Source organism: Aedes aegypti, chromosome 3 (assembly GCF_002204515.2).
Source record: "Aedes aegypti strain LVP_AGWG chromosome 3, AaegL5.0 Primary Assembly, whole genome shotgun sequence".
In the NCBI taxonomy this organism is placed as follows: Eukaryota; Metazoa; Arthropoda; class Insecta; order Diptera; family Culicidae; genus Aedes; species Aedes aegypti.
This window is the reverse complement of record NC_035109.1, coordinates 26,630,647-26,695,849: the sequence shown is the minus strand read 5'-3', so window position 1 is coordinate 26,695,849 and position 65,203 is coordinate 26,630,647. Positions and strand designations below refer to the sequence as shown.

The 65,203-nt window shown below is 38.3% G+C and overlaps 1 protein-coding gene across 5 annotated transcripts; it reads right to left on the bottom strand.

Moving 5' to 3' along the window:
* Positions 1–21,734: 21,734 nt before the first annotated feature.
* Positions 21,735–58,284, bottom strand: LOC5578567. 5 transcript variants are annotated; one of them, XM_021851861.1, is made up of 4 exons: positions 57,320–58,284; positions 49,653–50,048; positions 22,634–23,037; positions 21,735–22,398 (listed from the first exon to the last, which is right to left on the bottom strand). In XM_021851861.1, the coding sequence occupies exons 2-4, from the start codon at positions 49,889–49,891 to the stop codon at positions 21,827–21,829; spliced, it is 1,215 nt and encodes a 404-aa protein (XP_021707553.1). In that variant the 5' UTR covers positions 49,892–50,048; positions 57,320–58,284; the 3' UTR covers positions 21,735–21,826. The 5 variants fall into 5 exon arrangements, with proteins under 5 accessions (XP_021707553.1, XP_021707554.1, XP_021707552.1 ...); XM_021851862.1 differs by having other exon boundaries at positions 49,653–50,057; positions 57,465–58,284; XM_021851860.1 differs by having other exon boundaries at positions 57,465–58,284.
* Between the last annotated feature and the right edge of the window lie 6,919 nt (positions 58,285–65,203).

Genomic DNA, 65,203 nt, shown 5'->3' with positions numbered 1-65,203 from the left:
CGTCATGTTTACATCGCATAAATGAAGTTTACATGGCGTGTAATCTTCATTATTTTTAACTGTGTAGAAAAGTTATGCCCTGTTGAATGTCTCGCAATAATTTCGTGTTCGCCCTTTAGACCATGTTTTCCAGATATAATTTTTCAACATTAAACACGATCACACGTTTTTAACCACAAGGAATTATTTAAATCTCGATAACTATTTCGTAGTTCAAAGCATTATTTGTTCAGAAGTTTTCAAAAACTTCAATTTTTTAGAATCTGTGTCGATTTTGTTCATTGGTCATTGGTTCCGGAGGATTTTTTCCGAAAATCTTTAGGGATCGACACCTAACTTACCCCCCATATCCCGCGTAAATATCTCAGACTACAAAGTTTTTCTCGTGTTTGGTTCAATGATGCCGATTTTCCTTAAGTTCTTTATTACATAACTTTGTATGACTAAATTTACCTAAATGGGGCTATCCAAGAAATTTTTTGAGAAATTTACGTTTCCCGAGGAGCATTTCAATATCTCCAATGTTCAAAATCCACACGAATTAAAAAAAATATATAAAATAGATAGAGATGGTCGGGTCTCGGGTTTTCAAACCCGAAACCCGACCCGAACCCGAACCCGACGGGTTCGGGTCGGGTTCGGGTTTGAAATTTTTTATGTTTTCGGGTTCGGGTTCGGGTCGGGTTTGAAGGTTAAAAAAATATCGGGTACGGGTCGGGTTCGGGCTTGAAAAAAGTCGGGTTTAGGTCGGGTTTGGGGATAATTGTTCACAAAGTAACAACCGGAAAGCTTCCCTATGCATCAGAAACGATGAATTTATCATCTTTTCGAACTCGGGTTCTATTCGGGTTTTTCTTAGAAAACTTTCTCGGGTTTCGGGTCGGGTTCGGGTTTGAACAGCGAAAATTTTTCGGGTTCGGGTCGGGTCCGGGTTTGCTTTTAAATTTTTGTCTCGGGTTCGGGTCGGGTCCGGGTTTGAAGGAATAAAATAAGTCGGGTACGGGTCGGGTTCGGGTTTGAAAAATGTGAAACCCGACCATCTCTAAAAATAGAGCGTTTGTAGAACTTGTGAAAAAATAGTGTGAATAGTGGTGCAGCGAATCGTCATACAAAAGTAGTAACCAGAACTGGCATTTCACCTTACATAGTAATACAACGATGATTGGATTGCACTCCTCGATAGAAGAAGCTTAATCTGATCTTATCGCGTGATCAAAAGCATCGTATGTATATTAATTATGGGTGGGGATGATGAAAGAAGGCAATTAGATTTCGAGCGAATTCGTGCGGCCATCGCGTCACCTAATTGATAACGCCAATATTTCGCAAACCAGTGCAGTGAACGTGAGAGGTAGGCGAAGGGCAAAATCGCACGAGATGCATTTCGACTTGTGATGCCTCTGGGAGGTTTAATCTTTATTTGTACACATCGTAGGTTCGGAATCTTTAGACGGCGTGTTCTGTTGCTGGGGAAAAGTTGTCTTTGTTGGGGTTACACAACGGGAATCGAACGATTACTAGGTTCTCCAGTGAAAACAGTTTGCTATGCTTAGTTTTGAGCTTGATCTTTTGAGGAATAGCAAGTTTTGCTTTTATAAGTCAAGGGTTCCACCTTTTCTTATTTCTTTACTCCCATTATACCACCTTCCCAGTTGAGCGAACACCTTTCATCTTTCAACTCATACAAATATTCATCAATATCTCATCAAATGAAGCAAAAACTAATTGCATACATTACTCATTAGATAGCGCCTGTCAAATGACACAAACAAACCGTACTGTTGTAACAATCCTTTTTGTAGCCTCGGCCACGTCGGACTTCTCTAAAAATGAATCGGACCAAAATTTTTACCTAGAAATGTAAGTGTGCTTAGAAACAAAACTCATACAGATTATAAATGTAAAATTAACACAGAAACATGAAAAAAAAACATTATTTGACGAACAAACCGTCAAGAACTCTTTTTAGACGCAAATTTCTGTGCGCACAAAATTAGCCAGCTCCACTTTGGAGTGACCATTTACGTATACACAAAAAAGATGAAGAAACAAACGAAATGATGTTAACCATACTGGATGCCCTTAACAAAAGCTAAAAACAAGCACATTTAGATATACAACCCTTTGCTTGGAGACACGAATTAGTATATTGTAAGGAAGTAAAAAAAATAACAAAAACAATACCAATATGACTGAATGTTGAATGATAAATAACAGCGAAGAAAGCCGTAAAATTAGTAGGAACCATACACCATGAGGAAAACCCCCCACGCGATTGAAAATCGAAGGGACGAGGAAGGGAATGATTCGATAATTTGTTTAAAATATTTTGTTTCCGTTCCGTTAATGGTTCGATCGATCAATATATGAATGAAATATTAACTAAAAAAGTGCAAATTACTTTGTAAGTGTTGATTTTATATACCCTACGGTAAGTGTTTTCGAAGAAAAAGAAACTAGAGTTTAACTAGAATTTATTTCCGTTGTTCTAAACATGTTTGAGAAAAGAAGTTTGTTTTATTTTGTCCTATTTTCAAAATTAGTCATTGAAGATCAAACGTTAGCATCAACAAATGAGAATTTTGCCAAGCAGATTCGATTGTTTATATTTTTGTTGCATATTTTTATTTGTGACTATTTAGTAAGCTACGTGAATTAGTTAAGAGAAACAAATTTGGAAGACACATTCTATTTTGCGCTATAGGATAACAGGAAAAACCGATTGTAATTCGGAGAGAACACTTGTGTATTTGATGTCTGAACGAAAGTAACTGCTTTTGGTTTCACAAGAAGACAGATTCGATAAGCTCGATGGTTCACACAGTCTTTGCAAAATTAACATAATTATATATATTCATATAAATGGATGTGCCTAATATCATATGATATATGAAATCGAGAAAAATTTGTTTGTGATGTTCTAAAAACGTCTCCGAAATTGTCCCTGTATGCCCTCTTATTGTTTAACAACTGGTATTTGTTCTCCTTTAAGCCTGATTTGCTGCTGACAAGTAATTTCTTGGCCTATCTTGATGCATGGGAAATTCCTGCCAGGAATCGATCAAGGAAACGCTTTTTTATGATCGCAGTACGCAATTGAAAAGGAATGTCAGTTCAAACGGGAGTCGCTGTAGAAAATTTCTGCAAGGAATCGGCGATTTCTTTTTAACAGCAAATCAGGCTTTACACACCAAATTTTCTATCCATGTTTCAGCAATACTATTTCAGCAATGCATAGTTTTGCTGATATGCAGCACTTTTTGACTTTTTGAAAATCAGCAATATCACTTGCTGGATAATTGTCAACGTTTTCATATTTGCTGATTTTCAGTAATTTATTTGACAGATTTAAAAAATTGCCGTAAATCAGTAAACAAAATTGCTGAACTTACATCAGTAATCATGTTTTTACTGTAAACCAGCAATCTGTTCGATCTGTCAAACGAAAAACAAATCAAATTATTTCACGCGTGAAATCTGGCTGTCTTGAGCTGTTGATGAAGTGTTTTTTTTTGTGTTTTCCGATGGATAATTCAACTCTGAGTAATATCCAGTAAGTACAAAACTTGTAATTATTGCTTAATTTTAATTTGTGATTGTATTACAGGATGGCGACAAAATTGGAAAGACGAAAGATTATATGGATCTACCACCTTCCTCAAAAGCGCACAACTTGAGTTTTCTTTTATTTGTTTTAAGTGTTAGATTGTTTTATTGAAATAAAAGTGTATGGACTATGTAAAAACCTATTGTCTTACAATTTGCGAGGGTCATAAAAATCAACTATTTTAACAAACGGGTTAAATTTTCAATTGCTGGAAAGCAGCACAAATTTGCAGATTCCCAATTACTGATCATCCAGCAAAATGAAATACAATTTGCTGGATGGTCAGCAAAACAGCTGTCATTTTTATGCGTATTCGCTTTGCTGAAAGATCCAGCAAATTCCTATCTATTCCTAATCCTAATCTATTGCTGAATTTATACAGCACAAAAAAAAATCAGCAAAAATTTGCTGGTTTACAGCAATTAAATTTTGGTGTGTACCATATAATCAACGATCATACAATGCTGAAACGGAAGATCTTCATTCACCAAAACATTTCTTTCACGCTTTTTATAGATAAATTATTCAACAATTAGGATTGTATCTGTCTTTACCCGCAACTGATTTTTTTCGCCATTCCCATTTCAAGAAATTTTTTATTATTCATAGCTATTTATGCAACAAGTTGCAAAATGCTGATTTTTTCAACACAAGTTGTATATTTGGATAATTACGACGAGTGCTGAAAAAAATCGAATTTTGTAAAGATTTGCCTACTTACAACGTTTTTTGCAATTACCAAAATGCGGTTCAAGTTAGATTATTTCCATAGAACTTTTAGGGGAAAAGTATTCAATATCGACAGATAGAGATAGCCCAGATAGCCGTAGCGGTAAACGCGCAGCTATTCAGCAAGACCAAGCTGAGGGTCGTGGGTTCGAATCCCACCAGTCGAGGATCTTTTCGGGTTGGAAACTTTTTCGACTCCCAGGGCATAGGGTATCACCGTACCTGCCACACGATATACAAATGCAAAAAAATGGTCAATTGGCAAAGAAAGCTCTCGGTTAATAAGCTGAGAAGCAGGCTTTGTCCCACTTGGGACGTAACGCCATAAAGAAGAAGAAGAAGATAGAGATATGTTTGCCAAATTAAGTGTAATTGTGGTAACATTGTGCTAAGAGATTATGTAGCCGGCGGGACTTGAACCCACAATTTCCATTCTGTACACGGACGCATTACCAATTATACTACAGCTACGCTACGGTAAACTGAAGTATTTAGCTAATGACCTTTGTAGCTGTAGTATAATTGGTAATGCCGGATTCCATCCAGAATGAGGCGAAAAAAATAAAAATCGCGCTCGATATTCTTCGATTTGGATTCAATTTTGCACATGTTTTTGGTATGAAAAAAAAGTTTTTTGCATAGGATAATTGATCATTTTGACTCAAGAATAACATTTGAAAATGGCCTATACATTTTTGCATGCAACTTATTTAAAAAATTTTAACTTCGAAACTGTTAATTTTAGAGAAAAATGTTCCATGAAGAAGTAGTAGTAAACCGTTTGGCCTACGAGTAAAAAAAATACACTGAAAAATATTTTATTTATTTTCATGACAAAAATCAAAAAATAAAACTTAAATTTTAAATTACACAAAAACCCTATTTTTATTATTTTTAATTTTTCACCATAGAATCTTGATAGTATACAGATGTTTGGGACAAAGTTTCATGATGGAGAAAATTTTAATGAAAAAGTTTTTCAAAGAACAACTTTTGGCCGATTTTTTAAATTTAGATTTTTTTGTCAAAATCAAAACGTACCGATGATACAATAAGAATCTTGAAATTATTCTGAACTATAATGATCACATGGATAATTTCTCTAGAAGTAGCCATTTTCAAATTGTATAGAGTTTAATGCAAAATATATTATTTAAATATTAAGGCGAAGTAGGCCGTCATTGAAATTTGTACGCGTCTTCGATGATTGTTGCTAATTCATCTCACGATTTTGAATCAAAGAAAATCAGATAGTTTTGCACTGACTCAGCATACTTTATGCATGTTAGCGTGTACAGTGATAGTTTTTCAAGTCAATATAAACTATCAAGACTGAGTTTTATCACTTTGAAATTGCAAGTCAAAGTCATCATTGGTGCTAAAACGAATGACGGGCTACTTAGCCTTAAATAATCCAGATTACGAATAATTACGAATTCACCGCAGAAAGAAAAGGCAGTATGAAGAAGACATCATTACTGAGGCGCGAAACAGCATCGAACAAAATGATATACGGAGATTTTACGAAACTGTCAAAGGCGTACGGAGAAAAACTGCGCCGTCTCCCGTCATGTGCAATGACCGCGAAGGTAACTAGCTGACAGACAAAATCTTGGTGGCTGCTAGGTGGAAAGAACACTTCGAGCAATTATTGAATGGAGAGAACACGAGCGCGTCAGCAACGATGGACAAGCTGTGGAGCCCCCGACGCCTGATGAGGTTAGAAGAGCGATTAAGGAGTTGAAGAACTGTAAGGCTGCTGGAAAAGACGAGCTCCCGGCCGAACTTTTCAAGCACGGTAGTGAGCAGCTGAACGAAATACTGCACCGTACTCTGTTGAGGATATGGGAGGAAGAAGGATTGCCTGCTAGCTGGCTGGAGGGCCTCATCTGCCTTCTGTATTAGAAGGGCCACAGATTGGAGATCATCAATTACCGAACGTACAAAATAATTGTGCTTATTCTGCGCGGCGTGTGAGTCGAGACGAATTGTTTTCACCTCGAGTGACGTGAGACGACTTATGTTAATCAATTATAATAATGTTAATGGGAGCGAGTCGACAATTGTCACCTCATTCGACTCGTCTCACCTCACGCGCCGCGCAGAATAAGCACAATGTCGCGTGTTCTGTTCAACAGATTGAGACCGCTGGAGGAGTCCTTCATCGGCGAATACCAAGCTGGTTTTCGTGAGGGCCGATCAACGACGGATCAAATGTTTACCTTGCGACAAATCCTTGATAAGTTCCGGGAATACAACTTGCAGACTCACCATCTGTTCATTGATTTCAAGGCGGCGTACGATTCAGTAAAGAGAAATGAGTTATGGCAGGTAATGGTAGAACACGGTTTTCCGGTGAAACTGATTAGACTGATTCGTGCAACGTTGGATGGGTCGAAATCAAGTGTGCGGGTTGCGGATGAGACTTCAACCTCCTTCGTAACGTTAGATGGATTGAAGCAAAGAGATGCGCTTTCGAACCTTTTGTTCAACATTGCTCTCGAAGGAGCGATAAGGAGAGCGAGCGTGCAAAGAAGCGGTACCATCGTCACCCGGTCGCATATGCTCCTGGGTTTTGCGGACGATATCGATATAATCGGAATTGATCGTCGAGCCGTAGAAGAGGCATTCGTGCCCTTTCAAACGAAAACAGCGAGGATTGGACTTACCGTCAACACCAGTAAAACTAAGTACATGATCGCTGGTAGACAAAGTGGTTCCAATCGTGACGTTGGTAGTGAAGTGGTGCTGGGTGGTGAAAAATTTGAAGTAGTGGAAGAATTTGTGTATTTTGGTACTTTAGTGACGTGCGATAATGATGTTACCCGCGAGGTGAAAAGCCGTCTTGCAGCTGCGAATAGGGCTTTTTACGGGCTCCGTAACCAGCTTAAGTCCCGTAGCCTGCAGACGAAAACAAAATTTGCGCTATATAAGACACTTATTCTTCCGGTTGCTCTATACGGCCATGAATCCTGGACGTTAAAAGAGGTCGACCGGAAAGCGTTTGGAGTTTTTGAGCGTAAAGTGCTGCGAACAATACTCGGCGGTAAACAAGAAAATGGCATCTTGGGGCGTCGCATGAATCATGAGTTGTACCAAGAATATAAAGAAGTGGATCACGTGGTATGAATGCCGGAAGAACGACAAGCAAAAATAATATTCAGTAGAGAACCCGGACGAGGCCGTCGGTTTCGTGGTAGGCCGCGCACACGTTGGCTTTTCGCAGTTAAGGAGGACTTAAGGGCACTTAACGTTCAGGGCGACTGGAAGCGATTGGCTCAGGACCGAGCCCAATGGAGAAGAATTATCCATTCGGCGTAGATTCAACGTAGCGGATTGTAGCCCGTCAAGCATCAAGTAAGTAAATATTAAAATAGGCCATTTTCATAAGTTATTCGTGATTCTCCAACAAGAAAAGTAAGTAAGTGGGAAGAAATAAGGTCTTTACTCATGCAAAAGTATTAATTTTAATGGAGAATCGCGAATGGATTTTTTTTCAGGAATGTATTTAAGGACTTCTTCAGAAATTCCTCAGAAGATTTTCCCATACAGAAAATACTACAGCCATTTTCTTTAGAGATGCTCAATTCTTCTAAAATTTCCTCTAGAAAACCCTTCAGCAGCTGATTATTACTTCAGTAATTTCCGCAGGGATTACTCCAAAAATTTCCTCAGGAATTCTACTACTCTTTTCCACCAAAAATTCTTCCTGTAATTATTTGACCGATTTCTTTAGTTGTTATTCCAGAAGATCTTCCTGAGATTCCTACAAAAAAATCTTCCAAGAAATTCAACAATTCGTTCAAAAATTTTTTCATTAACTATTTCAGCCATTTTAACGATTTCTACAAAAAATCCTTCACTGATTGTACAACGAATTGTTCCACAGAAATTATTCCGGAGGAAACCATAAATTATTCGAGGAAATTCACCACCGATTGCATAGAGTCTTCCAAGAGATTGTCTACACACATACACATACACATAGAAACTCCCCCAAGATTTTTTTTCCATTCATTTGTCTAGGAATGCTTAATTATGTTCCTCTAGGTAATACCCCAGCATTTCATCCAGAGATTATTCCAGCTGATTCAAGGAATTTACCATGTAAATTTCCCATGGATTCTTCATAAAGTTCATTGAGAGTATCCACCTGGAAATTGTATAGCAATTCCAGTAATAGTACAGAGATTCCTACTTAAAATCTTTCGGAATACTATCCAGATATTCGTTTAGTAATTTTCCAATAGTTTATCGAGGTTACAGAAGTTCATTCAGACTCTGACAAGACGGGGCTGGTGGTCTAATGGCTACTGCTTCTGCTTCATAAGCAGAAGGTCATGTGTTCTGTTTCATAGCGTTTGCTAGAACCCGAGACGGACAGAAATGAACCGTTTCCCTACCCTTCCATTCTTTCGTCATTATAGCACGCCTTTCTTACGCCTGATACACAGGCAGTCTGCCTGTCTGTCATAAAAATCACCCCAACTCTTTACCCTTCCCGCATGAACTGGCGTAGAGGCAGTGGAATATACGGTCTTTGAATCAATTGTCAATGAAAAACTCTTTAGTCAAAATAAAAATAGCATAACTCACATGAAACATGGCATCTTTAAAGATCGCTCGACGACAACAAATTTGCTAGAGTTTGTAAACTATACATTGAATGCAATGTAGAATGAATGTAATGTAGAAGCTCTTTATACAGACTTTAGCACGGCTGATCACATTGACATTCCTATGCTACTTTTCAAATTACAAAAAATTAGCATCGAACCAGGACTTTTAAGGTGGCTTGAATCATACTTGACTGACCGACAACAAATAATCAAATTCAATGGAATAAAATCGAATCCCATTCAAGTGAAAAAGCCAGTTACAGTCTCCTCTCCACAACTCGATATCGAAGGGACCATCGAGATAGGGAGAGATTGAGACGTAGAACAAATTTTTAATGAATACTAGATTGAAAATCACTCCGATAACAGGAAAATTAAAAACAAACAGATGTCATTTCGTCTTCGCAAATTGTTTTAAATCTAAAATCTAGTCTAGTAACCTATGATTATGGGCATATCGACATACGGAGAGAAAATTGGGAACGAAAATCACATCGAGATAGGGAGATATCGAGATATGGAGAGTGAAAATGTATGCAGAATGAAGGGACCGGAAAAATCATCGACATAGGGAGAGATATCGAGATGTAGAACATCGAGATGTGGAGAGTCGACTGTAGAACTGAATGTGAAAAAATGCAATCTTATATCATTTAGCAGAAAAAGAACATCATCAACAATTTCAATTGCGCTAGGAGAGTTTAGTCAGGGATTTAGAAGTAGTTTTAGATTCGAAGCTAACTTTTGCGGACCATTATAACACAATAATTTACAAGGCTAATAATATGCTTGGTTTCATAAAGAGGTTGTGCTACAACTTTCATGACCCATACAAAATTAAAACATTATATATAGCATATGTGAGATCAATTACAGAATATTGCAGCATTGTATGGTCTCCATTTTTAATCACGCACCAAGAAAGAATAAAATCAGTTGTCCTTTATTCGTTACCGGGTCTGTTGCCGTATAATCAATCCGTTTGCTCTACTTTTACCTCTCTTGGTTGGTGAAGAGTCTTCGATAGACCACCTAACCAGGGTTGCGCTACCTACATCGTGCTAGAGGGGCTGCCTCCTCGGTGCTGACACGATACAGCATTGTCCGTTTGTTCTTTACATGATGACCATGGTCATAGCCATCACAACCATCCACCTTTATTAGGGTTTTGAACCTGTAGCTCTGGTTCTCAATAGTTTCAAGTTCTTTCGGACATTCTACTATGGTGGGCCGTCGCTAGCTGTGTTATAGTGAATAGAATCAGTACAGAAACAATTTCTTTTGTATGCTCTTCGAAAATTGGACATCTCTTCCACTTCCATCCTACAAAGCACGTTGCATGCTTATTGACATACAAACGTTAAAAGAACGCCGTTAGATCGCAATAGTTTAATTTGTGAAGGATATTGTTTCGCAACGCATAGATTTAATGGAAATACTTTCCAAATTAAATTTCTACATCCCATCACGACAATTACGTATTCGAAACTTATTTTCAACAAATGTCTGTCGAACAAATTACGTCAAATTTGGTGCGAAAACCGAAGGACGGCCATATATACTCAGTATTGCGGAACTACTGACTCTACGACGTCTCGGTATAACTTAAAGAAATATTTTCATAACATTCGTACCAGCACATAATTAAAAATATGAAGAATGAATAGATCCAATCATAATACGAACATTTACCAACATTATATGACACGTTCTAGTCAGTTTTGACGTGGCAGGCACCATTGTTGCCTAAAAATAGTAGATCTCCACTCCACTTATACACTGAGGGTGTCTGTTAATGCCAAGCAGTCATCTGGTTGGTTCTTTGTGTAAGTGCAGCTGATCTGGCGATACTGGAGTAGCAAACACGGGCGGCCAATCAAGATCAAGCTCAAGCTCAAGTTACAGAAGTTCATTCAGACTCTGAATTTCAGAGTTCTCTTGTACAGGTATTCTTCAAGGATTTAAAGAAAAAAATACTCCAGGATTTCCTTGAGAGATATCTTTTTCTTCTTTTTGGCGTTACGTCTCAACTACCTACTTCTCAGGTTGGTCTTTTATTAGAAATACCCCGTGGCCTTCCTTAGCCAAGTGGTTAGAGTCCGCGGCTACAAAGCAAAGCCATGTTAAAGGTGTCTGGGTTCGATTCCTGGTCGGTCCAGGATCTTTTCGTAATGGAAATTTCCTTGATTTCCCTAGGCATAGAATATTATCGTACTTGTTGCCACACGATATACGAATGAAAAATGGCAACTTCGGTAAAGAAAGCTCTTAGGTTATAACTGTGGAAGTGCTCATAAGAACACTAAGGTGAGAAGCAGACTCTGTCATAATATCTCTGCTGGAAATCGTATTGGATTTGGATTTATCTTCTTCTTCTTCTTCTTCTTGGCATTACGTCCTCACTGGGACAGAGCCTGCTTCTCAGCTAGTGTGAGCAGTTCCACAGTTATTAAGTGAGAGCTTTCTTTGCCAAAGTTGCCATTTTTGCATTCCTATATCGTGTGGCAGGTACGATGATACTCTATGCACAGGGAAGTCAAGGAAATTTCCATTAGAAAAGATCCTAGACCGACCGGGAATCGAACTCAGACATCTTCAGCATGGCTGTGCTTTGTAGCCGCGGACTCTAACCACTCGACTAAGAAAGGGATTTATAATTGAAAATAATTAATGTAAAAAAAATGTTGCATTGAACCGCGTTTCTCTTCTTTTTCCACTCCTCGGAAGACTCTTTGATCATGTAGCTTTCAAGGCTCAAGAATCCATTATCCAATCATCAGCAGCCCTCAAAAATTGAAAACCAGTTTTTTGTCTAAATTTCAATCAATCCTTATGAAAATCTATCATCGTATGTCAGATATTAAGTGTAATATAATGATAGATTTTCTTGAGCATTACTTCGATTTTGAGCAAAAAAACTAATCTTGAAAATTCGTAAAACGATGATGGTTATTTTCCTCTTAAACTTTTACACTAACACAACTCGTTCCTTTGAATACCATGGAGATTCAGAGGTGATCTCGGTCTTTAGTTGCGAAGGACGTCACACTAACATTCCTTCGCTCCCCCGATGTTTGTATGAACGTGGCCGGCGCCGTTATTGACATTACTAAGTTTGGAGTTCTCGAAATTGCACACTAAAGATGGTATGCTACTCCCAAATTGCATCTGTTGGTTCCCTGTACAGTTTTGATTACTACGGTCAATCACGGAGTAGGAACTACGAGTTGTACGGTCTCCAATGCTTATACTTATGCTTCTTGGTCAATAGAGATATTTTTAGTATTTTTAATCTTGTAGGAAACCTGTCGAATTATTGAAGAGATATTTGCAGATTTGTCTCACAATTTCAAACGATTGCTTCTGTGACGTTACGTAGTTATCTGACGACTTGATATTCAACAGATTCCTAGTCGATCCTAACGATGGTCGCCATTTTTTTAATGTCCCCTTATGAATCCTTAAAAAAATTCTTTAAGGGTATTTAGGCATTCCTTGCAAGCTTCTTGGATAAGAAATTCTAGGCGAAACTTGATCACTTGTTTCAAAAGACTATCAGTAGATTGTCAATAAAATTTTCAGTGGACTCTATAAAAGATAGCGAGCTATTTTTTTTTTTGAAGCTGCAGTTCTAACCGTAAATATTTTTTGGCAATTTTTTGTGAGATTTTATAGGCTTGTGATTGATATCTTGGACAGACTAATTAAAGATTCTTTGTGGGCAGATTCCTGAAGTTACTGGTACTAGTTTTTTTGTAAAATCTTATTGTGATTAGTCATTGATCCATGACAAAGTCTTTAGGTGCTTGACGAGATTTTGAATGGATTGTTAAATTTACAGTGAATTATTCCAGCAAGTATCAGCGAATTTCTTGTGAGATCCTTTATAAATTCATGGCGATTCCTTGAAAGGTCTTCTGGGAATTCTGCAGTTTTTTGTACAACTCTTAAAGAGATTATTTGCAAAATCGATATTAATTATTATTTTTATTTACTGTAGTAATTTTTATAGAATAACAATCCATTTTTCTGTCATAAATATCTTACCTTGGATCCAATGTGAGTTTCGCCGGATCAGGTATCAGAAGGCCACGTTCCGGCACGTTCCCCACCAGTTGGGAGATTTGTGCCATCGCCATATTTGAGCCTATTTCATCATCTACCCGATGGGGGAGGAAGGGGAAGGGAAAGATGTGAGGAAATAGGAGTGGGGTCCCTTGAAGAGGGAAGATCGCATAAGCGAAATGAGAGCATGTAGCTCCATACCACAATGGGTTCAAACAGCGCCCTAAAGAGGGCACTGCAAAACGCATGAGCGCAAAGAGAGCCTATAGCTCATTACCACAGTGATTAAGATCAACAGAATGTCCTGAAGATTCAGGCTTCTGAATTCAGTTTCACTTAATAAGTGTTTACCAAGTAATTGAAATCTCTTTTGCGAAAAAACTGGACAGTTACATATCAGATGATACGAAGTTCCATAATCGGAGTCACAACTATCACACACAAATGAGTCAGCACGCTGAATATTTGCCATGTGATAGTTGAGTCGGCAGTGGCCTGTCAACGCTCTGACCAAGAGACTGCAGTTCTGCTTTGACAGATTTGTTAAATACTTCGCTACCCTTGGAGATGGCTCAGTAATGTACAATTTTGTTTGACGACACGACTCCAAACTATTCCAATACTGCTTGTGCTGAGTTGCCGCCCAAGAATTTATCTGAAGCTTCACCCAGCACTTCGAAATTGGAATAGCTGGTTCAGGGCCAATGAAGTCATGCGATGCTCCATCGTGAGCTAGCTCATCAGCCAATTCATTTCCAGCGATGGAAGAATAGCCAGGTACCCATACAAGGTTTACAGAGTTGACTGAATTTAGTTCCTCAATTTGAGTTCGACATGCGAGATAACAAGCTTCGACCTTGAGTTGACCGAAGCGAGAGCTTTTATAGCAGCCTGACTATCTGAACAGAAGTATATGCCTTTACCCATTACGCGCTGTTGAAGTGCTGATTGCACTCCACACATAAGAGCAAATATTTCCGCCTGAAAAACGGTGCAGTTTCTACCAAGTGAGTAAAACTGATTCAGCCTTAGCTCTCTAGAATATACTCCTGCACCAGCTCTACCTTCAAGAAGGGAGCCATCAGTGTAACATACTACATTGTTTGATATACTTCTTTCCAAATAGCCAGACGTCCACTCTTCCCGTGAAGGGAATTGTGTGGTAAATGTCCTGTAAGGAAAGTGACAAGCAATTATGAGATCACTTGGAGCAAGGACAATTTTGTCCCAATTCACCAAAAGTGGAAACAACGAAGTGTGTGTAGATCAACGATTCACTGGATTTTTCTCCAGTAGATTCAGTACCCATAAACGGTAAGAGCAAGAAAGTGCTTCTTGTTTAAGATATATGTGTTGTGGCGCAACGTCGAAAATGGCCTCAAGCGCCGCTGTGGGAGTTGTAGAGAACGCACCAGACATCGCCATCAAGCACATCCTTTGGGGATGGCTCAATTTTGATTGGATTGTTCTCACTTCGCCCTTTTGCCACAACACAAGACATCCATATGCCAATATTGGTCGAACAACTGTTGTGTAAATCCATTTGATATATTTGGGTTTGAGGCCCCAAGTTTTACCAAAGGTTCGCCGGCATTGACCGAAGGCCATGCAAGCTTTTTTGACTCTGAAATCAATGTGAGGTGTTCATGAAAGTTTGGAATCTAGAATGACTCCGACATACTTTACTTGATCAGTCACATTAATCTCAGTGCCAAAAAGACGTAAAGGTCGAATTCCATCGCGGTTTCGTCTCTCCGTAAAAAGAACAATAGATGTTTTATTCGGGTTAACCGAAAGGCCATATTGGCGACACCAACTCTCGACTACCTGAAGAGCACTTTGCATCAGGTCGAATAGGGTGCTTATGCACATACCAACTATCAGAGCTAGATAGTCGGTATGTGCATAAGCAAATCCATCCAGCTTTTTACGCTTGCTTGCTATAAACTTTGATTCACCCCCTTCTGACATGTTTTGTCTACACTATAATTTTTATAGCTGATTCGTAGTAAGCTTTGCGAGTAATGATTAATTTTATGTTGACGAGGTAACATCAAATATATTTATTTTGTTGTTAGCTGGGGTTGAGAGAAAATGTGGAATTATTTCTATTTTATTATTATATAATAATGGTTCTTACATTTTAGGTTTAGGTTTGGTGTAAGCATGTGAGAGGAATTGGCAGACACAATGGTGCTATGAATATTGTGAATGAACTGCCGATGGAGCTAAGAAAATGGTACAGGAATGGAATTACTTACCGTTTAACTATTGCACACTATTGAACGAATTTAGTGTCTGCGTACTTACTGTTCCACATAGAATGTGGAATATTTATTAAATTATACAGTCTTTGGTGCATGCGGGACTATTCCTGACTGTCTTTTTTCGAACTCTTGTGCTCTAAATTTTACGTTCATGCGTTCATTGAGAATTAACCGTTTATGAACGTTTTATGAACCATTTAAAGACTCCTCTATATCTTCCTGCATCCCGCCATGAACAATTTTCCGGTAAGTCCCAAAAGGACATACTATGTTTAAGTTATACCATGTCGGTTATACATTGCGTAGTACATAACCAACATAGACGTAGAAAAATGTTCGAACATCAAAGATCATTTTTCTCTTGCATACCTTAGACATCTCATTCTGAGAAAGTTTGGCCAAAACGGCCCATGTTCTCAAGCGTAGTTATATATATAGAGAAAAAGCTAACTATGTCTGGAATTACAAATACATTAGAGAACACTGTTCATTGGATCATTGACTAGATATCCTTTTTCACAAAAAGTTTACGTGTTTTCTGTACGGTTTTAAGGAAACAAAACTCGACCGAAGTTATCTAGAATTTGTTCCGAATAGTTCAGTCAAAAATGGAGTACAAAATATTATATGTCGTAATTGAAGCTTCAATTCCTTTTTACTAGCAGCAGTATTTTTTCCTTTAGTAAAGTGAAAGGTCTCTCGGTGTCGGGTGCCTAAAATTATATAAAAGGAATGAAGTTACTGCAAATCGGTTATTTATGTTTTAATTTGGGTTATACGAAGCATAGAAAGTTGAACTCCAAAACAACAAACTCCGTACAGTGATAATTATTGACAGCTCGATCAACAATTTAAAAAGATTGCCTACTAAGATCTATAAAATGCTATAAAATGTGTAAGCAGGACATTTCAAAATCGAATCACCCTTCGCAGTTTTATAGCCAGCGTAAAAAGCTGGATAAGTTGGAAAACCGCAATTATTGAGTTGTCTCAATAGCGTATCTGCTACGAGATTCCACAAAAGTGGTGACAAGACTCCCCCTTGGGGGCATCCTAGCATATCTGCTACGAGATTCCACAAAAGTGGTGACAAGATTCCCCCTTGGGGGCATCCGCAAACACTCAATTTTCGAATCGCTGCTTGCGTCGAGAAGAGATATCGGTTTTTGAGCATTTGATGAATCCAATTGGTAATCATTGTAGGTAGTCCATGGTTTCGTGCGGATTCCAATATGGCATCGAAAGACACGTTATCAAAGGCACCCTCAATATCCAAGAAAACACCCAAGCAGGATTGCTTCTGAGCGAATGATTTCTCGATATCGTATACAACTTTGTGCAAAAGAGTCACAGTGGACTTTCCAGATTGGTAAGCATGTTGATTCACATGAAGTGGCATGTTTGCCAAATAAACATCACGGATGTGATGATCGATAATGCGTTCCAGACATTTCAGAAGAAAAGAGGTCAGACTGATTGGTCTAAAACTCTTCGCTTCCTCATACGACGCACGTCCTCCTTTCGGGATAAACTTCACAGTAATATCACGCCAGGATCTGGGAATGTACCCGGTAGCAAAACTGCTTACAAGTAGCTTTTTCAAAACATGTTTCATAAACTCAAATCCCTTTTGGAGCAGAACAGGATAAATCCCATCCGCTCCTGGAGATTTGAAAGGAGCAAAACTATTAAGTGCCCATTGAATGGATTCAGTAGTTACGATACTGCGAGCCGAGGCCAGAGACTCGTAACTACATGACATTTGGTTCATCCGTAGATGCTATGTCCACACATCCGGGGAAGTGTGTATTGAATAAACATTCTAAAACTTCTTCATCGGAAGAAGTAAAGTCACCATTAGGTTCACTTGGAAATCCTTAGATTTTGCAAGGATTTTGTTCAGCCGACTGACTTCACTCAAACTGGAAACATGTGTACAAAGGTTTTTCCAGCCGGAACGAAGAGCCTTCTTGTAAGCCGACTTGAACGACTCTGATCCAGCTGAACGGCCTCTGTTCCAACTCCTTCTACATTGTTTCCTGAGTCTAGTCAGATCAGAATTCCACCATGGGGTCCCTCTTGTAGTCTTTACAGACCGCAGAGGACATGCTTCTTCAAAAGCTTCCATAATGTAGGATGTTGTAGTATCAACGGCATCATCCAGATCATTTGGATTTTCAATGGACGGAGAATATCCATGAAATTTGGTCGCAACCAATTCAATATAGAGTTCTCAGTTTGTTGACCGGAGATTCCTAAAACGCAAAGTCTGCGCAGTTACATTTGAATGTTCAAAGAAGATGTAGCGATGATCAGATAATGATTCCTCATCTGATACATGCCAATTCGTCAACTCGTGACTGATTCTATTCGAGCAGAGCGTTATGTCTAACACTTCTTCTCTATTAGAAACCATGAAGGTTGGGCGATTGCCTATGTTAAGTAATCCAAGGTCTGTACTACTTAAGTATTCCATCAGACTGGAGCCTCTCAAATTGATATCTGAGCTACCCCAGATGTTGTGATGAGCATTGGCATCACTGCACACAATCCGCGGAAGGCCTTTTGTTACGCAGTGTACGACAACTCGTTTGAAGTCATCCGTTGGGGATGGTTCATCATGTGGTAAATATACGGAACAATAGACGTGTTTCCTGTTGAGGTCACCAACAGAAACATCGATTGTGACAGCACATAACTCAGAAATGAGTGTAGCAACGATTGCTTTATTAACGAGCACGCATGCGCGAGGCATGGCGCGCGAGTTTGCCATTTCAAGTTTGCTGAAAGTAGCAAAAACTGGATCCACAAGGTTACTTAGATAGAAGTTTCCTCTACGAAAGTAGGGTTCTTGAACTAGCGCTACTTGGGCTGCACCATTTTGCATGAGTCTGCAAAGATTGATCGTTGCTGTTCTTTTATGCTGAAGATTGATCTGAGCTAACCTAACCGTAGCTACTACCCAAACTAGGCAGGATTAAGCTTTTTGAAATCTCAGCATGAAAAAGACCAGCAACGAAAAAACCAGATCGGTATCTATTTAAAGTCGCCAAAGGCAAGAAAGCACAGAATACACTGTGTAAAAGGCATAATGCGAATCCATATAGGTGATTATTTAAATTAAATGTCAACATATTCATAATCCCACTCTTATTAAGCCTCAGGATAGAGACTAAAGAAGGGCAGCCGATTATCTAGGAGAAACACAAGGTCACCTGCACCATTGCTCCGGGTAGCACAGGAAGGACTCAATACTGTGGAGGGCGCCCTGGTACCCCACAGGCTCCGTTTGCGGTTAGGTTTTATTTGACCCCCCTAACCATTCATTCTTATAGGCACGGTAAGCTTAAAGCCGCATGAATTAGGGGTCACCTGTGAGGTGGACGTTTACCACCGGAACAGGCAGTCCGTAGTGTTGATTCTTAGCCAGTTGAAACAACCGCTACCGACAATACGCGGCTATCTAGGCTGCTCGGGAAAAGGAGGTTAATATTGAAGATTAACTCCTGACGTGCCCAAGCAGCCACATAAACATAAAAAAATCCTAGCAGATAAATTTAATCGAAATTTCAAGGAAATCCGTGGCCCGGAGAAACGCTTGATGAACTTATGTTGAAATTTCCGAAATGAAGAATTTCCGAAAAAATACCCCCATATTTTTTGAAACATTCTCTAGAGTATTTTCTAACGAAGGAATCTCTGATCCATAGATAAACTACTGGGACTTTTTCAAAAATTTCTTCAAGAATTTTTGAGTTAACCATTTGTTTGATGTTTTCTTGGAAAAACAACCTAGAAATGCTTAGGTAGATTGTTTGCAGGGGATACAAGACCAATATGATTCAGTCTAGAAATGCGGTTCAAAGAAACTAGTCATCTCTTTCATTATCTCGACGTTCTAATACGATTTCAGGCATGCGGTCAAGTCTGTCACTGCATTAGAACGCTACCAAATGAAAGAAACGACTAGTTTCCTTCAGAATGATGGCCCACATCAACGAAAATTCAATTTTTGCCAATGAACAGTTCAAATTCCGCCATGGACATTCGACCACTCATCAACTTTTACGTGTAACAAATTTGATCCGTTCCAATAAATCTGAAGGCTATTCTACTGGTCTTGCTCTTCTAGACATAGAAAAAGCATTTGACAGTGTTTGGCATGAAGGTTTGATCGTAAAATTAAAAAACTTTAATTTTCCAACATACATTGTTAGAATATTTCAAAGTTATCTGTCAAATCGTACACTTCAGGTTAATTATCAGAACTCCAGATCTGAAAGACTTCCTGTAAGAGCTGGTGTTCCTCAAGGCAGCATTTTGGGACCAATATCTATATAAATAAAAATGGAATGGTGTTTGTATGTCACGAAATGGCTTCCGAACGGGTCAACGGATTTGAATGATTATATTTCCGTTTTGTTCGTCAAGTGTTCCGACGTGTTTGTGTGTATAAAAATCCCAGAATATTCACCGGGAAAGTCGGAAAAACTAGCGTGAAAGAAACTGTCATTTTGTTTGGGACGATTCATAGCGTTTTTGAACCGCCTACTTGATGGCAAGACGAAGTTTGCCGGGACCACTAGTTATACAATATTTTCACATCTGACTTACCTGAGTTACCTCAGGGATGTCAAAAATCTTTGTTTGCGGATGACACAGGCCTCTCCGCCAAAGGTCGAAGCCTGCGTGTCATCTGTAGTCGATTGCAAAAAAGTTTGGATATTTTTTCTTCATACTTGCAAAAATGGAAGATTTCTCCTAATGCTTCCAAAACTGTATAACTAGTGGTCCCGGCAAACTTCGTCTTGCCATCAAGTAGGCGGTTCAAAAACGCTATGAATCGTCCCAAACAAAATGACAGTTTCTTTCACGCTAGTTTTTCCGACTTTCCCGGTGAATATTCTGGGATTTTTATACACACAAACACGTCGGAACACTTGACGAACAAAACGGAAATATAATCATTCAAATCCGTTGACCCGTTCGGAAGCCATTTCGTGACATACAAACATCATTCCATTTTTATTTATATAGATTTTCACATCTGACTTACCTGAGTTACCTCAGGGATGTCAAAAATCTTTGTTTGCGGATGACACAGGCCTCTCCGCCAAAGGTCGAAGCCTGCGTGTCATCTGTAGTCGATTGCAAAAAAGTTTGGATATTTTTTCTTCATACTTGCAAAAATGGAAGATTTCTCCTAATGCTTCCAAAACTCAACTAATAATATTCCCATATAAACCAAAAGCTCTTTATTTGAAACCTTCAAGTAGACATGTTGTCACGATGAGAGGGATTCCAATAAATTGGTCAGATGAAGTTAAGTATCTAGGGCTCATGTTTGATAAGAATTTAACTTTCAAAAATCACATTGAGGGCATTCAAGCCAAATGTAATAAATATGTAAAATGTCTTTATCCCCTTATTGATAGAAAATCAAAACTATGTCTTAGGAACAAGCTTTTGATATTCAAACAAATTTTCAGGCCAGCCATGTTGTATGCTGTACCAATATGGACTAGCTGTTGTAATACCAGGAAGAAAGCTCTGCAGAGAATTCAAAATAAAATTTTGAAAATGATTCTGAGGCTTCCTCCCTGGTATAGTACCAATGGGTTACATAGAATATCCAATGTTGAAACATTGGAACAAATGTCAAATAAAATAATTAATAATTTCAGGCAAAAATCGTTACAATCTTCTATTGCCACGATTAATGCGTTATATGTTTAGGGTAAGTTAGGTTAAGTATATTAAAAAGGTTGTTTTTCTCTTATAAGCAGGTGAAATCAACTCACCTGTAAAAAATCTAAATTGCTACGGCAAATGAAATGTAATATGTTGTTAACAAAATGTTAATAAAATCTTAGATTTGTTTTACCAAATTAGGATGATAGTGTTGCCTAATAACACAGAACACCTAGATATAAGAAATAATGAATGTAATGTTTGGAATGATACTAATAAAGAAATAAAAAAAAAACTAGTTTCCTTCAACCGGATCTCTGGACTCCAGCACATTGATACAGAGACACGTGGTATATTTTTATCACAATCGAGTCATCCTTGATCACAAAAACCAACAGCGCATCAAATCCGTCACACGAAAATGTCTCTTCTCCTGCGGTCATCCGTTCAGCTTCGCAAGCTCAGTCCAAGAACCATCCAGCAACAAGCCACAAGAAACTTCCTGACAAAGAAAAAATGTCCCTCGAAACCCGAAGAGGAGACCCAATGCGGAAAAGCATCGGCATCCGCTGTCAATGAGATCGCGGTGGGCTACAAGCTGCTCAAGGACAAGCAAGCCAAATTCCAGATCAAGGACAACCTTCCGGTGTGGTTGAAGGGAGGACCCATGGATCGCATGCTGTATCTCTCCACGGTGGGACTATCTGTGGTCGGCCTGGGCAGTTCTCTGGCTTTTATCTCAATGATGGCTTTGAATACGTAGGAAATTGTTTAATTTAACAGAAGTTTCAATAAATTAACATTCAATAAATTAATCTTAGATATCTAATTCTGTCATGGACTACCAGTTAATCGAGTTCCAACTGCTTTGCTAAACGCTTAATTTCGTTGTCCAGTGACTTGTTCTTAAGTTCGCAGATGTAGTTGTACCGGTTCGAACAATCATGACCGGAATATCCGTAGGTATAAAGCGCTCCATTGTAGGTCAACTTCAAGCACCGGCCAGTTCCAGTGATCTCCAGCGTTGGTTCTTTCTGCTTCGGTGGTTTGTTAACAATCTTGTTACCGTCCCTGTTCGTTTCCGGTTGTACTGTAGTGGTCGACGTGCTGCTCGTTCCGGCCTTTGCCCCAGCAGACATCGATGTCAGGTTTGTGTTCGGGTTCACCGGTTTGGCTGACTGAGTCCAGATCCAAAGCAGTCCCGGGTTCAGGCCACCGAGCCAGAATTCCTTACCGCGATTCTGTTGGTTGTTCAAGATGAATGCCACCACATCTTGAAACTCGGTACTGGTTTCGAACTCCGCCAGGTGTCCGCCGTAGGACTTGCATAAAGTGCTGGCCGATTTCCAGTTCAAGCCTCGATCGACGCCAAAGTGGTAGCATATGTCCTGCACGCGGGTGAAGTTGTCCGGACATGATTCTAAAAATATAGAAGGAAATTAGAAACTTATCAAACATGCACCCCTAATCTTGTTTTCATAAATTCAAAACTGATGAAAAAATAACAATGTTATGTAAAGTTTGCTAAACGTCATATGTTAGTCGTTTGCGTCACTTCTAAATCTTAATATTTTTGGCTCAAAATTTGAATTAAGATGAGAACAACGAATATGTGATTCTGAGAATTTTCTAAAAACGAGCCGCACTCTACTCACCAAGCTTTTGATTGTTCCCCGCCATCAGATAGTAGATGATCTGTTCCGCCCGTCTCAATCGGTTCTCCATGTAATCCACTCGGTAGACCAGTTTCTCGATGGCACCCAGTAGATACAAATCCGTCTCGGAGACCTCCCGTGGAGAAGAGAGAAGTTCGGTGGGGCTTGCTCCGCCGAAGGATTGCCGCATGGGCGTAAACGTGCTTTGCGCCGATGGGGGTGTCAGTTGATTTTCGGCGTATCCCGAAGGGCCAATAACTTTTCCTGCGGGGTTTCCCATTTCGACGGCTTCTCCTATGCGTTTGTTGATGTAGAAGCTGGATGCCGGGATGTATTGGTGGGTCTGGCTTATCCCTACCGGAGTGGCTTGAATTACACGGGACTGCCGCTGGGAAGTGTTGAGTCTGAAAAAATGAAAAAGAATGTGAACTTGTTGGTTATTTGGATCAAAAAGTTAATATCAACTAAAACTACATATTGCTGATATGGAGTAGCGTAGTGTTCTCGTCTCTTCTTAGCAAGGCCCCATTTAACGCGCTCCTTAATTTGAAAGGCGTGTATTTTTTGCCCCAACAGGTCAACGCTCAAAATTTTAAAGTTTTGTTCAGGGGTCTAGTTGCACCTCTAAATGTATCCAAATAGAATTTAGATAAACACTGGAAGACAACCCAGATATAGGGCCGTAAATGTAGAGTTTGATTGTTAAATCTGAATATATTACGAACGTGTTTGTATGAAAGTGTATGAACTTAGTGTGTATCAAATCTTGCAAAACCATGTGAACAGTTTTGAACCACAATAATTAGTTGATCATTTAACATATTCAGATATAGGAGACCGGTACTCCCAATATGCAGTCCCGAAAAACCGACCGCAAACAGTGGCGTAGCTAGGGTCTTTGGGGCCCCACCCCGAAGGAGGTTTGCAAAATTGTTTTATTACCGAACTCACACGTACTTTCAACATTTTTTCAAAAACGTTCAATACACAAATTAACTAACTCATTACGCGTGGTAAAGATGGATGAATTATGAGTGACATCACGAAAAACTCATGAGCTCAGCTGAGATTCAGACCCACGAGTCGTGGCTCATGAGCATAAATCAGTCGATTTTAGGCATCGTTGATGCTCAGCTAAAGGGTAGGCGGTGAGTTGGCGAGCTCGTTGAGGATTGACGCTCATCAAAACGCCCATACGTGATCAGAGCAGATCAGCAATTAGAAACCAAGTGATCACGATAGCTCATCGACGAATTTGAAGCAATTGTAGTTTTAGCAGGAAATTTTCCCCCCTTTCGAAAATTCTACAGGGATACGGAGTGTTTATATTAAGCTGTTTTGAGTTTGATTTCCATTTTCAGTACCAATGAATCAGATCTAAAAGGCTAAAAGCGACGAACAAATGGAGTTCGCTTGAGACTGCTATCGAAGTCGGTTGACGCGGGAGATTTTAAGAATGAAAATGGCAATCCACCATGTTTTGTAGTTTTGTATCGTGCTGTACGTGTGACTCACTTCAGTCATCCTGATAGTAAAACTAGTAACACTTTTCAACTAGGTATCGGAAAATTCATTATCGGATTCCGATTCCCGCTATTCTTGCACCTGACTGCCATAGAAAATTGGTGATTTAAGATTGGGATGTTTTTGTTTGCGAAAGCAAAATTCTGTAATCCGCAAATCGACCAACAAGCCTTACGTTTGATCTATGAGTCGATGCCATCAATTATATGGAAAAAGATAGTGATTGTCAATGGCAAAATTCAGTCCATCTTATCCTATTCAAGAAAAGTGTGTTATAATGAAATGTGATTGCAGAAAGCTGTAGATTGAAAATCCCACAAAATCGTTTTTTCGCAAATTCAGTGACATTTAGGTTCAATTTGGTTTGCTTTGTTTTCAACCAGTTCGTAGCAATCGTGGCTCGTGGTAGTGTTTCACTTTAGTGTTGCTAGGTGAAAATCCGAGCTCATTGTTTATCCCAACAGTGATCGATCATGATCACTAACTGGAGTCAAACTGAGTAGCACAGTTCGCTCGGGAAACATGGACGCTTTGATTGTGCAAAGTTCATGCTCATTACGCTCGCTCACGTCTTCAATGCCACGACTCTTGTATGCCAGACGAGTGCTTTACCAACTAAGCTACCGAGCCACTTGGCGATTCAATAACTCAGAAGGTTACAAATTTTAAATTCAAATCCAATATTTATAAAAAAAAATCGTGATTAAATGGTCAAAATAATCTCTGCCTGTGAAAAATCACCCATACCAGGGCGTAACTAGAGTTTCGTCCAGGAAATAGTTTTTATTGCTACGTCTTGTGGAATTAAAAAAATATATATGTGAAACGATTGCCTCATAATTTTGTATATGTTTCTGTTTAAAAGGATTTTTAGAGACATTCTTGGATAACTTTCTGTATATTGTACGGTATTAAGTAGTATGCTTACGGTTATCCATAGCTGAACTTCCTGAAGACTCGTGAAAAATTCTTGGACCATATTTACTAAATATCTGATGAAATCGCTGGACAAACTTCAGAAATTCTAGTATTGTGCAAATCACTGATAAATTCTTGATTGGGTTTTTTTTGCAGATTTAATAGGCTATGCTATGTTATTTTATGAGGAATTTCCAGCGAAACTTATAGAAACAATTTTCCAATTCTATGAAAAATAAAACATGCACAGATTTTTCTGTAGTAAAAATCTGGAACTTCTTGATCTCTGTCAAAATTCCTTACATTCTTAAATTTTTCTTAACTTTTTGTAAACAAAGTCATAAAAGAAATTTTGCAAGCATATTTGAAAGAATGCTTAAAAAACAGGTACAACAATTTAGGTGTTTCTGGGGAAATTTCTGCTTTAACCACTTGAAGAACTCCTTGTAGTAATGAACGAATTCAAAAAGAGCTCACTGGAGAATAAAGAAAGACAAATCCCAAAAGATTTCCATTTATCTGAGGAATTCTCACAAATATGTAAGATAAATACCAGAAAAAAATCTCAGTAAATAAATGAGAGGTATATTCGAAATAAGTAAAATAATTCGTAGAAGAATCCTTGGAGTTAATGGTTAAAAAATACTTGCGAAAACCACGGGCTTGGCAAAAGGTACGCCAAGAAATCCATTCAATGGATTCCAGGGGAAAATGCTCAAAGGTCGCCTTAGTGAAATTCTTGGTTGAAATCTTGATGAATTCATAGAATGATTCCTGTAGGCAGTCTTGAATAATCCTTTAAAAAGAATCTCTGTGCAATTTGTTTAAATCTCGTAATGAATTGACGTCCATATAGGAACGCCAGATAGATTGAGCGATTCTCGCTGAAACCAGGCCGCCATCGGCACCCATCGTTAGAATTCCAATTTTATGTCACTGATCGCTAGTTTTCGATAAAACTTAAGGGTGGTCCTTTCTGTTTTCTCAAATTGGTACCCCTCGTACGCCAGCTAGCTCAACAGTTTGCGAAAAAGTTCTTTTTTTGATAAATCTCGGGTATTTCTTCACGGGATATGTCTCATATTTCGCTTGGAACACATAGCAAACTTAGTGGCATCGTATAGAGAAAGGATATAGCTTTCATTTAAACTTGAAAAAAATTAAGCGGCCATTTTGAATTTGGCCGCCATCTTGAATTTTGTTAGAAAAATCGATTTTTCAACATTAGCGCACTACTAGTTTTGAATTCTGAGATCACCATCAGAAAGCTGAGGAAAAATTGCGTAAGATAGGCTACAGAAACTAGGTGAGCAATGGTATTTACTCTATCAAATGAACGATTTTCTAGATCATGTTATACGATTTTGACGTATTTGGCGAGTGCAATCAATACAAACATCATTTTTTGTACAACAAAGAAACAAGTTTTCAACCTATGGTGCTTTATTCGAGTCGAGTAAAGAATAAGAATATTATTTTTAGTGAAAAAATCTGGCGGCCATCTTGGATTTTGACGCCATTTTGATTTTAAGTAGTAGAATTAATTTTCCACCTTGATAGCACTCAGCATGCCGAATTTAGAGGCAACCAATACAAATTTTGATGATTTTTTATTTTTATCTAGAATGATTCAAAAAATAATACCTGAAGAAATTTCGATCAACAGTAAATTTTATGGAGCAGGGGGGGCGGGGGATTGGGTATTGTTCAATATAAGTGATTATTGAAAATACTTCCTAAAACAATTTCAACAAGTCATTGGTATACTTTATAGCTGACACCACCCTGGAGAAATATCTGTAGTAATTTCCGAAGGATTGATTTTGAGATAAGGCTGATACATTTTTTTTTCTTTCGCCACCGCTTCCTTCAAAAAATCGAAAATTTTGAAGACGAGACCAAAAGAGATTCATTGCTCTGTTCAACCCTATCAGGGTATTGACGTTTTTAATTTCAAATAACCCCATAAAACAACGACCCCAAGGACAACCTTGAAACACGAAGAGCGTACTGTTCTGTCACATTTCAAGAAAAAAAAATGAAATTAACCCTCTAATACCCAACCCCGCCTTTAGACGGGGTACACTTTGGAATTTTGTGTATTTTTTCGTTGCTCAGAAATCAAAATGATTTTATTTTTGTCTTAAACCTTGACTCGTAACACGCATATTAGAAAAGTTTTTTATGACTTTGAAACTTTTTTGTATTTTTGAAAATTGTTCGAAAAATGGTATTCTTATATAACCTACAAATGCATGGGGTTCATTTAACGTGTAATATAAAAATCGTACCTTTTATATTGTTCTACTATAAACCTACCAAAAAAGAACAGCTTGGTTGTAATAAAATAATTTCAAACCTGTTTTTCCGTTAATTACACGGAAAATAAAAATATTTCCAGAAATATACTAAAAATTTGATTTTTTTAAAAGTATCGAAAAAACTTGAATTTTTATTATTGCCAAAAATCAGTAACTAGAAGAGCCTTCAATAAAAAATGAAAAAGGATAGGGATGTTCAAAAATGAAAATTATAAAAATCAAAAACCAAAATTCATAGATTTGCGAATAAAAATAAATCATTGCCCAAAACGTGTTTAGAAAATTTGGGTATTAGAGGGTTAAAATTTGTTAAAATTCCCCTTTCTATGTATTTTATTTGTTTGCACCCCAGTTTGTACCCTGAATATTTTTCCCAGCCTTGGGCCTCCCAAGTGGTCTCCAACAAGAAAGAAAATTAGTATTTGCATCAGTCTAAATAGTTAAAAATATCAAAATCTTTGGCTTACACATTTTACAAAATTCATTATTTTCAAAATATTTTGTAATCTAAAAAACTGTACACTTTTAGGCCTTTACTCATTCATCATATTGAGAAGGTATCTGTATCATTTCTGAAATGAAAAACAATAATCATGGTTCAGATCATAAGAAATGGGTACATGCTCAAAGCTCACCAATGCTCTAGATTTTCTGAGGCCTACAAACTAAGATAGATTTGATTGTAAATAAGAATTCATGAAATAAATAATTATAAATTCAAAGGCGTAATTAGACTCAACATTTTTAAAATAGGTATTTGAGCCTACTTAAGTATCTACAGGTAAAGCCAAAAACGGCCCTCATCGAAGGCTCTTCTTCTTTTTCTGGTCAACCGACACCTTTTGACATCAGTTGTAGTTTTACGTCAGCTTAGTTCTGATACTAAGCCCAAACACGGACGCTTAGGGAGGCCTTCACACACACCTGAGACCCTGCATATCGAACCCATCAAACCATGAGCCGGAACCAACGGCTTTACTTCCCTTGCGAAGGAAGACGTGATCAGAGAATTTATGCCTCAGAAATTCCAGACGGCGTCGACGGGAATTGATACCCGACCGACTAAGGTGAGAGGCAATCACGCATACCACTACACCACCGACGTCGCTTATCGAAGTCTCAGTTTTCTCATGAGTGGAATTGATTGAACAATACCAAGGAAAATAACTTAAAATCAAATATTTGTGTAGGACGTCGCTTATCGAAGTCTCAGTTTTCTCATGAGTGGAATTGATTGAACAATACCAAGGAAAATAACTTAAAATCAAATATTTGTGTAGGACGTCGCTTATCGAAGTCTCAGTTTTCTCATGAGTGGAATTGATTGAACAATACCAAGGAAAATAACTTAAAATCAAATATTTGTGTAGGCCTCTAAACTGTGGGGGCCCAAAGCCATGGTCCCTCGGGCCCCTCGACCCACTCTAAACCTAGCTCTAAAGTATTAAAAAAAGGGTTAATCAAGGGGCCCCTGTACATCGCTGATCCTAGTATTCTCCAAAAATTATGATTGTCATGTTCATTATCTGTTTAGGATCTTACAAATTGTCAGTTTCCAACAAGCTATGTCGAACTTTTAATGTTATGAGAACTCCGCCCTGCGATTTTGGGGCCCCCAGGAGCTCGGGGCCCGGTGCGGACCGCACCCACCGCACCCCCCGCATATGTTTGTTTTTTTTTTCTATACTGTGACTTCTAAAATCACATTAGGTACTTCAAGGAAGATGACAAAACCTTTTGTCCTTTCGACGTTTCGTCTTTCAACCTTTTTTCCAAAAACCGTTTTGAAACCCCGTTGTCATTTCCAACTATTTCGTTAAGGTAAAACTATCAAAAGCTTAATTGAAATATTTTGGATTCGGTCGATCATTATGCCGCTACTCCAGATTTTAGAACAATCTTGGACGAATTCTGATGAGAACGTCAATCTGATGACAATCCTGAAAGAGTTCTGATGTGAATCCTTAAAGGACGTCGATGAGAAATAAGAATAGATTCTGATAAGATTCCTGAAAAAAATCTGATGGGAATCCTGGAAGGCTTTGGTGTTACAGGTATCAATTCAGTACTCTCATCAGAACTTTTCCAGGATTTGCATCAGAATTATTCTAGAATTCACATTAGAAACCTTCCAGGATTTGCATTACGATTCTTCTAGGATTCGCATTAGATTCCTTCTAGAATTCATATCAGAACCCTTCTAGGATTTGCATAACTCTTCCATAATTCGCATCAGAATCCTTCCACGATTCGTATTAGAATCCTTCAAGGATTTGCATGATAATCCTTCCAAGATTCGCATCAGAGCTTTTCCAGGATCTGCATCAGAATCCTTCCAGGATTTGCATCATAATTCATTTAGGATTCGTATTAGATTGCTTCTGGGATTCGCATCAGAACCCTTCTAGGATTTGCATAATCCTTCTATGGTTTGCATCAGAATCTTTCTTTGATTCGCATTAGAATCTTTCCACAATTCGTATCCGAATCCTTTTAGGATTTGCATGAGAATCTTTCCAGGATTTGCATCAGAACTCTTCCAGGATTCCCATCATAATCCGTCCAAGATTTGTATCAGGAGTCTTTGAGGCTTCGCATCCATTCCATGAACCCTTCCATGATTCGCATCAGAAACCTTCCAGGATTCGCATCACAATCCTTCCAGGATTTGCATAAGTGTTATTCTAGGATTCGCACTAGATTCCTCCTAGGATTTACATCAGAACCCTTCTAAGATTTGCATCAGAATCCTTCCAGGATTTTCTTAAGTATTCTTCCACGATTCGCATCAGAACTCTTTCAGGATTTGCATCAAAATTCTTCCATTCGCATTAGATTCCTTCTATTCAGGTTTTGCATCAGAACTCTTCCAGGATTTGCATTAGAATCCTTTCAGGATTCGCAACAGAATCCTTCGAGAATTCGAATCACCATTTTTCTAGGATTCGCATCAGAACCCATTAAGGATCCACATCCAAATCTTTCCAGGATTCGCATTGGAATCCTTTCATAATGCTTCCTGAATTGTCACCAAATTTCAGAACTGGGGAGAATATTTTGGTGTGACAAAATTGTTTAGGTGTAAGTCTATTAGAGGACAAAATCCTCAATATTGAGATTTAAATACTCCACATAGCTCAAATGATATGAGTATTGAGGATTTCGCCCTCTAATAGACTCACACCTAAACAATTTTGTCACACCAAAATATTCTCCCACCATGTTTGCCATATATTGGATGGCGTCGTAGCTAACAAAACCAACAAGTAACGCACAAGTAACGCATTATGTTGGATTGTACATTGAATGCAATGTGCGTGCTTCTATGAAAGTGCCATATAAACTGACGTGTGAGTATTTATTTTTCCACGTTGAAAATGTGCACGAGAATCTATTCCTCAATTAAACGAAGAATAAATGAGTCCAACAAAGTCGACCATGCCTTTCAAGGGTTGATTCTGAACAAACATTTTAAAAGACACCACTATCTGAAAGATTGATATTATCTTTCCTGATAGTGGTATTGGTGAGCGTGATCGAGTTGAATTGGGCTCAACAGAGTCTTGTGAAGCCAATGTTTACCAATGTCGATGTGCCCTTTTGAAATGTTGGTCCAGAATTGAAGATTGAAGAATTTTCACTATATATTACGGGTACGATAAAAGTTTCAGTTCATCTGCCAGGTACGAATCTCCACGATTCGTTTGTGTGAAGGACAATTCTAAAAGTTGGACTCATGGTTGTCCTCGTCATTTGCACATAAGAAATTTCACGAGACAGACGTTCTCATCGTGAGAAAAACCTCCACAAATTATGAACGTAGCATTTGTGCAACAATGTTTGATACCATGCCCCCACTGTTGGCATCTGCGGCACTAAGTAGAACTCTGGAGATGTTCGAGGGTTTCCGGCAAAACGCGGCAAAACCTTGTTTTTCTTAATGGAGTTCAAGATCTCCTGGCTAAATCCTCGAAACTCGGTAATACTGACCACGATTGGCGTTACCCTTTGCTTCCTCACTTGATTCGAAGAACCAAGAAAGAAGTTACCCAAAGCATCGAAATGACTGTTCGTTTCTATACAAATTTCAATTATTTTTGCCGCGTTTAACGGAAGTCAGAATTAGGGAATTAGGGTATGTGATTAAACCTGAAAAAACCTGGATTTCTCAGGGAATTTTGATAAGAATAAGGGATATATTTTTTTTTGATGCAGTGATTCATGGCAGAATTCGAACAAAGGGTTTACGCGTCAAAACCCCCTAAAAATTTCAGCTGCACCGCTATCAAAACCCCCATTAAGCTGTTCAGCGAGGATGTTTTCGGGTATGAAATTTTATCGACTTCCCAACACATGATTGAATTTTATGAATATCTCAAAATTTGATCAATGATGGATTCACATATCTTCGAGTGAATTTTCTCGACTGGAAAGGCTTGCAGAGTGGTATTTTCGGCGATGCAGTCCATAGCGATTCAAAAGCCCTTTTTACTTCAAGGTCCGACGATTAATCGACTGTTAGAACGCGATCCTGAAAGCCATACCACTTCATATGAATTAAAAAACGGATTTAATCGAGCATTGGCCTATTCACAATGCGTTTCAAATCAGCTGATTGGAAAGCTCTTTGACAGTTCTTCTTTGGAAATGACAGCCTGGTGTTAGCACTGGTCCTCTACCGAAGTAAACAAATGCATAGACGGAAAAGACCTATTGTGTGGAGACAAACCATCGGTTCGCATTCGACAACGCGAAAAGTTTGCCACATAGTCAACACTGATCGCACGATAAACAAACACATTGAAACACCATCGAGAAAAACACAACAACAAAAATAGGCCTTTTCATATGACAGGTCCGTCTATGCATTTGTTTATATCGGTAGAGAACCGATGCTACCACGGGTCTGTCATTTTCATAGAAGAACTGTCATAGACCTTAACCGTAACAGTCGAGCCTGTAGTGGTGGAGCTAGCAGATTACCGTACCTTAAGCAGTGAACGTTGTGTATATGATACCTGAAAATATAAAGAGACTTTGCAATAGAAAGTGGTATTATTATCTGAGCGACGAACAGTGACGGTTGATATCGGGACACTACAATTGGCGAGAGGATTGGCGGAAAAAAAACTAATTGGAGGTAGGAAACATAATCTTATTCTAATTTCTTTTTTAGCTTACTCGGACAAAATAACTATTAAAAAGGTGACTGATGTTAATTTTGAAGAAAATTAAAACGTGATTCAGTTGTGGAACATGAAAAAGAAAAAAAAAAAGTTGTCTGACGTGAAGAGTGGTGAAACGATTTTGAGGTTAAAAAAAAACCGCAACCGGGAGGTTGGAATTTAGAAAACAGTCCACAACCAGGAGGTTAAGTTCCACAATCGGGAGATTGAAATCCGCGACCGGGAGGTTGGTTCGATTAGATTGATTTATATAAGCTGAAGTCCACAACCGGGAGGTTGAGATCCACAATCGGGAGATTGAAATCCGCGACCGGGAGGTTGGTATTTTGATCTGATAGCAAACGTAAACAAAAGCAATGGTTTGAAACTGCATCCGGGAGGATGAGTTTTTCAATGTATACAGCGCATGCTGAGGTGGAATAAGGGTGTGTATCATTCGGTGAAGTTTCCACGCAGTGAGAGTTTTTTTACTTTTCGAAAAAAAAGCCAATCTGGCTAACCGGATTGAGTTTATACATGGTTTAATTGGAAGCAAGCGAGTTCTGAAAAGAGTTGTTGAAAAGGAAAAATTTCTGCATACACACTTATATGTGTACTATTTTCTGTTCTGTTACAGATGGAAATGAACGGACGACCGATTCCGCAGTTTTGTTGCGAACAGATAGAGCGCACGAAATTGGCACGGGAATGGAAGTCGTGGAAAACCTCGCTCGAATTTTATTTCGAGGCGCATGAAATCCATGACCAGAAGATGAAGAGAGCGAAGATGTTATATCTTGGAGGTACTCAGCTGCAGCGTGTTTTCACAAACCTACCGGACACAGATAAAGTTCCATTGGTGGCATGGGAGAAAAGATGGTACGACACAGCAATCGAAAAGTTGGACTAATTCTTTCAACCTGTTCGCCAGGATACGCTAGAACGACATCGGTTAAGAGAGATGAAGCAGAAACACGATGAACGGTTTGCACAATTTATTTTGAGGTTGAGGCAACAGGTTGCAGATTGCGGTTTTGAGAAGCATCCACCGGAAATTGCTAAGGTGTTGACAGAAATAACACTAATCGATGTGATCGTCGAAGGTTGCTCCTCATCCGAACTGCGACGTCGAATCCTGAAGGAAGATCAAACTTTGGAACAAATTGAGGCTCTTGATGCCATGCTTGAAGGGGTTGAAGAGCAAGTCAAAGGATTCAGTGCTGATCAAAAGATGGATGACAAGGTATTCAAAGTGACGGACAACAGACCTTGGAATGCACGCCCTATTCGTCAAGATAGAGGAGCTTGTTTCAATTGTGGGAACATGGGACATTGGTCAAAGTCGGCACAATGTCCAGCTACGAACCAGATATGCCGAAATTGCAAACAAAAAGGCCACTTCAAATCAGTTTGTCGGGCTAAAAAGCGTATGCCACCAAAAGTATTCAACGACCACCCAGATAAGCGAGTTCGTTTAATTCAGACGAACGAGAATACTGTACCCGATTCAACCAACGATGTACAGGAGAAACAGTATTATGCGTTCTATTCAGGAAATCAGTCCAACATGATTGACTGCAAAATCGGAGGCGTAAAATAGGAAATTCTCATTGATTCTGGGGCCGACTGCAACCTGATATCGTCGCGTGCCTGGGCAATGTTGAAAGATGCAAAGATCCAAGTACACTCATCGACGAAAGGCTGTGTTAGAACATTGCGGGCTTACGGAAGTCAGAACCCTTTGAGCGTATTGGGAAGTTTCGTTGCCGATATCGAGATTGGTCAGAAGCGCACTACCGCGGAATTTTTCGTGGTAGATGGAGGTCAACAATGCCTGTTAGGAGACACCACTTCTAAAGAACTTGGTGTGCTTAAAGTTGGACTGAATATTCAAAATGTGAATGAGCACCCTAAACCGTTTGCGAAAATCTCTGGTATTCAAATCCATATTCATATGGATCCAGAAGTGAAGCCGGTTTTCCAACCACTACGGAAGGTGCCTATTCCTTTAGAAGCAGCTGTGAACCGGAAATTGGACGAACTTCTTGCGCGAGATATCATCGAAGTTAAGGTCGGACCAACTACATGGGTATCACCACTTGTGGTGGTCGGTAAATCTAACGGCGATCCGAGACTGTGCCTGGACCTTCGCCGTGTCAATGAAGCAGTCCTTCGAGAACGTTACCCGATGCCCGTGGTAGATGAATATCTTGCTCGCTTGGGAAAAAATATGATTCGGAGCAAGTTGGACATCAGAGAAGCATTCCTACAGGTGGAACTTGCTCCGGAATCAAGGGATTGCACAACGTTTATAACAAGTAAAGGACTTTATCGATTCAAACGCCTTCCGTTCGGCCTTGTCACAGCACCTGAAGCGTTCCAGAGGACGATGGACGAAATACTGACCGGCTGCGAAGGTACTCACTGGTACTTGGACGACGTGGTTATCGAGGGAGCTACTATCGAGGAGCACGATCATCGATTGCAAAAGGTAGCATGACTCGATTGATTTGAAGCTTGTTTTTTTTTGTTATGCAGACAATAAATCAAATTGAAATAAATGTTTTTTTTTATTTCATCTAAAAAAATAATCATCATAGGTGCTAAAACGATTCGAAGACCGTGGAGTGGAGCTAAATTGGCAGAAATGTGTATTCAAAGCGACAGAGCTTGATTTCTTGGGACATAACATCACGTCGGATGGTATATTTCCAATGCAAACAAAATCGGATGCCATAATATCGTTCCGTAGACCCACGAATGAAACGGAAGTGAAGAGTTTCTTAGGTTTGGCGAATTATATGAATAAGTTCATACCTAATTTAGCCACGATCGACGAACCATTAAGACAATTAACACAGAAGGGTGTGCGATTCCTGTGGACTGAGCGACACACCAATGCATTCGAGGCGATAAAACAAGCGATGAGTCAGGCAGTTAGACTGGGATATTTCGATGTTAATGACCGTACCCTTGTATTAGCAGACGCGAGTCCAGTCGGACTGGGTGCTATTCTAGCGCAAACGGATGAGAATAATGAAACACGTATTGTAAGCTACGCTTCGAAATCTCTCACGGATACAGAAGCTAGGTATTGTCAAACGGAGAAGGAGGCGCTTTCTCTAGTTTGGGCCGTGGAACGTTTTCAAGTGTACTTGATTGGTAGGGCATTTGATCTCGTTACGGATTGCAAGGCCTTACACTTTTTGTTTGCCCCTCGTTCAAGGCCTTGCGCACGCATTGAACGTTGGGTATTACGTATTCAAGCATTCGATTATAACGTAATCCACATTCCTGGGGAGAAGAATGCAGCAGATGCCCTATCTCGGTTGGCAACGATGAGATCACGACCTTTCGACGCCTCTGAAGAGTTGATTATCCGAGAAGTTGCTTCTTTAGCTGCTGGAGCCGTAGCATTGTCGTGGGTAGAAATCCAGAACGCGTACAAAGAAGATGAAGAATTGAAGGAGGTCATCAACTTTATAGAAGCGGATCGCGCACTCGAGTTGCCTTTATCTTATCGTTTAGTAGCTAATGAGTTATGCGTAGTTGATGGAGTTCTGATGCGAATAGACAGAGTTGTGATTCCGAGCAAACTGCGAAATACAGTACTTCGCTTGGCACACGATGGGCACCCGGGCAGTAATATGATGAAATCTTTTTTGCGATCTATTGTATTGTGGCCCAAAATGGACCGTAACGTAGAAGAGTTCGTTAGAGAATGTCGTGGGTGTAATTTGGTTTCAGCTCCTGAGGCTCCAGAGCCACTTGTGAGACGCGAAATGCCAAACGGTCCCTGGCAAGACGTGGCTGTGGATTTTTTAGGTCCTCTACCAGATGGACAACATTAGCTGGTTGTCGTTGACTACTACAGTCGTTATGTAGAGATTCGTGAAATGGCATCTACGAGCGCAACTACTACCGTACATGAGTTGAGTGCTATCTTTGCGCTATTCGGCCTACCTATTACGTTGAGAGCAGACAACGGACCACAGTTTAGCAGAGAATGTGAGGAATTTAGTTCTTTTTGTCAAGAAAATGGCGTTAGATTAATCAACACGGTTCCATATTGGCCGCAGCACAACGGCGAGGTCGAAAGACAAAATAGGTCGATCCTAAAGCGTCTTAGGATTGCTCAACAACTGGGGAAGGATTGGAAGATGGAACTCACAAAATACTTGTTGGTGTACCATTCTACCAACCATCCAACGACAGGAAAATCACCAGCAGAATTAATGTTTGGCCGACGTATTCGTACCAAATTACCACAGGTCCCATTATTTAAGACTGATGATGAAGAGGTTCGCGATAAAGATCGAGAGCAAAAGCAAAAAGGGAAGGAATATGCAGATGTGAAACGGAAAGCTCGTTTTAGTGAAATATCGGTGGGAGATTGTGTGCTTATGAAACGTATGAAGAAGTCTAACAAATTAGACTCGGAGTATTTAAATGAAGAATTTATTGTAACACGAAAAGTGGGAATGGACTGTACGATCAAGTCAAAGTTGTCGGGAAGAGAGTTTCGTCGAAGTGTTGCTCATTTGAAACGATTGGAGCCAACAAATGATGGCAACGATAAACGCAGCGATAGTACTTCTACCTCCTACTCAGATACATCTCCATTGCCGAAGGCTGATAAACCCTCTATGTCTAATGTAAGTGCCGAACCGTTTCGAAAGAGAATCTGCCGAGAACCTCGTCGTTTTCAGGATTACGTATCGCATTAAATATTAAAGTTAAGGTGGATTGTAGTGGTGGAGCTAGCAGATTACCGTACCTTAAGCAGTGAACGTTGTGTATATGATACCTGAAAATATAAAGAGACTTTGTAATAGAAAGTGGTATTATTATCTGAGCGACGAACAGTGACGGTTGATATCGGGACACTACAGAGCCAAATCACCACGCCACCTCGAATGCTTCCGTTTTTGCATCCTGCCATCTTCGTCGTCCTGGTCCTGTTTACGGCGGTTTGGAAGGAGTCTCCCAGCCTGCATTTTCAGGCAAGTATGCGTATCACAACGGTCATTCACTCGGTGACATTTCAAACAATTCTAGCTCTTCCGAAAATGACGATCTGCCAGCGAATTTGCACCAGAATTCTTTTTCAACGTCCCAGTTCCATCTACCAGGCCGCAATGTGGAAGGCCTTATGGAAGCTCCCGGCCCGTCTGACCCAGTCGAGCAAAGCACCGCCTCCGTTCTTCACAATCGTCCCGGCTCTGTGATTAGTTGTGGTGCGGGAGTCTTCCAATCTGTTTCCTCAGGATGTCTCACCCGTCACTCCCACTATGGACCTAAGCTAATCAACCCAAGTAGTTCGTCATTCATGCCTTCATCGCTAACTTCATCCAAAGCCCCGGGATGCACGCCTGTTAGCCTCATGGAAGCCCCTTATCCCCTCGTCACGGTCGAGCCCTTCCTGCCAGCGACCTCCAGCCATCCCGGTCCCGTGTACGAGTGTGGAGATGGGGTCTTCCAAACCACTACTGCAGGCAAGTATTCACACAATATGAACATACTTCCTCCGGTAACATCTGTCGCTTCCAGCTGTTCATCTTCAACTAGTTCAGCGTGTGGTTTGCCTATCACTGACATTTTGGACGTTTCGATTTCCGCAAAGTGGACACCGGGACGCACACTTGCCGCTAACCACAAGGAAGCCCCTATTCCACTCAGCGTAGTCGAGCCTCCGCTGCCAGCGACCAGCAGCCGTCCTGGTCCTACGTCTGAGCTGGGAGACGGGGTCTTCCGAACTCAAATTTCCGGCAAGTACGATGATTTTATGAGCTTTCCATATCCTGAACCGATTGTTGCTTCTAGTCCATCTACAATATTTGCTCCATCCAACGCTATTCTGTCACAACAACCTACGAGCATAGTGCGCTCATGTCCCGACGAGAACATTCAGTCCCATAATCTTGATAATCGAATTCCATCAAGCCAACCTCCTCTTTCTGCTAACTGGACACCAGGACGCATACTTGCCGCAAGCCTCGAGGAAGCCCCTATTCCACTCAGCGTAGTCGAGCCCCCGCCGCCAGCGACCAGCAGTCGTCCCGGTCCTACGTCTGAGCTGGGAGACGGGGTCTTCCGAACCTCCACCTCCGGCAAGTACGATTTACATCCGGTATTTCCTGAGCCTGAAAGTATCTCCAATTCCAGTACATCAAATTTGGTGCTGCCACCAGAAGCAACTTCTCGAAATAGTACATCAGCACCAGCTTCGTCCGATGTCCTGTTGTACTATCGAAACGTTGGTGGGATTAATACTTCCCTCGCTGAATACCAAGCGGCCGTGAGTGATGGTTGCTACGACGTTTACGCCCTTACCGAAACCTGGCTCAACGGTAATACTTTGACATGTCAACTGTTTGACGCCTCATATTCCGTTTATCGACAAGACCGATCATCTTTTTTTTTTTTTTTTTTTTTTTTTTTTTTTTTTTTTTTTTTTTTTTTTTTTTTTTTTTTTTTTTTTTTTTTAATTTCTTTATCAGTATCATTCCAAACATTACATTCATTTCTTATATCTAGGTGTTCTGTGTTATTTGACAACACTATCATCCTAATTTGGTAAAACAAATTTAAGATTTAATTAACATTTTGTTAACAACATATTACATTTCATTTGCCGTAGCAGTTCAGTTTTTTTACAGGTGAGTTGATTTCACCTGCTTATAAGAGAAAAAAAAACGTTTTTAATATACTTAACCTAACTTAACCTAAACATATAACGCATTAATCACCGATCATCTTTAAGCAGCAACAAAAGTACCGGGGGTGGTGTTTTGCTAGCTGTCCGCTCTAATTTTAAATCGCGTTCGCTTAGTCCTCCGAACAATGCTTTGGTGGAGCAATTATGGGTCGCCATTTCTACTGTCGATGGAACATTATTCATCTGCGTTGTCTACATCCCGCCAGACCGCGTTAACGATGCAGCATTAATTGACAAACACGTCGAGTCGCTTAGCTGGATAACTTCTCAACTTGGAGCTAGGGACAAAGTGATCATCCTGGGTGACTTTAACATGGGCTCAATCTCTTGGCAGCGTCATTCTCTTGGCTTCTACTACCCGATTGCCTCAAGATCTTCGATTAGCCAGACGTCTCGTGATCTGCTTGATGCATACAGCACTGCTGGACTAAAGCAAGCCATTGGGATTGAAAATTAACACAATCGGATGCTCGATTTGTGTTTTGTTAGCGACCAGTTATTGGAGAGCTGCACGATTTACAAGCTCCATCGCCTCTCGTCAAACTCTGCAGACATCATCCCCCCATTCTGATGAATTTCCAAATATATCCGATTCGTCACTTCCACAACACTGCCGAAAGCATCTCTTACGATTTCAACAAGGCTAATTTCAACGGTATGAATGCTTTTCTTGCGCACGTTGATTGGGACGAGATTCTTCGGGACTACGATGCCAATCTTGCAGCATAGACAGTGTCTGGAATTTTGCTGTATGCTATCGACCAGTTCGTTCCCGTAAAATCCAGACCTAAAGCTGCAAAACCACCCTGGTCTAATGCTCATCTCAAGAACCTGAAAAGAGTGAAGAGGGCTGCACTTCGACGACACAGCAAGTTTCGTACGGACACCACGAGAGCTAGCTATATGAAGGCGAACCAAGACTATCAGCAACTCAACGACCATTTGTACAACGCCTACCAAAACCGTATGCAACGTCAACTAAGGACTAATCCCAAAAGTTTTTGGCGGTACGTCAATGACCAACGGAAAGAATCCGGATTACCCTCAACAATGAACGACGGTTCATCGGTCGCCGACTCCATCGGTGGGATTGCCGACATGTTTCGTTCACAATTCAGTCGTGTTTTCACCAACGAACACCTCGATTCACATGATGTTGCCCTTGTTATCAGGAACGTTCCACGTCTTCCAGGTTCTGGGCAACTGTGCATCATAAACGATGATATGGTTATCGCAGCTAGTAAGGAGATTAAATCGTCTACGGGATATGGACCGGATGGTATACCATCACTTATCATAAAACGGTGTGTGGACACGCTTGCAAAACCGTTAACTGCAGTATTCAATCTTTCCTTGTCAACCGGTGTCTTCCCAAACTGCTGGAAACATTCATACGTATTCCCAGTTTTCAAAAAAGGCTGCAAAAGTTCGGTTTCAAATTACCGAGGTATAGCCGCTTTGAGCTCAATCTCTAAGCTATTTGAGGTGGTTGTGCTACGTCAGTTAGTTCAGAGCTACGCACACTACATATCAGAAGACCAGCACGGGTTCATGCCCAAACGTTCGACGACTACTAACTTGACATGTTTCATTTCTCTCGTGACTCGCCAAATTGAAAGTGGCCAACAAGTTGACGCCATTTATACGGACCTTTCCGCGGCATTTGATAAAATGAATCACCAAATCGCCTTAGCTAAATTCGACAAACTTGGCATGAATAATACTTTACTCACTTGGCTTCGATCCTATTTAACTGGTCGTAGCATGTCGGTAAAAATTGCAGATCATGTTTCGTTGCCCTTTCCTGCTTGGTCCGGCGTTCCACAAGGCAGTCACCTTGGCCCATTCTTGTTCCTTTTGTATATGAACGATGTCAATTTCGTCCTCAAATGTTTGAAGTTGTCATATGCTGATGATGTAAAACTTTACTACACGATAAAGCAGCCACAAGATACTGTGTTCCTGCAACGACAACTCGAAACATTTGCTGAATGGTGCCGCTTAAATCGAATGTTGCTGAACACTTCGAAATGTTCGGTAATTTCATTTGGGCGCAAACAATCTATGATCCCGTTTGCCTACGCCTTGTCAGGTGAGCAACTGCAACGCGAATCGACTATCAAGGATTTGGGAATTATGATAGATTCCAAGCTGACTTTTAAGGACCATGTTTCATGCATTGTGTCGAAGGCTTCTGCACAGCTAGGTTTCGTGTTTCGATTCGCCAAAAAAAAATCAAGGATATCTACTGTCTGAAATCATTATATTGCTCAATAGTACGCCCTATTTTAGAGTATTCTTCGGTTGTCTGGTCACCGTATTATCAAAATGAAATTCAGCGCATCGAAACCGTTCAACGAAAATTCATCCGTTTCGCTTTACGTCATCTCAGATGGAGGGACCCGTTGAACCTGCCTAGTTATAGCAGCCGCTGTCAATTGATTAACCTCGACTCTCTCGAAGCAAGGCGCAACGTTGCCAAGGCCTGTTTAATTGGCGATCTTCTGCAAGGCAACATGGATTGCCCTGCGTTGCTCAACATGCTAGACATCAATACACGGCGCCGCAATCTCCGAAAGCACTCGTTTTTCAACCTTTCTGTCACTCGTACTAATTATAGCTTTCACGAACCAGTCCGAAGCATGTCGCGTTTATTCAATCCGTGTTATTTTGTATTTGACTTTAAGGCTAAGTAGCCCGTCATTCATTTTGGCAACAATGATGACTTTTCAGATTGCATTTCAAAGTGATAAAACTCAGTCTTGATAGTTCATATTGACTTGAAAATGTATCACTGTACGCGCTAACATGCATAAAGTATGCTGATACTTTTTCAGCTGTGTCAGTGACCGTATTTAATTCGCTTTATGTGCCAGTAACTATTATTGATCATGGTGCGAGTGATTTTTGTAAGTGTGTATTGTAACTGATTTGTTGTGATGTTTGTAGGATGTTGTTAATGTTAATATGTTGTACGACGACCATTGCTCATAATTTGCTCATAATTTGTTATGGGGAAGGGCCTGCCGTAGTTGTTAGAACTCACGCCTCTCACGCCGAGGGCCTGGGATTGAATCCAATCCCTGAGATAGTCGCTTATGACAAAAAGGTTAAGGTTTATTCACAAATTTCATAACGCCAAAAATGGACATTTTCGACACCCACCCACCCCCTCGTAACGCTCTTTGTATGAATATTTTATAAATTTTGTATGAGCCGTAACATCACGAGGACACCCACCCACCCCCTCTAGCGTTATGAAATTTGTGAATGGGCCCTTATAGTGACAACTTCCTTCGGAAGAGAAGGAAAGCCGTTATTCCCGAGATGAACTAGCCCAGGGCTAAAAATATCGTTAATAAAGATAAAACAAAAAATTGGAGCCACCTGTTTCTGTGAGAATTGAAAATGATGTAATATACATTGAACGTTGGATCTTGAAGCAAAAAGGGCTTTTGATTCGCTATTGGACTGCATCGCCGAAAATACCACTCTGGATTCACATATATTCATGCACGAGTTTTTAAACTATTCGAAATTTGAAAAACTGGAAAAACTGTTTTTGGTATAGTAAAAAAAAAATTCAGGGATTTTTTTTTTCAAGTGACCCGACAAGAATTAATACGTCAAATCATCCATGACAACCACTCACTCTCACGATGATGGAATTATCCCTCACAGCAATTTTCAGCGATTAGCTGCCTTGCGATTTTATCCGTCCACAAAACAAAGCGAAAATAGATAATTGCACATTTCCGCAGCTGTGAGAAGATTGTTTTCTCTTTCTCCGATCCATGGAGAACTTTTCCTGTATCCATCGCCTTGAGCAGCAGTTGCTTTTATGCACCAAATTAACCACTCCTTTCGTCAAGTTGGTGTGGTAGCATGGTTAGCGTGCACGCATCGCGGTTGTTTTTAGCAATGTTCTAGGTTCGAATCCCGTTGCCGGCACTAGTTTTTGTTTATCCACATAGTGATAATTCTCGGGAGCAGTTGGTGAGCGAAAATACGATGGAGTGAAAAAGAAATTATCCCCAGAGTGGAGTGATTTTCGGTTATCCTCCATCGTTGCTCCAGGGAAAATTAGTGTGAGCGAATAAAGATGTTCACGTGAGGAAGCGAAAAAAGCATTCTCCTTACGGGCGAAAAATCGTAGATTTAGCATCATCGATACGAAAATTCAGAACCCTGATGATAACTCTAAAGAATTTCTTCTAAAAATCCTCGAGGAATTATTCAAGGAAATCTATTGAAAACTTTTCAAAGAATTCCTTAACTTTGACATTATGTTCCATCATTTAGTTCCTCTAGATTTTTTTATAGGAATTTCTCTAGAATCTCATCGAAGAATTGCAACTGCATTTCTTCCAAAAATTCCTAAAAAAAATCTCATGGAATCTACAAACAAATATTTAAGGTTCCATACTAATTAACACTGCAGCAGAAAATTTTCCTACTAAATGCTGCAGGATATTATCCAGAGTTTTCATTGATTGGTTTTTTTTTCAATCATCCTAGCAATTTAACTGGAAAATGTTCTAAATTTTCCTCAAGGGTCTATGAGTTCTTCTAGTAACCCTTATTGATCAAGAGTGCCTTGAAAACGTACACAAGTTTCATCAGATGATACTCTATAATTTGGTTTAGGAAAACCCCACGAACATTTTTGAAAATGTGCTCAAATTTCGGAAAAAAAATAATTCACTTGGAGAAATGCCTGGAAAAATTCCTGAAAGAATACTTGGACAAATCTGTATAGACTTCCTTGAGAAAACTCTAAGAATAAGTGTAGGTATTTTTAAACAAATCTCTGAGAAATTCCCCTGAAGGTGAAAGAAAATTCCTAGTCAAAATCTTAAAGACATTCTGAAGGCCAATTTTTAAGAAATTCCTGGAGGCGGCTTTGGAGAAGCTTCTTGTTGAATTTTTGAAGAAGTTTGAAGGAGGATATGCTACGAAAATCGATGGAAGAATCCCCGGATAAAATCCAGGAGAAATTAGTGCTTCCTTGAAAAATATCTGAAAGAACCTTTAAAGAAATTCCTTATGATCTTTGAGTTAATTTATAGGTTATGTTCCTGAGACATCAAAAACAAATTTACTTTTGTAACACTAACACGATACAATGAAGTGATTAGACATGTTTGAAATAACTAGCCTTTTTGAAGTTCACAATTTGGTAAACAACGGTTGTAAAATATTGTCATAATATTGTCATTTTCTTTTTTCGCTAATTTAGCTGTCTTGAGTATCCACACGGCCCATGTATACCAATTAAGGTTTCTTCACTGAACGCGGGCCAAAAATTGATAATAGGGGAACATGGTCCAATTCTCACTGATGGGATAAAATGGCTCACCTCATTAAATCATTCCTAGAACATTTCAATCTATATTCTTTGCCGAACAATGTTCAAATATATTTACCTAAGAGTTGTCGCAACAACTTTTGGGCATAAACTCATAGATTTTTCATTAATTTCTCGGTGAAATTCAACATTTTTCACTTTTTTGACTAAATATTAAGGTTTCCTGATGATTTTATTAACGAATAAGCGTTTCCACGTCACAGAGCAAATTCGTGGAGAAATTTAATTGCTGACTCTTCGTTCTTCATACTAAATGGCATTTTACCTCACCCATTCGATCATTTTGAACCACCTTCATTTTTCAACCAACTTTTCTACACGATTTAAAACCATCAAAAGCTCAAATTTGAGAAACGTTTTCATGATGGTAGCTAGCAAATATTGTAAAGTTACTGTTAAGACTTCGAAAGGCGATCTCATTAGGAGAAAACGACACAAATCCGTAAAGTGGCATTTTGGACCATTTTACCTAACATGATCTGTTTTCGCCCGAATACGCTTTCATCAATAAACTTTAAGGATGAAGCATACTTATGCACTTGTAAGTGCCGGTCTGCTCACAGTAATGATCAGAGCTCTTACAAACGATATAACAATGATGAAGACTTTTTATCAAATACAATTCAATTCAATAAATTATTTTGTCAATAACTTTTTATCTCTCTGAAATTGAAGGATTTCTTGAACTTGGAATTATTTGGTAAAACCTGGAAATATCAGGGAATTTTATATTTGTAAAGAAGTAGACACTACGCAACATATCTGAAAAAGCTTTTTGTTATCAGAATGAATAAATGCATGTACGTAATGTTGACGTAGAATAACTACAGTTTTCAATCCATAATTATACAGAAATTGAAACATTGTTGCTCTGAAAATCTTGAATGATAATACCAGAATACTACATACAATGAGATCACCAATAACTAATTATCCAGATGTCCAATCAAACTGTAAGCTTCAGCAATGTTGTAGCTGGGATAATTTAGAAGAGAATCTAAAGTATTCTGTAGGCCATATAAAAATCTAATAAATCTTCGAGCTGTTTAGTAGAATACCTATAAGTAGATGAAAACCCGAATTTTAAATGGTATAGTAGGGGAACTTACGTATTGTCGGCAGCCTAAGCAGTTGAACTTTTAGGAAGGCAATTATACACAACAACAAAGCACAACAATTAACAGGAGACACCTAAACTAGACTAGAGCACACTTAATTTATTAATTATTATGCACAAAACACTAATTTGTTCTCTAAATCGTCTATTTTTCCTCATCAAAGTGACGAGGCACTTGTTCTTTTATCGGCAATGCAATTACTATTGTCGGCAACAAAATTGTTCTCTTCGGCAATCCAAAAATGTACAAAAACTAGGTTATGTATTGGTAACTTTTCGTATTTGTTGACAATGCCTGAAATTGAACGTCACTCATTATGTTCTACTTGTTGAAAGGGCCAATGCAGAAAAATACAGACTACACTGAGAACAGCATTGCAGGTATAAATAGAATAGCTGAGAGTCATATTTAATACACAACGCCACTAAATTTGTGCACACTAAGGCGCCGTCCACAAATTACGTAACGCTCTAGGGGGAGGAGGAGTAGGCTCAAACACAAAATTTACTTTTTCATACAAGGACCGTTGCGGAGGGGGAATGGTCGAACACGGTTCTCTTGATTTGTTTTTATTGCGTATCAATTCTACATGCGGCGATCTGGACTATAGAAATTCATACATTTTGCCTTAGAAAGATGGAAGGATTGCAATACGAAAGCTTTATTTATCGTTTTAGAATCACTCCACATCAAGGCTTCGATAGACGGAATCTATGACAAAAGGTCGAAAGGACAGAAGGTCGAAAGACAAAAGGTCGAAAGGACAAAAGGTCGAAGAACAAAAAAGGGGAGACAAAAGCTCGAAAATCTTTTTTCAAAGAAGGAAAAATTTCCCACCAAGCAAATCATTTTCGACCTTTTGTCCTTCGACCTTTTGTCCATAAACCCGATAGACGAGGGGAGTGCACACGAGCCTATCGATCACAAGGTTCTTGGTTCGATTCCAGGTAACAAGCTTCAAATTTATCCTTCGCATTCACCATTATAACGTCTATCTTTTGATACTATCAAATGATACTATCACTATGGGTAGTGATAGGGATACTATCACTTCTTGAAAAATGATGAATAGAATATAGGCTATATTATCTCAATCAATTGATAGACGGATGGAGATACTATCAGCATTTTTTATCACTGTTGGATCAAGCATATCTTTATCATCTATCTTTGGGGAAAAATATACTATTTGCAAAATTCTATAGTTATCCCTATCTATTCTATCATTGATACAAATACTGAAACCGAAATCTTACGCATAATGGGAAAAAGCCAATAAAAATAAATCAAGGTATGTTCTCATGGATATTTTCGAAACGGGCGCGACGAGGGGATGACGGAAATCGATGTGCGACGCCATTTTGAAATCTAAGATGGCGGGCTCCGGTTTGATAGATTCATTGAAAACCCATGCAATATGGGTATTTTCTGTACGAGCACGATGAGGGGCTGACGAAAATGGATGTCCGACGCCATTTTAAAATCCAAGATGGCCTCCGGTTAAGGAAAATCGTTGAAAACCAATGCAATATGGGTATTTTCGGAACAGGTGCGACGAGAAGATGACGGAAATAGATGTCCGACGCCATTTTAAAATCCAAGATGGCAGCCTCCGGTTTAGTAAAATCATTGATTGTTTGTAAAAAATCATGAATCATTCATAAATCATGTTTTTGTTCATGTTATATTGAGTTACGTTATAAAGAGGTTACGTTATATCGAGGTATGATTTTTCTAATCCGGAGGCCGTTATCTTGGATTTCAAAATGGCGTCGAACATCGATTTTCATCATCCCCTCGTCGCGCCCGTCCCAAATATACCCATATTGCATGGGTTTTCAATGATTTTACCAAACCGGAGGCCGCCATCTTGGATTTCAAAATGGCGTCGGATATCGATTTTCGTTATCCTCTCGTCACGCCCGTTCCAAAAATACCCATATTGCATGGGTTTTCAACAATTTTCCTTGACCAGATGCCGCCATCTTGGATTTCAAAATGGCGTCAGACATCGATGTTCATCATCCCCTCGTCGTGCCCGTTCCGAAAATACCCATATTGTATGGGGTTCAACAATTTTCCTTGACCAGATGCCGCCATCTTGGATTTCAAAATGGCGTCGAGCATCGATTTTCGTCATCCCCTCATCGTGCCCGTTCCGAAAATACCCATATTGCATGGGTTTCCAACAAATCTTACACTCCTGAAGCCGCCACATTGGATTGCTAAATATGGAATTTAGTTAATTTTCTACACCCATCGTCCAACAATTTTTACTCTATTTTTATCAATTGATAAAGATAGAACCTCTATCATTGTTATTTGAAAGATGTTGTACTGATAGTATCATAAGAATTTTTTGGGATAGGGATACTATCACTCTATCCTCTATCTCTGACAGGAACCATTCTCTCAGTGATACTATCAGGATGGACAAGAAGTGATAGTATCATCTGGCTGAACTGGTAGTATCAGTTGTCTATCAGATAGATGATAGTATCATCGTCTATCTGATAATTTTGATACCTGCCTGAGGCTACCGTGAAATATATTTTTGCAATGAGAATACATATTTTTTTTTAGCCGAACACATCAAGTCAAATTGCGAAAGTTGTTAAAAAATAAATGAGGACTTTCGCATTTTTGGTCAAATCTCACAATAGACATAATAATACATAATAATTCTATTAATCTCACCCCCAACGACGGTACTTGCACATTTGTTTTCAATGTGCCACGATTTTTTTCAGGTTTATTAATATTGTTCGATCCATTCGGATCAAAATCCAAACTTTGCCAGTAAAATTGATTTGCGTTCCTATTATTCTCAGTGTATGAGAAAATCAGAATAGGCCCTTTGCAAATCAATTCACTTATGACTTGACACAAAAACATCATCCTCTGATTGCCTGTAGAACAACAGGAGTGTTGCCAAAATAGTTCAACTATTGAAAGACGTATATTTTATATGTTTCTCAGTATATTGAAGATTATGCCTTACAATCTACTAATAAGAAAGTATTAAAAGGCTCAATTGTTACCAGTGCATGCTTTGTTGGCTAATTCCAATAAATTAATTAGTTGTGTTCTATTTTTTCTGTGAATTTAAATCGTGAATAATAAATACACCGCAATTGAATATGGTTTTCTGGCAACCTAGTCCAGTAATAAAAATTGATTGCCGAGGAAATCAAAGTGCATTAATTTCAATTTGTGATTTAAAGCATAAAAATTAGGTATTATCGAGTGTTTTATGTACAAATCAAAAGTTCAATAGTGCATAAGTGCACCGATCACTAGCTTGTGTGAAAAAATTGCCATTGGATCTGAGAATTGGACCTTTTAAAGTGGTGAGTTTTTATAAGCTGTTCTTGTGTTGTTTTATTCGGCAGCTCACAAATGACGATAATTTCGTAAGCATTTATTTGATTTATTGATAAAACCCATGTTATATAATATTTTTGTGAAAGATGTGATTTACATGGAAGATTATAGTTCAAGGAATATGTTGAGTACATTGAAGTTAACTCTTGTTCCATAGATAAATTTAAACAAGGACGATAAATTAGTGCTGCCGAAAATACCCTCAGGGTGCCGAAGCCATCATTTACCCTACTAAATTCAGTTTATCATCTACATATAAAAAGGATTGTCCTTTTCCATAACAAATTCCATAGAAATTTTGAATGGCGTCTGTTTAACCAAATTCCTCCGCAATGATTTCAAATTTGAAGAGGATGGATTTTACCATAAATAACATCGATCAAAAATAGGTAAGCATAAGTCTATTGATCAACCATTTCGTTTTTCTTCTGAAGAAAATGTATATCACTCGCATCATTGCACATATTTCAGGCCTATTGAATGATCAACCTCCCCAAACTTACCCAAGTGTATAATCCTCCAGCAGCGACGACCACATGCCGTCCGGGTCCGGTTCTGTCCACTGTGCCGGGCTGAGCTTCACAAAGGATTTCCTACCACCTTTTTCCACCACGTAAATCCCGCCGACGCTTGCAACCAACAGCTGCAGCGTGACAATCCCAACCGCAAACCACCTCAGCCAACAGTTTAACCTCATTTTGCGCACAACAACGCCTTCACTGTCGCCTTCACGTGCCCTCATATTTCCGCGTAAGGCTCAAACCGATCCACCACAAATTTCTCTTCGTCGATTTGCTTCAGCCTAAAACCTCGCTCCGTTGTCTGGGAAGAAAGCGCTCTCAACTGCCGTCGCCGCCACCTCGAGAGCTGCTCAGTTGGTCAGGTTTCCTATAATAACACTGCGCACACTGGTCAAGAAAGCACGTTTAGGTGGACATGAGGATTTCGTCTCAATTAAATGATTTTACTACCATGATACTTTTAGAGAATATATTAAGAACCTTTAGTACTATTGTTGGAATAAAAAAAATGTTTTGCGTTAATCGTAAGAGCAGGGCTGGTAGCGAGTCATTTTTTTTCGACCTGATCACTAATAAGTCATCATTTGCAACAAAAAGTTAGCAAAGTCACTATTTTAGTGATCTGATAATGAAATTTGAGGCTGGGTCAAACTCAAACAGCAAGAAACAGATAATTGATATTATAAAGATTTCTTTTCGGTGGTATTCAGCTTTGCACAGTAATTTGTATCAATTGTATCAACAAAAAGTAACTTTTCAATCACCATTTTGATCATTTTGGTCACCGAAGCCACTATTACTTTGCTGTGTTACCACTACCAGCCCGGTAATAATGACATATACGCTATCTGTTTTATTTGAAGAAATCGTGAGCTGACATTTTCAGCAAAATTGCAAAAAAAAGTTCATACAAACAGCTTCGCCGAAAATTTTATGTTTTCTTTATTTAACTAAAATGAACAACTGAATTAAAACAAAATCCATTCACGATCATTTTCACTTCTTAGTATCAATGCTTTTGTGTAGACGTGCAATTTTAACCAACTACAGATTGCTGATGACGTTCCGGGTTCCTTGAGAAGAAATCACATAATATATACGTAATCCTAAAACGTAGATGTTCACAATATAAGCGATTGTGTTTCCTAAAAATTGAATTCCAGAGCTTGCGAATTGTATCAGATTATCATTCTTCATGTGTATAGCAATGAAAAACACTGTGTTTTTTGTTGATGCCAGGCTAATTGTTAAGCTGTGTTAATTCCGAAATCCGCGCAAAAATATCGTGTTCATTCCGGAAATTGTGTAAAAAAGCCGTGTAAAAATAAATCGTGTAACAAGATCTTAGGCTGTGAATTGTTTCACTGATTCGTTTAACGTTTAGTTAAAGTTTGACAGTTCAATAGTTATTTTCCCTCCGATTAAAAATAACCCTGCTCTTAAGCATGGTTAAACTTGCCAGTTCAAAAGTTACTTTTTGCACCCGGTAATTTGAGAATAATTAACCATCTGTCACCTATGTTCTGTAATACTATTCGTCTGTTAAAATTCAAATGAGTCGACCGCGGAGCTAAATTGAATCATTCGAGGGGAAAATAACTATCGAAATGTCAATTTTTAACTAAAGGTTGAACGAATTAGTGAAAGTGAACCGCCTTAGCGTACTTCTTAAAGCTAAGTATGCTATTTCGCTCAAGAAAAGTTAAAATTTCTTCGCAAGAAGTGGCCAAAAAATTAGCTACAGCGAGCTCCATTTCAAATTACATTTCTTTTCAATTGCGTACTTGCACGGAGACGGGATTCAACTCAATTTTGAGTTGTTTCAATACAATTTCGTTGTTAAACCCAATTCTTCAATACAGTAAATCAAATTGTCAAAACAGCCGAATAACAAACAACAAATCAAGCTCGTTCACAACCGTTTGTGCCAACTGTTGCGGATAAGGATACAATCAAAAGCAAAATTGTCATGACAATCACAGCAGGCAACATTGTTACAACCTTTTCAACTTGCGATTTATCAGTTACCGTCGTTGGGGGTGACAATGGGTCAAAAAGGGATGTGTACGAATTATTTATTGAATAACTATCGCAATTTAACTCCAATAAACTTCAAATTTGGTGTGTATGTACTTTGATGGTACATTAACAACTGTTCAAAACATTAAAGAAAAATATTAATTCACAGCGGCACCACAAGTGAATGAAAAATGACCCAATCTCACCCCATAGAGGGGGTGACATTGGGTCACTGTAATTGAAATAACTTGTTTTTGATAATATGGTTGCAAAACCATTTACAGCTGAAGAATATTGATAAAATACAATGCAAACAAGATGAAATGATATCTAAGATGTTTCACAAGTATGATAAACCCACATAAAAGAACGATTATACCAAAAAATTGAAGAGCTATGAGAAAAAATATGTAAACACAACATTCATCGTTAAGTTTACATAAATTTTCTATTTTTTTCCTTCGAATTGTCTTCAAAGTCTCATCCCCATTGCCATGAAGCCTATTCAGTTTCCCCAAAGGTGTACTGAAACAGTGATTATTTTAATTCTTCGCAAATAGTTAAATTTCGGAGCGACATTCCACGATCAATACATTTCAGGCAGATGTTGACGTCATAATCACGATATTTCAGTGTTCCAACTCATTTGTACTTCCAGGAGATGTTTGTATAATATGAAAAAACTGATAAATAATTAATTAAAAAAAAAACAATCCATTTAATAAAATTTTACGATGTTGCTGCGCACGAAACACAGTTGCTGGATTGAGAAGTTGTCAAAATGCGTTGCATTGTTATTCAATGTACGGAATCCTCAAGTAGACTAGTTTGATGTTTCAGAGATGCTGCATTTAGAAAGAATAAACACATCTTAATGAAAAAGAGAACTACCGGCTCCGTAAAATGTCAAAAAAGTGGACTTGCAATTTCATTTACTGTCGTTCTTGCTTGACCCAATCTCACCCCCATTTTTGATGTTATAGACACCGTACCGAAAAAAATAAAATTTTTGTTGAAAAATCAAATAGATTCCGGAAAACACGTGTGAAGTGTAATGAAAAGACTTTAAACCTTCTACTAATATAACGGTAGAGGTTAAAGTACATGCGTGATACTTTGCACAGGAGAAATTTTATGTTGTAAATTTTATCTAATTTCAACATACAAGTTTATTGATATAGTAAACAAAAACTACTATTTCTAAAAATGTAAATTGTGATGAATTATGTGTAATAATATGTTCCCTAACATATGAATTATTAATTTTAGTAATATCACCGTTATTAGCTGAAATATTTCATAAATCATATTTTTCCGTTTTGACCCAATCTCACCCCCCAGACCCATTGTCACCCCCATCGACGGTATTTTAAACACAAAACCAAATTTGTTTTATGGATGCTGTTCGATAATGTGTCAATGTTTACCAACACGAAGAAAGTTCTCGAAAATTGCAATGCGAAGCCCAGAAAATCGTTGCATACGTGGTGATCGATCTTTGTCATATTCTGTTCAAGTGGTGATAAACTGATGTTGCGGAATAAAATTGTTGCAACAAGAATACGAGATGACAATGTCTTTTTTGCTGCGTGTTGCGCGACAATTGATTCACTGATTTTGGATAAATTTACAAGGTCCCCAATAGGTAGTTTGCATTTATTTCCATTAGAAAAATGTATTTTGGATTGATTTAATGCAAAATTGAGTTCTTTCATCTCAAACATTAGGAAAGTTCTTCTTCTTCTTCTTCTTCTTGGCACGGGGCTCTGCATTGTTTTGATTTTGCATGGGGTTTTGACTTTTACTGGCCTTGTTGTTTACAAAATTTATGGAAGAGTAAAAGAGAGAGGAAGATTTTTGTGCAGAGCCCCATTAACGACCTCACTGGGACAGAGCCTCCTGACTAAGGGTACATAACAAAATTATATCAGCATATGTTATTATGTTATAAGTTTTTTTCGAACATAGGTTGTTACAAACTTGATGCAGGATGTTGTTAAAATAACTAAAATGATAACAAAAAGTGTATGAAGAGTAACATAAACATAACAAAATGTGTTTTAATTGTATCGAAAACATATCAAACCAAGTTATAATGTTTGATACAAAGTATCAAAATTCGATATACGATAATATTGTATATTATTGAAATGCAGAACTATCTATTTATTTTTTTATAAAATTGTTAAAAATGAACAAAAATATATCTTAAAGGGAAATAAAACACATTATGTTATATTTCTGTTTTATTATGTTCTATGGATAACGGAGCCTAACAAAATTATATCATAATATGCTTATCATATTCTGAAAAAAATTTATTATATTTATTAGCTGGGACGTAATGCCAGAAAGAAGAAGATAACAAAAATGGTCCCAGTTTGTAAAAATGGTTTTCGCTCCATATTCGACCATATTCAAATTCTATGATAACTAGGCTATCAAATATAAGTGACGAACTATTCAAAACTACATCAGTGATTGTACTTAGAACAGATTGTTCGTAAATGTCTCGAAATTGCTAAAGTTGCATCAATTTTTATTATCCGTATATTGAGACCCAAATGTTTTTGATTTAAAGGAAAACAGCTTTGTCATGAAGTGTCATACTAATATTCTTAGCCTTTGCATACGTTTTGTTTAACTGATTAACAGATATTATCTCATTTAGTTTAGTATGTGGCACTTTCAAAGTTATTCGCATTATCAAAGATACCCCGTTTTACGGGTAAAGTAATCTCGAAAATTTGTATTTTTTTTCTCCATGAGCAATTGAAGAAAAATGCTTTCCTTGACCATTTCTGGAAAGAAATTTTCCATGCCTCAAGATAGCCGTTCACTTTTCTGTTGAAGTACATTTTTCCCATAGAGGTCTACAAGCAAAGTGTCATGAACACCAAGGCACGATAAATCTTACACAAGTCGATTTCCTCAGAATGAAAACGTATCGATGTATGTTTCACGTCATTTGAGCTTTAGATCAACGTCAGTTCAACAAGGAAGTGAATAGTCGGCAGCAATCCTGTTTATGTTTACTTTCTTACAGCAAACAAAAGTAATGTTTTGACATTTCTCACAGCAAACAAAGAAAATTGTGTCAACATTGCACTACTACGCAAGCATTTGGATTGGTCTATAAGGCAGTTATTTTTCAATTTTACTGGCCTACTATGCTCTACTATGTTTTTCGTCAATTGTCAATTGTCAATTTATTTACCTTAAATACAATAATTGTATTTTTTATGTTTTTCATGTAATTTGAGATTTTTCCATAAAAATATTTCAATATCGGCATAAAATTTCAAGTCATGATATGGTTTTGAACTCCTTTAAGTATCTTTGAGCAAACTTTGGAGGAGATGGTATATTTATATCCTTTGTATTGGATTAATCTTAATAGAATGCTATTTGGAATGATTATTTGTTTATTGTATACTTAGGCGATCTTCAGCCCTGTTTCGTATGACGTGTTTCAAAAATTATAAAACTTCAAAAAGTCATGACTACCTCCGCTCATTGAATCATAGATGACGTGTATGCTTAGAGCTGTTTGACTATATTGCCCCAGAGGGTAATTTTTTGGCTCAGGAGAGCAAAAGTGTACAATCATAATTTTAGGGGACGAAAATGGGGAAGAAAGTGGAAATATTTGTGGAAATATTTAAGTTCTTTAAAATTTTGGGAAACCCTGATCTGAGACATTTGCAAAAGATAACATTGATCTGAATCATTTGTAGTTTCATATAATATTGGAAACATTATCGAAATGAAGAACATGTTTGAATTGTGATCAAAATGTTCAAACACTTTTCAATCTTAAAAATCGAAAAACATGTGTTTTAATTTCTTTTGAAAACTTTTTGAAATATCTTAGAGTTGGGGGAAGGGTTGGTAAAATGAACAACGAGCTTGTTATGCATGAAAAACGAACTTCAATGATTTTTTTATCACGCACAGTCAATGTAGAGCAAAAATTAGAGTGTTCGTGTTCATACGGAGATAAACTGAAAAGAAAACATCGAAAAAACTAAGATTTGAGAAAATCACGTTCAAAAATTAGAACTGGTGTATTTTGGGGGTTTTCAATGAGTTTAATATCGTAAAATATGATGTCAAATCAGACACCTATAAAACTTTTTTCGAATGGGTTTTAATCATTTTTAGATGTACCTTAATGAGTGTGAATAAAAATTTCAAAAATGTTTGTTTTGCTCATGTATTTTGTATGACGTTCACTTCACCACCAACAACTTCATTTTACCCGCATAGTGCAGGTAAAATGAATATTTCCATAATATTTTGGGGACGATAAAAATATGTAAAAAATAGCTATCTTAGTCTTAACTCGTGTCGCGGCGTTAGATAATATCTCTATTTTGTGGTGCGATCGAACTATACAAATTCATCCTGTTTTTTCATTACTAGCAAGATGACATCCGTAAGGTGTTTATTCATTACCTATTGAACTTCATAATCTTTACACTGTATTTCCTCCAAAATCTGAGGGATCATCGAGAGATCGTGGACAGATAATTAACGGCCATTACGATTTTAACTCTGTAATAAAAAGAGTGATCAAATTGAGGGCCTTGGGATTAGTACAAAACAAAAGCTTAAAATCCAAAAGTCGAAAAGCCAGCCAAGTCCTTGCGATCAGTTAGACTACCATTATTACCACAGACAGGGCTTCTCCCTCAACAGTTGTCATAGAAAGGATAAGATAAGGTATGGTTTTGATTGGTGGTGTGATCGACTGTACGTATTTCTATCTAACCTCATGTGACCAGACGTCCTGTATTGTGCAGAACAATCCTGCATTTTCGATCGTCCTGGAAAATAACCGTCAAAATTCTGGCCAAACGAGATGCTAAACATGGCCTTCACAGTACTCTGATCTTAACTACACAGTGCAAACGAAATTCTGTCTTTCGATACCGATACTACAAACCCAGACTAGCAACACCTTATTAAACAATAAGAGTTAAAATTTTTTGTATCCAATTAATCCAATTTTAAATTGAATATTTCAGTTCTTTTAAGATTTGGGAGCGTTATTACCATTTTATTACATAACAACAAAATTGACAACTAAGTATGGAAAATCCACTAATTTCTGTGAATCTTGATTTGTAATCAGCGTCTTCTCAATTGATGAATTTTACCAAACGAGTACTTTTAGGTGTTTAATAAACTGTTCGTCTAATTTAGAAAAAAATGTTATTTTGCATTTGGACTAAAATAGATATACTTCGAGGTAAAAGTCACTGGCTCATTTGATTATTACTCTTGATGATTTTATTTTTTGTTTGCTCGATAACTTTTCAGATAGACAATCTAAACGAGCTTGATTTTCGTGGTTTTTCATGTTTTTTCATATTATGAGGAATCCAACACGACAAAATCTTCTTTTGTATGAGTCATAAAGAGTTTTAGGCAGAAATCTGGACAAACGGTGGTACCAACTCACTTTTTTAAATAAACAATTTAGCGTATGCGTATTGCGATTATCGCAATCAGTAAGTTCTTAACATATTCTCTGAATGCACTATGATTGTAAAATCACTAAATCAAGACGGAAACTTTTTGTCCGCCAGAATTTGCTTTCTGGCCCAGTGTGCACTGCTGCTAACAAGAAGTAACTTTGCGCCTTCAGCGACTATATTCGTCAACCGCGAGATTCAATATATATTATCTCATCGCACTTTTTCCTTCATGTCACTTTCATTTGCAACGGAGTTCACACACAGCCTTAAGCCTAGCGCCACTTCAACTCACTTCGGTTCGATACGCGCCGCGATTATCACGACGTATGACAGGGCGTATTACTTAATATTTTCACATACGCAGCAGCTGATCTAACCGGAATGGCCCCAACAGCCCCAGTAGACGAGTTCGGGACCACGATGATGGCGTAGATCAAAGACCTTGTTCGACGCGCGAATTACTTAATCGCGATGACACATTCAGGGCGACACTACCGTTACCAGTATCTAGTGGGACAGTTGCACCTTGACGTCGCGAGTCGAGTCAACTCTACATCCGTTTCGGGGAGTTTCCTAGCGCGAAAAATGTTAAGCTCACGGCGCGTGTTCACTGCTCAATCGATCGAGCCCGTCTGCGAGAGAGGTTTGGCGAAATGCACGCTGGTGGTTCCAGCCTTCGTTGGGGAGCCTAAGGCTTGAAACCCGAACCGGTGCCGTTGGTAGGACGTTTCTCGGAAGGTGCGAAGAAAGTTGATTGATTGTCATTTGTCGGTACATACGCCGCTGGATATTGCCGTTCGTACATATTCGCCTGATCCAGTGGTGCTCCTCTTGCGGACTACGGGCCGCATTTGGCCCTCGAGATCGTTGAATGCGGTCCGCAACTTTTGGAAATTAGGATTCAAAACATATATTTTAACATGATTTAATTAATTCAATTGAATTCATAGGAAAATAGATATTCAACAAGTTGAAAAGCTCACGACGTTTTACAGTTCATGTAGTATTCTGCAGCTTGAGCACCACTGAGCTAATCAATCGAAAGACTGTTAAATCCGCAGCTCGTACGCGAGGACATCGTGGAAGTTACGAGCGAGAGAAAGAGCAGAAGAAAGGCCAATAAAAGAGATAAAATTTGCATCGATTGTTTTGATTAAAAAAAAAAATATCACTTTCTTTCGACTGGGAGAAACATGTTTCGTTCGACTCAATTGGATGCTAAATTTAGCAATGTTTAGACAACCATCGGAAGTAGGTATTATCTTCCTCGTATGTTTCGCGACAAAAAATAAACCACTTTTCAGGTACTCTTTATTTCTGTCATCATACGTGGATGTGGGAATTTCCAATCAATACGATCCTACTCAGTCATCGTATATTTTTTGTCATCAGGTTAGCCAGTCGACAGTGACACAGATTATTGCGAAGGTAAATGGTTTTCACATAAAGAAATTCGAACTGGCAACGGGGATTATAACTGACAGCGTGTAATGAAGATAATAGATGTTGTTGTTAACTTTTTGTTACAAAACTATCAATTCTTTGTACGCGCCTTCAGATATTCATAATTTTTTCGGCCCAATTAAGGTTTTCAGCTTGTTTTCGATCTTGTGTTGATGAGAAATTATTGTGTACTATCATCATCATTTATATGTGCTTTTCATTTGATTTATGGTGAAGATGCATCGAAGCCAATCCTCAAATTTTCAAGAGCGCAAATCTAGAAAACTAAACATTTGTTGAAGCTGAAAGCTTTGTCAATTGTTCATCACCAGCGTGTGACTAATCGATTAAGTTTTCAGTTCAAGCCACTGTCTGGTCCTCCAGATTTGTGCTCTTGAAAATTTAATTCTAATGCTTCGATGCACATTCACCTTAACCTTCCTTGTGCATTGGGGTCATTTTTGGCCAATCGCTACGGTAAATAAGCTGTAACTTTGTAGAGAAAAGAGATATAAATCTGAAATTTTCTGACTTTTCCTAACTTTTGAAAACGAACATTTTCGTGCTAAAAGTAGCTTTCAGCGACCTTTAGGAGCGGCGCTACAAAAAAAGTGACACATTATGCATTAAGGGTCAAAAATGACCCATGGCTTTAAAACGCTCTCAAAAATCCATTTTTTAACCGATTTTCGTTCTTTTAGCTTTACATGAAAGATATGGAACTCAAGAATGGAACCCTGGAAATTGTTTGTCAGTATGGCCATTCTGGGCACAAGGGCACAAGGAAACCAAGAACCTGTTTCAGAAGGAACTGGCGTATATCATATTCAGCAGTTCATCCACATGTATATAACGACGGTTCAAATTTCATGGCTTTTCATTCCGATTTACAAGAGCACCAAGAGGACCAACATTTTGATTTGGCCGGTATTTCGGAATATTCCGGAACCGGTTCCGCTAGGGTGTGATGTGGACATTTTCAGACCATCATATAGTACCATCATGCGACGGCTCAAAATACATGATTATTCATCCAGATGTAAATGGACACCATGCCACCTAGTGGAACAGAGCCTGCTTCTCAGCATTTATTAACGGAGAGGTTTGCCATCTGACTATTTTTGCCTATGTATATCGCTTGGCAAGCACGATGATATTGTATGCCTGGGAAGTCGAAAAAATTTCCAACCCGGAAAGATCCTCGTCCGGTGGGAATCGAAACCATGCCCCTTAGTTTGGTCTAGCTGAGAAGCTGCGTGTTTACCGCTGGGCTTCCCAAACATAAGAATATTATATTAGAATATCATTTCCGTTACGGCCAAATTAGAAAAAATGATTATACAGTTAACTCAGCATAACTGAATTTTTAACGGACCAGAGAATAAGGGAGGTATACAGTAAAAGCTAGAGTAACCTGACCACTGGATTACAACAGAGCTGAAACAGATTTTGTTATTCCGTTAGCGCGTTTTTTATAAAAAAGTATGTTATAATTTTTAATGATTAGTAGTTAAAATAATAAAAATTATAACACAATTTACTCTAAACTAAACTAAACTGAAACAAATTATGTTATAATTCAAACAAAAGTGTAACTCATTATGTTTCGAATCAAACCCGAATATAACTCATTTTGTTATTTTCCATTACTGAATTATAGCAAAATTTGTTATAAGCAATTGCTTTCACAAATTTTATGAAAAATGTGTTATAATTATGTTCTAACTAGTAACAAATTTGAAGCAGCTTTTGTTAATATAACTGGTTTTGTTTCAATTATGTTTAAATTTCTTCCATGAACTCAAAGTACTTCTAGCAAAAATGAAACAAAATTTGACATTTGTAATAAATCTTGATATAATCGTGCTACAATATTGTTGTAATCCAATGGTCGGTAGTAGATAAAATAACAAAAAATACAATACAGTTTCCTCTATACTAAACAAAATTGAAACAAAATATAATATAATTTAAACAAAAACTTATTATTATGTTTCAAATCAAACAAAAATATAACTTAGTTTGTCATTATTCATAACTTAATTGTAACAAAATTTGTTATGTTTTTTACATGAATAAAAGTGCACATGTATATGTAAATTCCCTCAGATTTTTATCACGATTTGTTTAATAATTATGTTATAAATTCAAACAAATTTGAAATAGCCTTTGTTATTATAACTGATTTTGTTATAATTATGTAAGGACATTGTTACAACTCAACGTGCATGAACAAAAATGAAATAAAATTTGATATTTGTAACAAATCTTGATATAATTGTGATACAATATTGTTGTAATCCACTGGTTGCATACTGTGCACGTGCTGCAGCCTTATGTGCAGGAGCCATAAGATCCAAGATAATCTCTACTGTAATCCTTACAGCGATTTTTCTATGGGTTCCACAAGCGGTTTCCCTGAGATTTCTCCAAGAAACAAATTTTGTTCGCTACCAGACCGTTTCTGATAGAACTCCAGAAATACCAACAATTCCATCAGGAATATTGCCAGAAGTTCCTGCACGGATTTTTCCAAGGATTACTCCAGGAATTTCTGCAGGGATATTTGTACAGGGATTTCGCCAAGACTTACTGCGGGAATGTCTCCAGTGATTCCTCCATAGATTCCTCCAGTAAAATTTTAACTAGAATTTCTCAAGGAATTTCTCGAACGATTCCTCAGGGAACTTTTTCAAATATTACTTCTGGGCCACTCAGGCTTCTCAGACACCCGTCTAGAATCACATAACAAGATTATGACATATTGTAACAAAAGCTGTTAAATTAACAGAAGTTCATATAACTTTGTCAAGATGGCTTTGTTCTTAACTTGTCACATTTTTTTGTATCAGTTTAATTACATGACATTTGTTTTATTTCTTATATTGCATGTGTAAGTTGGTTGTTAATAACATCTAAAGTTATGAACAATAACAAAATTTGCAATAATGTTTGTTTTGTTGTGACAGGTCGGTAACACGTTTTGTAATCATATTGGTATAATTTTAATAGGATTTGTTATATTCTATATTTATTTTGCGTTAAATTTGGTATTCCAACTACTAACGGTATATGTTTTATAACAACTGGTCTTATAATAAAATCATATAAGAGCAAAACTGTTATAATCTTGTTCATTCTATCTGGTCGGGGACTCTTCTTAGCATTCCTCCAGGAATATTTCTACAAGGATTTATGCAGTGATGTCTTTGAGGCTTCCTCCAAGTTACAATACAACGATTTCTTGAAGCATTACTCCAGATATTTCTCCATTTGTTTGTCCAGAATATTCTCGAGTAGTCTTCTCGAGATTCTTCTACGAATTATTCCTGAGACTTCCTCCGAGATCGCTCCCGAAATTCTCCTGGAGAAATTCATCTAGGGATTCTACAATAAATAGCTTTTTGAATTCCTATAGGGATTTCTCAAAAGTTTACTTTAAGAATTCCCTCAGGCATGCATCCAGGAAATCGCTACATGAATTCTTCTAAGGATTTTTTCAAGTAATCTTCCAGGAATTCCCCTTCAAATTTCTTTAGAGACTCGTTCTGGGCCTCCAAAAACTCCTCCGGGCAATTCTTCGAGAATCCTCTATAAATTCCTACATAGATTTACCCATGAATTCCTCCAGAGATTTCATCAAAATGGATAATAATTCATCCTGAATTTCATCTGCGACTTTTTTTAAAGATTCCTCTAGGAACTCCTTTTTTTCAAGAAGATGTTTGAAAGAAAAATCTTAGATGAGGTCCTGAAAAGATTCCTAGAGCAATCCCTGGAGAAACCTTAAAACAAAATTCACAATCGAAACACGTTCCTGACGAAAAGCTTTCCTAACTGAAGCGGGAATCGAACCCGCACTCCTTGGTCGATGCGGATAAATGCGTTGTAATTCTAGAAACAAATAGAGTAATCCCTTGAAGAATCCCTGGTTGAATTCCTGGAAAAATGTATGAAGTAATTCTTGCAAGAGCCAATCGAGGGATTCTTAGAAGAATACTAGAGGAATTCATGAAAAAATCCCTGGAACATAAAATATGCTTTTTTGCTCCGCTGTTTATTTTTTACCGGCTATTTTTTATAATAAAGACTGCGTAGACGAAAAGCATATTTCATTAAAATGTGCAGTTGATTGTCTACCAGCCCATCCTTGGACAATTTCTAGAGGAAATCATTGAGATTTTTTTAAAGCAATCCTTTGTGATATTCCTGATGAAAAAGCTGAAGAAATCCCTACAGGAATCGCTGTAGAGGTTTTACTAGAGAAATCCATGGATGAGCCTCTGGAGATACTCCTGTAGGAATTTCTAAAGGGCTTCTGGAGGATTTTTGGAGAATCCTTGGAGGTGTCCCACGACGAATGCTGGTAGAATTTGTAGAGAAAAAAACCCCTGTAGCCCCTGTTTTGACTCTTCTGGAGAAATCCCTGGAATAATTTTCGAGAAATCCCAAAAGAAATCTTTGGAGGATTCCATAAAGAGATTGACCAAAAAAATCAATGTAGAGCATTTACTGGAGGAATATTTGTAGAGATTTTCGTAAAATAATCCCTGAAGTAGTTCCTAGCATAATGTATGACTAAATTCCTGCAGGAATTCATAGGAGAATCACTGAAGGAATTTCAAGAAGAACTCTTAGAGGAATCCCTGATGGTGGTTCAGAACGAGTCCCAGTTAGTCTGGAGAAATTATTAAAATAATTCATGTCGCGATTTTTCTTGTGGTAACTCTGGGAGAATTCCTCCAAGAAATTCTTGAGGAATTTGTAAGTTGAGAAACACCTGTAAAAATTCCTGGTAGAATCCCTGGAGGAACCCAAGAAGAAATTTTCGGAATAATTCCTGGAAACATCTTGAGAGGACTACTTGGAGATATCTTTGTATGTTTCCGTGGAGGAATCATCAGAGAAAATTCTGAAGAAATCACTGGATAAATATCTTGAGTAACCATTGAAACAAAATACCCTAGTTTAACTTCTAGAGAAATTCCTGGGGGAAACCTTGAAGATATGAACATTAACATACTCTAACAATCCCTTCATAAAAAAAGTGTTGCCTTGAAGATTCTCTGCAAGAATCCTTGATTTTCTAGAGGAATCTCTGAAATAATACCAGAAAAAATCGTTTGAAAATTATCTGGAGAAATTCCGCAGCTTTCCTGAAAGAATTCCAGGAACAGATCTTGGAGGATTTCTGAGAGAAACTCCTGGAAGAATCCCAGGAAAAAATTTACTTTAGTAATCACTAGAGACATTCTTGCAGAAACTCTTTGCGAAATCTCTAAAGGAATCCCTGTAAATGTCTTGGTTGTCTTGGTAGAGTTATTCGAACAACACGCCAAGCCGTTCCCATAGGGGACGTTAGCCAAAAAGAAGGACGTTTCAAGTAATACTGTTCTATATGGTACGCCCTCTTCAACATCTAATCCAATTTCTCTCGCCGTACCCTTACGGTACCTATCCATTTAATATTCATTGCTTTCTTCTCCATGCTCCCTCTTACTTCAAGTAAAATAGACCGATATGCCGGTAACCAAATTAAATGCCTGTAAATATTGTTTGCAGGAATCCTAGGACGAATTGCTTATCGCATCCCTGGAGAAACTCCAGCAGGAATTGCTAAGATATTCAGTCTTGATAGGCCCTATCAAAACTGGTCTGAAATGTATCATGGGAATAGTTCTTCCTGGAGCAATCTCTGGCAAAAGCTCTAGTGAAGAAATTGCTGTAAGAATTGCGGTAGAGACTATTCGTGAAGGACTTTTCGAAATAATTCCTGGAGAATTCTCTGGAAGAACCTCTGGAGATATTTAGAGAGTGATTCTTGAAGGAAATCTGAAGGTTTTCCTAAAAGGATGACTGGTGTCCTATTTGAGCAGGTCTCAAAATTGCGATTGATGTCAAAAGTTATAATAGTTATAAGTTAGAATTATGTCGAATGATTTCGATTCCTTATATTATATTTTTTTACTAATTTGGTAATAACGGAAATAAAATTCAAGTATGATAACTTTATGTTTAAGAGACCAATATAGCCTCAGCGGTAAATGCGCAGCTTTTCAGTAAGATAAAACTAATAGACATGGGTTTGATTCCCACCGGTCGAGGATCCTTTCGGGTTGGACATTTTTTCGACTTCCCAGGTATACAATATCATCATGCTTGCCAAGCGATATACATTGGCAAAAATAGCCAGATGGCAAATCTCTCCGTTTATAAATGCTGAGAAGCAGGCTCTGTTCCACTAGGTGCGTAACACCAGGTATATGGCATGGTGTCCATTTACATCTGGATGAAAAATCATGTATTTTGAGCCGTCGCATGATGGTACTGGGGATTTTTTTTTATTATCGTACAAATTGGGCCGAAGGGTCTCAGATTTTCATGAAACTTTTTCCACAGGCAGGGCTCATGGATATATGAATAAAAAAAATTGAGAAAAAATCAGGGTCGCCTATTTTTCCGGAAAACTCAGGTAGAAATTTTTTGTTTTCCCTTGACACTACTTACTTTGAAAAATCATAACTCAACAACGAAACATTGTAGAAACAAAGTTTTTATATGAAAATTTAAGCAAATTTTCTCAGAAAT

What these genes read in the sequence shown, in the direction of transcription:
- LOC5578567 (XM_021851861.1), bottom strand. Translation starts at nt 49,891, where the DNA reads ATGAGGGCACGTGAAGGCGACAGTGAAGGCGTTGTTGTGCGCAAAATG. An exon ending in CTGGAGGATTATACACTTGG is followed by an intron (nt 23,038 to 49,652) that starts GTAAGTTTGGGG and finishes TCATTTTTTCAG; the next exon opens with ACTCAACACTTCCCAGCGGC. An exon ending in GGGGAACAATCAAAAGCTTG is followed by an intron (nt 22,399 to 22,633) that starts GTGAGTAGAGTG and finishes CTATATTTTTAG; the next exon opens with AATCATGTCCGGACAACTTC.